This window comes from Vulpes lagopus, chromosome 21 (assembly GCF_018345385.1).
Source record: "Vulpes lagopus strain Blue_001 chromosome 21, ASM1834538v1, whole genome shotgun sequence".
NCBI classification, from domain to species: Eukaryota; Metazoa; Chordata; class Mammalia; order Carnivora; family Canidae; genus Vulpes; species Vulpes lagopus.
Window position 1 is genome coordinate 38,923,632 of NC_054844.1, and position 66,716 is coordinate 38,990,347.

At 54.4% G+C, this 66,716-nt stretch overlaps 1 protein-coding gene across 1 annotated transcript; it reads right to left on the reverse strand.

The window, feature by feature from the left end:
• Positions 1-367: 367 nt before the first annotated feature.
• On the reverse strand, positions 368-31,408 carry COL2A1 (collagen type II alpha 1 chain). The gene is made up of 53 exons (XM_041736252.1): positions 31,084-31,408; positions 25,160-25,176; positions 24,900-24,932; positions 24,765-24,797; positions 24,594-24,647; positions 24,316-24,417; positions 23,200-23,277; positions 22,517-22,561; positions 22,358-22,411; positions 21,902-21,955; positions 21,070-21,123; positions 20,603-20,656; positions 20,417-20,470; positions 20,061-20,105; positions 19,473-19,526; positions 16,391-16,435; positions 15,799-15,852; positions 14,523-14,621; positions 14,178-14,222; positions 13,987-14,085; positions 13,747-13,800; positions 13,274-13,381; positions 12,855-12,908; positions 12,674-12,772; positions 12,470-12,523; positions 11,955-12,053; positions 11,573-11,626; positions 11,167-11,220; positions 10,793-10,846; positions 10,530-10,583; positions 10,256-10,300; positions 10,015-10,113; positions 9,747-9,854; positions 9,401-9,454; positions 9,077-9,130; positions 8,668-8,721; positions 8,248-8,301; positions 7,865-7,972; positions 7,220-7,273; positions 6,696-6,749; positions 5,807-5,968; positions 5,507-5,614; positions 5,147-5,254; positions 4,768-4,821; positions 4,485-4,592; positions 4,204-4,257; positions 3,935-4,042; positions 3,624-3,677; positions 3,133-3,240; positions 2,479-2,767; positions 1,962-2,149; positions 1,526-1,768; positions 368-1,058 (listed from the first exon to the last, which is right to left on the reverse strand). The coding sequence occupies exons 1-53, from the start codon at positions 31,166-31,168 to the stop codon at positions 912-914; spliced, it is 4,257 nt and encodes a 1,418-aa protein (XP_041592186.1). The 5' UTR covers positions 31,169-31,408; the 3' UTR covers positions 368-911.
• Between the last annotated feature and the right edge of the window lie 35,308 nt (positions 31,409-66,716).

Here is a 66,716-nt window from a genome sequence, read left to right on the forward strand (position 1 = left end):
GAATAAGGGGTACAGGCAAGCATGTAACACCACCTCTCCATGACATAAGTCACAGATAAGTAAATCACCCAGATTGGCCCGTCATGTGCACTTATCACAGGCCCCTGAGGACGTGCTTCCCCTCCCGTCCTCCCCACGCCCTGCCATCCACCAAGATGGGGCCCACACAGAGTCCTACCCCCATATGCCCTGGAGTTGTGTTTTGTGTGTGCTCCAGAACAAGGCAATTCCTATAGTTTCTGCCTCCCTTCCCAAATCTTGGCCTCTGGTCCCAGTTCACTCCTGGGTTCCATGCAGTGCGAAGGTTATAAAAAGAGGCAGGTCTGTGTTCATGGAGGTCACTAGGCAAGGTGACTCTAGTGCCCTCCCCTCCTGGTTGAAAAGTCAACAGATTAAGGCCTTAGGATGGGCATTTGGTCCTGCCTACAGACTCAAAGACTGAGGGCAAATAAAGAACAAAGCACAGGTCAATATGTACTTTCCAATAATTTTTTTGTTTTTAATATCAATTGATGTTTTAAAAAATACAGAGGTGTTTGACACAGAATAGCACCATTGTGTAGGACACACGCAGTTCCTGCGCCCGGCACCTGAAGGGAGATCTTCTTGCCTGGGCTGGGGACAGTCACTCAGGGGGCGTTTGACTCACACCAGTTAGTTTCCTGCCTCTGCCTCGACCCAAAGGTCTTACAGGAAGACAATAAATAAATAGAACACCGAGATTTTATTTTGCAGTCTGCCCAGTTCAGGTCTCTTAGAAAGGGGAGAAAAGTCCACACTGTGAGCGGGTGGGATGAATGGACATCAGGTCAGGTCAGCCATTCAGTGCAGAGCCCTAGAGTGACTGGGACTGGAAAGTACTTGGGTCCTCTGGATTGGCAATGGATTGTGTTGTTTGTGGGTTCGGGTTTTTACAAGAAGCAGACAGGCCCGATGTCCACACCAAATTCCTGCTCGGGCCCTCCTATGTCCATGGGCGCAATGTCAATGATGGGGAGGCGCGAGGTCTTCTGTGACCGGTACTCGATCATAGTCTTGCCCCACTTACCGGTGTGTTTCTAGGGGAGAAAGAGAGGAGAAACTGTTCAGTGCCAGCTGCCAAGGACCCCAAAACTGAGCAGCATAGAGCACAAAGTACAAAACACGCTCAGGGTCTCCTTCAACCTCTCCTTGGCTTCCCAGAGCCATCTCCACCTCAACTCCTGTCCTTAGAGCAAAGCCCCCTCCACACTGCCCTTCCCTCCTTGCTCCGTCCACTATAGTGAGAGCCTCTCTTTGCTCCACCCTGTGGGCCGAGCCACACTCATGATGTGAGTACCCCAGTAAGAGTAACTGGATGTGCTGGGTAGGGCTTATTCCCCTTATTTGCCTTGAGCCAGGGGAGTGAAGAAGATGGAACAGCACCCTGCCCTCTCCCGTCACTCCGCATGTCTTCTCTACCCAACTCCTCACACTCACACCCCTGAGGATCCCATCACTTTAGGATGTGGGCCACCCCTCTGAAGCTCCAGCCAGCTTGACTCACCGTGCAGCCATCCTTCAGAACAGTATATGTGAACCTGCTGTTGCCCTCAGCCCGGATCTCCACATCATTGGAGCCCTGGATGAGCAGGGCCTTCTTGAGGTTGCCGGCTGCTTCGTCCAGGTAGGCAATGCTGTTCTTGCAGTGGTAGGTGATATTCTGAGAGCCCTCGGTGGACAGCAGGCGGAGGAAGGTCATCTGGACGTTGGCAGTGTTGGGAGCCAGGTTGTCATCACCGTAGCTGAACTGTTAGGGCAGACAGCAGTGGTGTGAGGCCCAGGAGCAGCATCCAGAGGAATCCCAGTTAAAGATACTATCCCTCCTGTTTCCTTCCTCTTAAGCCCCCAAAAGACTGGCAAGAGTGTGGGTGAGGTGCCATCAGCTTGGAGAGAGAAAGATTTTGAGGCGCCATCTCTGGTTAGAGCAGCCAGGTACTCACGTGGAAGCCACCATTGATGGTTTCTCCAAACCAGATATGTTTCTTGTCCTTGCTCTTGCTGCTCCACCAGTTCTTCTTGGGAACGCTCGCTGGGTTGGGGTAGACGCACGTCTCGCCAGTCTCCATGTTGCAGAAAACCTTCATGGCATCCAAGGTGCAGCCCTGGTTGGGGTCAATCCAGTAGTCTCCTGCAGGGGGAGGAGGCAATACCCCATCGGGGTTGAGAGAGGCAGGCACTCCCAAGAGGGCCGGGCCTGCCTGGGAGAGACAGAAAGGCTTATGGGGACCCACAGGAGAGGCACAGATTGTGAGGGCCACGTGGAGCCCAAGGGCGGGGGGAGAAGCAGGGACCCAGGAGCAAGGAGACCCTCTTGCAGGTGCAAGCCACCCATGAGAACCTTTCAGGCCGGCTCTGCCTGGTGCTAAGAGATGCCGCCTCCCTTTTTCTGAAGGCGCCGTGCCCAGTGGGCTGACGCCCTGCTCTACTGGGGCCGGGGGACCTGCCCTGCAGGCTCACCGCTCTTCCATTCAGGGTGGCAGAGTTTCAGGTCCCGGCAGGTACGAGCGGGGTTCTTGCGGGAGCCCTCGGGGCTGCGGATGCTCTCAATCTGGTTGTTGAGGGACTTGAGTGTGGCGTCCACCTCGGCATCATGCTGTCTCAGGTCGCCGGCCGCCTGGTCAGCCCGCATGTACTGCAGGGGGTCGGGGCCCTTCTCTCTCTGGCCCAGGCCAGCAAAGGCAGACATGTCGATGCCAGGGCCAGGGGGACCTGGAGGGCCAGGGGGTCCGGGGTTTCCGGGAGGACCCTGCAGCAGGAAAGCCGGAAACACAGCAGTCAGCCAGGAATTGTGGGGACACGCCCCTCCTGTGTACCTCTCCACCTGCTAGAAGATACTAGGGTATCGTCTTCCAGTCCCCTGGGTGGGGGAGGGGTGCGGCAGGCCAAGGCCAAGAAAATCCTAGCCCTTCCCCTACTTCTTCATCAGCCCCTCTCCTCTGTGTCCCAATACCAATATGGACCCTTTAAACGTCCCGGGAAGACCCAGGATAAAGGATGCCATCATCGTTGGCCGCAGGCTGATGCCCTGATAAAGGCCCTTGGCACAAGAGAGCTCGAGCCTCGGGATCCTGGGGACAGCCCGGACAGCGGGGAAGGAGTCAGCACACTCACAGCAGGGCCAGTTTCGCCTGAACGTCCACGGGGACCAGGAGGTCCGATGGGGCCAGGGATTCCGTTAGCACCATCTTTGCCAGAGGGACCGACGGGACCAGGAGGACCCTGCAGGCCAGGAGAGAAGAGCCATCACCAAGGGGGCCGTCGGGAGTGGCTGGTCACGTAGCCGTCCTGCTGTGAGGCCCTGCAGCTGCACACGTCTCAGTCACAGAGGCCGGGCTGGCGGCTGCTTGGCCAAGGACCCGCAGGGTGGTTTCACGGCTCTGCTGCCATCCTAAGCTCCTCCTTGTCAGACCCTACTCCCAGGGGGCCCGGCTGACAGCCGGGAGCTGTTGTCATGTTCATCCAGCCTGTGGACTCAGGAGCTTTTCTGGCCCTGGTCACCCTGAGTCAGTCCCCTCCCTGAGCCCAAGGCTTCCATCCCCCTCAGAACGCCTGGCCAGTGCCCGGTCCACCCCATGAGGAAGGACTCCCTCCATCTCACTTACTCTAGGGCCAGAAGGACCAGCAGGGCCAGAAGCACCTTGATCTCCAGAAGGACCCTGTGCAAAAGGAAGAGGCAAAGGTCAGAGGTCAGCCCCGACAGGGCCCCATCTTCCAGGGTGCGAGGCCTTCTTGACTGTACATATGACACATGTCCTACCCCTGTTCCCTTTCCACTGGCTCCTCCCTCCAACCCTGAGGAAGTCCTGGCAATTTCTGAGGATGAGCCCAAGTTGACTTAGCAGCATGGGACACTCGGGGGAGGCTCTGAGCAGTGGGAGGCACTGGGGAGCCACGCATAGACAGCAACACTCACAGGAGGGCCGGGCAGTCCCTGCAGACCAGTGAAGCCACGGTGTCCCTTCAGTCCCCTCTCGCCAGCCTCTCCAGCTTCTCCTTTGTCACCTCGGGGACCTTGAGGGCCCTGGGAACAAGAGAGATGCAGGTTGGGTCGGGTTGGCCAGAGCAGGAGCACTTTGCTGGCTTCCCCTCAGCCAAGGAGTCCCAGGAGCCACAGGGTCCCCACCGCCCTCCAGACCTGCCCCCCACCCTCGAGAAGCCAACAGAGGACAAGCAGATACTCACTGGGATTCCCCGGGCTCCAGCCGGTCCTGCAGGACCCATGGGACCTTGTGCACCCTGTGAGGGAGAGAGTGGGAACGGTGTCGGAGCAGAGCCGGGACAGGGCTGGCCCTCCTCTGCATCTGCCCCGGGCTGGGCACCGAGGCTGCTGCTCCCAGGGCCCAGAGACCTCCCGGACCCAGAGACGCCTCCAGGGCCTGGCGACCGGCAGACGGTGGGTGAGCTCCCAGCTCCCTTGGCCACCCTCCTCCACTTCCAGCTTTGACCGAATTCAGGACACTCACAGCTTCTCCTCGGTCTCCCTGCTTTCCAGTTGGGCCGGCGGGGCCAGGAGAGCCAGGGGGCCCAGGGGCTCCGGGAGCACCCACGGGACCAGTCTCACCACGATCACCCTGTCAGGAGAGAGGTCTCGGGCTTAGAGAAGAATGTTCCAGGGAGACATGGAGAAACTGATCTCCCGAACTGAGACAAGACCCTGACCCCGACCTGCCACCCCAGGCTGACCTGTTAGGCCCAACAGAATGTCCTCCCTGTCCCCACTGCACATAGAGACCACCAGATACTCACCTTGACTCCAGCCGCACCATCTCTGCCAGGAGGACCATCAGCACCGGGGCTGCCCTGGGCAAGGGGAAGCAGGATGCCTTCAGAGCTGCCCCTGCACGGCTCCCACTCTGCTTCCCCAGCCTCCCCCCTGGGTCCCAGCCTGCTCCCTTCCATGCAGCTGGAGCTGCCGAAGCTCGCCAGGCTTCCTTGTGCCTTCCTCCCCATGCACCAGTTCTCCATCCCATGCCCTTCTCCCTCCCATCACATCCTCCCCACCACAGCCGGGCACTGCGGCCTATCAGCCCGTCCTGTCATCCCCTCTGCAGGGACACCAGCACTTGGCCTGGCCCAGCACACCTCTCCCCAGTAAGGGCCATGCACAACGGGTCTCACTGCTCACCTCTCGTCCAGGTTCACCAGAAGGACCAGTCAGACCAGGAGGACCCACGGGGCCTGGGGGGCCTCGGTCTCCAGATGCACCAGGAGCTCCCTGCTTGCCGGGCTCACCCTGGGGGGACAGCGAGAGGGAAGATGAGTGTGCGCTCTTAAGAATCCTGGCCCAGGACCTGCTGCTGAGCCTCTCCAAAGAAAGGGCTGATGAAGGGAGAGTTCTGCAGGTGCACAGCGGGTGGAAGCCCCAGAGGGCGGTGGTGCTTCTGCACAGGCCGGGCCACCACACCAAGAGCTGTGGGTGGAGAGCTCAGGCCTGAGCCGGACTGGGCCCAGCTCACCAGAGGAGGGGGTATCATCCTTCACTCACCGATGGGCCGGGCAAGCCAGGGAATCCTCTCTCACCACGCTGCCCAGGTAGACCAACGATGCCCCTCTGACCGGCCAGACCCTGGGGACCTGGAGGACCATCGGGACCCTAAGAGAGGGGAGGCGAGAGTGAGAACGTGAGCTCTGACATGGAGTGGCCAGCCGTCCACACCCGGCCTGGCTGCCACTCCCAGGGACCAGCACTCTTCTTGTCCCGGCAGAGGCCCCTCCATGGCGTCCCCCTCCACTCTGCGCTCTGGGAGCTCAGAAGACTCCCTGGCCAGGCATGTGAGGGACTTACAGAGGGACCATCATCTCCAGGCTCTCCCTTCTCGCCAGGGGGTCCAGCAGGACCTTGGAGACCAGGGTCACCAGCGCGGCCAGGGGGGCCGCTGTCTCCTCGAGCGCCTTTGGGACCATCTTTTCCAGAAGGACCAGGGGGACCAGGGGGTCCAGGGTTTCCCTAGAAGAGCAAATGCAAGACATGAGAACTCATCTTACCCTGCCCCATCCAGGCTGCCAAAGCCACTGTGACCCTAGGGATAACAGTTTCCCCCCAGGGTTCCCTCCACATGAAGGATGGCCTGACCCCGACCCCCAGTCCACCTCTTCTATCTTCTCTCCCATGTGGGATCTGTGATCCACCCCGCCCCCCGGCTTCCCCAGCCCCTGCATTTGCTTTTTCTTATCTATGTGGACTTTCTCCTGCCTCCTTACTCTGGGCCCCAAGCCTAGTGTTCCTCAAGGAACAACTCAAACTGGGCTCCTCCAACCCCTAAGCCTCTGCACCCGCTCCCTCAGCACTTGGTGGGGGTGGTGACCTGGGTGACTTTTCACCATCTCTCTTCCCTCCATAGCAAACCCCCTGTGGGTGAGATGCATCAAGGTGGTTGTGCCAACCTATCCCACCCAGTGTGCCAGAAGTCTGAGGGTTCAAGCCCAAGTCAGCAGGGAAGGCTGCCCTTGGCTAACAAGAGGGTCACAGCCCCTGCTCCCAGCTGTTTACAAGAAGAAGAACAGATCCCTGTGATGAAGTAACGACTCATCCGGGGAGTAGGAATGGGTATAAAGGGATGGACGCCAGTCTGGGCTCTTTGGGTGCCTGTTGGGGGGACTGTGCCAGACTCTGACCCCTGCCCATGCCTCTTATGCCAGGAGGAAGGTAGGAACCGGCCAGGAACATCACTTACATTGGAGCCTGGGGGTCCGACGCGGCCAGCAGCTCCAGGGAATCCAGTGGCTCCCTATATGAGAAGAAGAGAGGTCCTGAATCCCTCGGGCCCTCAGGAGGCCCAAGAATCAGATTGGGTTGGGTGGGGGGGTCTCAGAGGCTGGTGTGGAAAGGAGAGCTAGAGAGGGCCCTGTGGGGTCTGGCCATCGGATCAGGAAGCTGCAGCTTCTCTGCCTCCAGCCCCTACAGGGGGCATCGGCCAGGACATTCAGTGCCCCTGGGAGCTGAGCACGGCCTCCATGGGACCACAGACCTCCCGGACCACGGCACACCCGCAGAGAGGGGCCCTCCTTCCCACGTGGCTGTGGGCTGGACTGAGGCTGGGGGCAAAAGCAATGCTGAGAAAGGTGAGTGAATCCCAGAACACCAGCGCAGGAGCCTCCGGGCAGGCCGCCTTCATGAGGCCGGAGTGGAAGCATGAGAGAAGCTGCTGCTCCCACAGTCCCCCCAACCCCACCTGGTAGGAATGGGGACCTCACTCACCGGGGGGCCTTGAGCACCTCGGGCTCCTTTAGGACCAGTCACACCAGTAGGACCCTGGCAAGGAAGGAGGGACACAGTGAGGCCTGGTCACCCAGAGGAGGGCTGTGGGCCTCGTGGGGGTCAAACAGTCCCTATGCCCAATGATGGACTCCTGAGGGCTAGGTTTGCAAAGACGTAGCTTTCTTGGTGCTAAAATCCCAGCCCGAGGAAGCCGTCACAGATGGGCCTGCCACCCCCGCCACGATAGACTCATGTTCTAGGAGACCTCAGGGAGGAAAGCCCATCAGGCATCTGCAGAGCCCGGCCAAGGGCTCCCCAGTCCCTCCCCAGGAGCCTGGCTGCTTTGTCCCGGGCTATTTGTCCTCAACCCTCACCCTGTGTCTGTCTCTGGCACCCACACCCTACCCCAAGACAATGAAATCCAATTAGCTATTTTTGAACCTTTATCCCAGAGTACAGATTCCTCCCCACAGCCTCTCCCTCTGTCTGGGGCGGTGGCAGGCTCCGGTAGGTCCCAGGCGAAACTCAGGAGGGGCTACACCCAGGCCTCCTGGCCAGCCTTGGCCCCGCCCCGGGCCCCTCACCCTGCACCCAGACACCCCTGCCCCATGAAAACAGTTGCTGGGGGAGCTCACTGCTACCCACCTGAGGCCCAGGAGCTCCAGAGGGGCCCTGAGGACCTGGGGCACCAGCATCGCCTTTCTGGCCGGCCTCTCCTTGCTCGCCTTTGGCACCCGGCTGGCCATCAGCACCCTGTCCCAAGGAGAAAGGGGAGTGAGAGGCAAGCTGAATACTCAGGGTTCTTCCAAAAGGGCCAGGGAGTCTGGGTGAGTGGGTGGTCGGGGGTGAATGAGTGAGCGAGCCTGTGTCCACCCTGGCCCGGAACGCTGCCCTCAGATGGGATCGTAAGGTCAGTGTGGGTGTGCAAGGAGAGAAAGAGGCCACTTCCATCTTCTTTACATTCTGTCCCTCCCTCCCCCACAGGCCTGAGCAGAGGGGTGGGAAGGAGGGTGGTCGGGGACACTCACGGGAGGACCTGCGAATCCAGCGGGCCCAGGGGGTCCAGTCTCTCCACGTTCACCCTGTGAGAGAAGGGGCCCGGGAGAGCTCAGGCTTCATGCCTGCCTGCCTCTGTCCCCTCCTACACCAGAGCCCTCTGGGCTGGCCCCGCACCTCCCTGCCCCTCCCCGCCCTACACAATAACCCCAGAGGGAGGACACCTTGTCCTAGTGACAAGAGACCCAAGTCAGAAGGCCTCCCTTGGTCAGAGGACCTGGTGACCTGAAGGCCCTCACCCTGACCACATCATGGAGATGACAGGCTCTCTCCCTCCCTTTCTCCTCTCTCCTCCCCCCCTCCAGCCCCAAAGAGCCAGGCTGTGAGGCAGGGCCACTTCTCTGGCTCCCAGGGCCCCGGGAACAGGGCCAGGTTCAGGGGCAGATACTCACCGGGGCGCCACGAGCACCAGCGGTTCCTGCAGGACCAGGAGGTCCAACTTCTCCCTAAGGTGGGGAAGGGGACGAGAGTCACGGAGAAGGGCTGGGGGTCGGAGTGGGGCTCTTAAGAGCAAAGTGCATCCAGGAAGCCTCACAATGGATGGTCCATTTTCTCCTGTTGCTTCAGGCACCCCCCCCCCCCAGTCCTGGGGCCTCCCTGGCCACTCCCCCTCCCCCCATGGCTCCACTGGACAGGGCCCACAGCCTATGACTCTGCTTTTAAGAAGACTCCCACCCCTCAGTGCCTGCAGCCCCCTAGTGGGCAGGAGGGGGCCCATTGTTGAGTGAGGAGGAGAGAAAGCAGTCCTTGGTAGGAGATGAGGAGGCTGATGGGGGAGGCCAGCCAGAGGGAGGCACTCACCTTCTCACCATTGGCGCCAGCGGGGCCAGGGGGGCCAATGGGACCAGTCAGGCCCTAGGGAGAAAGCAGGCAAAGGTGAGGGTGACGGAAGAGTTGACCAGGGACTTGGAGCCCAGCAGGGAGTCCGGGGACCCTGGCCTACGCTCCCACAGCCCCCCAGAACTCCCCCTCACCCCATGGCCCCAGTCTTGTCAGGAGAGTCCCCAGATCTGTACAGCTGAGACAGGACCAGGGGCTGCACTCACACACTGCCCTTCTGTCCCCAGGGTGCAGGGCTGGAGACCCCCGGGGTCCCCACGGCACCTGCGACCAGCATTCACTTACTCGTCCTCCGTCCTTTCCAGGAGCTCCCTCAGGGCCTTTCTCACCAACATCTCCCTGTGGGATGGAGAAGGGCCACCTCAGCAGGGTTGTCCAGCTCAGCCTCCCCCTCGCAGAGGCTCCCAGCAGAGCTCAGCCCCCGCCCCGCCCAGCAGGATCTGCTCCGGGTTCAGGGTGAGCGAGAGGAGTGGGAGGGAGGGAAGTGGGGGGAGGGTGTCACTATAAGGCAAACAGAGCATGCCCGAGGGATCTCCAGGTTCCTCAAGAGGGTTAACTAGAGACCTCCCCATTCACGGGCCATGGGGAGACGGGGAACCGCGACTTTGGGGGAGCTCAACCTGGTACTCACCCTGTCTCCTTTGGGCCCGGCGATGCCAGCCGCACCCCTCTCACCGGGCATCCCCTGCAGACCTGGAGGGCCCTGAGCCCCAGGGGGGCCAGCCGGGCCAGATGCGCCCTGCGGGAGGAGGGGGCAGGGGGTCTGTGGTGGGCAGCACCTGCCCAGGACCCCAGCACCCAGGCCCCCTTTCCTTCCCTTCCTCCTCTGCCCTCCCAGCCCCTCCCCTTCCTCCTTCTGCCCCAGCAGGTGGCCCGGACAACCCGCCAGCCTCACTTACTTTGGGACCGTCTGTGCCAGGAGTGCCGGGGAGGCCACGGGGCCCCTGGAGGCCCTGGGCGCCGGGAGAGCCACGTTCACCTGGGAAGCCTCGTTCACCCTGTGGCAGACACCAGGAGCCATGAAGCAAGAGACCTGGGGCAGGGGCGCAGGGAGGAGCAGGGAGCAGGACAGCAGAGTGCCGCGGGGGTGCCCTGGCAGAGGCTCGCAGGGAGGGGGCAGCAGAAGTGACCGATACTCACCCTGGGACCCACGAGGCCGGGGGCTCCCGCTTCACCAGGGACACCCTGGAGGACAAAGAGGGACAGGTGAGACAGCCAGCCAGGGCTGAGCATCCCTCCCCTGAGAGGCTGAGCTCAGACTGTCCCCCGGGGGGAGCTGGGGTGTGGCCCCAGGCATCCCCAGTGTCACATCATGGGGGTCCTGTGCCTTCCTGCCCTCACCTCCTGGGCGTCAGGCATCGGAAGAGATCTTCCCATCTAAACACTTTGCACCTGCAAAGAGCCCCATACTCACCTGGTCACCTGGTTTTCCACCTTCGCCTGGGGGACCCGGAGGGCCAGGAAGTCCCTAGAAGGCAAAGTGATATCCATTAGCAAAGGAGTGAGTTCACTGCCCCAGCCCTCCAGGGAGGCCTGGGACAAGAGGCAGGACTGCAGGGAGGCCTCGTTCCCCTGTTCCCCTCAGGAGGGGGGTGCCCTCCCCCCCCCCAGGGGCCTGCTGCGGCCCACAGAGCCCTGGACACAGAATTGTAGAGAGGGCCCTGTCCAGCCACCTACCTGGAACCCAGATGGCCCAGGAGCACCCTGCTCGCCTCGTTCACCGGCAGGTCCCTGCAGAGGGAAACAAAGGTGGCCTGAGCCATTGTTCCAGAGAATCTGAGAGCCTCAGCGGGAGGGGACCTCGGTGGCAGCAGGAGGGCGGGCCAGACACATTCCAGCACTGCCCAAGAAAGATGTGCATGCTTGCTTCCCCCGCTGTTCTCCCCCCAGTGACCTGCACCCCTGAAACGGGGGTGGGGTCCACACTGCCTTGGCTGAGAGTGGGTCCAGCACCCCAGAGGGATCCGGATCCACGGCTCCTCATCCGTCACCCCCACTCCGCCACCCCCAAGCCCACAGAGCCACCGAGAGGGGGCCAGGCAGCTACTTACAGCAGGTCCGGGGGGTCCTGCAGCACCAGTCTCACCATCTTTGCCTGGAAGACCCTAGAGGGGAGAGACAAGGGTGGTGTCATGACACGTGTTCTTCGGTCTGCAGACCCCAGTGCCCAGCAGTCACACTTGGTGGTCCATGATCCCCCAACCTGAATTCCATTTCTACCCCTTCTTCCCCTGGGCCCCTCCTTTCCCCAGTCTTTCTCAGGTGGGAGTCCTCCCCACCCCCGGGGCTGCTGACCAACAGCAACTAGAAGTCTCTGTGTGGGGGCTCCTGGAGCAGCATGGGCTCAGCCACAGGAACCCACGACGAGGGGCCCCAGGAGCATGCCCCGGGAGGCGTCTCCCCTTGCAGGTGTCCAGCCAGCACCAATGCATGTGCACAGCGAGGCGGGGTACTTACTCTCAGACCAGGAGCACCGGGAAGTCCCTTCTCACCAGCCTTGCCAGGCTCGCCCTGGAGGAAAGAGTGCAGGACCATGAGGGGAGGGTGTCGGTGGGAGGGGGGTAGAGCAGGCCAGGGAGAGCGGGGCTTGGGGCCATGGGCAAAAGGCCAGGCCCAGCGTTGGCACCCTGTCTCACGCTCAGGCGTGTGATGGAATAATGTCATGGCTGAGGTGCCCCGCGTTTCCCCAGGTCACACAGGCCCACGCTGCCCACGGCACCAGGGATCGTGTTCATGACTGCCTGTGGGTTAACTCTACTCGGAGCCAGTCCTCTCTCCAGGGGGCGAGGGGGGAGGTGGCACCATGTGGAAGGAAGTGGAAGGGCCGGCTGTTACTTACGTTGGCACCTTTGGGACCAGGGAAACCCATGACACCAGGCTGCCCACGAGCGCCCTGAGGACCTGGAGGTCCGGGGCGACCATCTTCACCAGGGGCTCCCTGAAAGAGAGGGCATCATTCTCAGAGTGTAGACACTCAACCCACAGTCATCCACCCGTTGAGTGCCTACTGCGTGGGCAGCACAGGGCGAGGCAACAGCCAGACACCCGGCGTGTGGGGTTGGCCGAGGTCTGGACCGGGGGCCCACACCGCACATGCGGCCCAGTCAGCAACAGGGCACTGCTCGAATGAGAAGTGTTGCTCCTCAAAACGCACCCAGGCTCTATCTCCCTCCAAGGAAAGGCCCAAAGGCGCAGAGGTTGGCATTTTCAGAGCTCCGCACCTGGCCCGATAACTACCGTCTGCCCCCTTCTCAAGTCTCAAAATTCACAGGCTGCCCCCACCCGGACCCCCGTCTCCCTTACTGCCTGCCTTCCCGGGGTTATCCTCCCAACAACCCCAGACGGTAGACTTACAGAAGGACCAACTTTGCCTTGAGGACCAGCATCACCAGGGCGACCAGTGAGACCCTTTGATCAGGAGAAAGAGAGAGAAGACGGGTATCAGGGGAGGCCCCAGGTCTTCCCAATCCTGGCAGCACAAGGCTGGGGGCCAGCTGGGGAAGGGCACGAGGACTTGCTCAGTTGGAGGTCAAGCGTGAAAGCAGCTCGGCTACTCACCCGGGCTCCAGGAAGGCCAGGCTCTCCGGGACGGCCGGGGTCCCCATTAGCTCCCTTGGGACCAGCAAGGCCGCTGGGCCCTCGCTCTCCGGGGGCTCCCTACACGGGGGGAGGCAGGGAGTCAGCAGGCGGCCGTTTGACCAGCAATGCAGGGACCCCAGCCCCTTCCCCCCTCACTCACCTTTGGACCTGCCAGACCATCCTGACCTGGGAAACCGCGGTTGCCAGGAGCCCCCTAGAAGGACGTGGGAGGAGGACAGGTGGCGAGTCAGAATGGCCCCGACCGAACCACACAGGGAGCCTCGGCGGCCTCGGGAGCTCCATCGCACCAACCCCCCAGCCACAGCTCCTGGGGGGCAGGAGCGACAGCCCGCAAGGGTTAACCGCTAGGGCCTGTCCCACGGGGGAGCTCAGACCGTCTCATGCCATCCTGGGGGTGGGGGCAGAAATAGGATGGGCTCCCTGCCCCCGCGCCCTGGCAGTGAGTGGGGAGAGAGGACTGACGCTCAGGCCAGGGGACTTGGCCAGAACACAGCTGCAGACTCCACTTCCACATCCAGGTCACACCCCTCAGAAAGTGGGGCCTCCCAGCCCACCTACCCTTTCTCCGGGGGGACCAACGGGCCCAGCGCCACCAGGCTCTCCACGGGCACCTCGTTTGCCTTCTTCACCAGCAGGACCGGGGGCTCCTTGGGGGCCAGCAGGGCCCTGAGAATCAGGAGGAAAGAGAAACCGGGTGAGCGGTGACCCGGCACCGTTGCGGAGCCAGTCACCGGCCGGCGGGCCGAGGGAGCGGCCTCCGCTGCTGTTTCAGGGCTGGGTGCTGGGGGACCTGGGGTGGGGGGAAGCGGGGCCGCAAAGCATCAGCCCAGGGGGAACAGGCGGCCCAGTGGGCAGAGGGACGGTGGAAAGTGGAAACTGTTCACATGGCTCAAACCAAACATGGGAGCTCGAGCTGCGTCAGCCTCTCGACCTGGAGGGTCCCCTCCTCCGGCCACAACCTGGGAGGTCCCAGATCAGGGGATGGGGCTGCAGAGGAGGGGGGCGGCCAAGAGCTGCAGGCAGATACTCACGGGCTCGCCCTTGGGGCCTTGTTCGCCTTTGAAGCCAGCAATTCCAGGTTCGCCCTTGGGGAGAGAGAGGCGGGTTCTCACATGGGGTCCTCTCCACGGACCTGCCCCCACCTCCAGACACCCTTAAAGGCTCCCCTCACCCCCGCCACCATCCCCCACAAAGGACTCCGGTGTGAGCACAGGAAGGGGGGACGGCGGGGTTTGACTCCAGGGGTACTTGGGGTTCACTCTGAACCTTACCGTCTGACCTTTCGGGCCCAGAGGACCAGTCGCACCTTGAGGGCCAGGTGGACCACGGGGCCCGGGGAAGCCGGGGGCGCCAGCGATGCCAGGAGCACCCTGTCAGCGTGAGTAGAAGAGGGGGGCATCAGGAGAGGCGGCCAGGAGGGTCTCCCCTCCCCGCAGGAGCCCAGTCCCCGGGCAACACTCACAGCAGATCCTTTAGCTCCAGGAATTCCGTCAGTTCCGGGGTTACCCTGGAAAGGGGAGAGGGTGTCATTACAAAATAAGCAGCAAAGAAACCCCAGGCACCTCCCAGCCCGCCCCGCTGCAGATCCAGGGGCTAGACCAGCGGTTTTCAGTTCCAGACATGGTCCCGTTGGGGGTTGCAGGGGAGGGGGGGACGGGGTGCTGTAGGGAGACCCTACAGATGGCCCTAGAGCTGGGCATGCAAGCATTGGGCCAAAATGAGGGTCTGGTGAGTGGAGCTCTGACAGGGGCCCCACTCCTCTCAGAGGTAAACAGAGTCAAGAGCACCAGGGCCACAGACCACTTACAGAGGCACCAGCCGGCCCGGGGGACCCAGGAGTGCCAGGCTCGCCGCGAGGACCTTGAGCGCCTTCGGGACCTCGGGCGCCAGTGGGGCCAGCTTCCCCCTGGGTAGAGACAGACAGGGATGGAACGAGAAGACGACGGGGTTGGGGGCACAGACCTCTCACAGGCCAGCAGCAGTTCGGGGGCGGCTGTCGGCTCCCCCTGGGCACCCCCCCCCCCCCGCCCTGCCTTCCGCTCTCCGTGCCCCCCACGTCCCCCACGCCCCAGGCCCGGTGCACTTGTAGGTGCGGGGTCCTGCCCTCTCCAGCGCCCCCCCCCCAGCCGCGGGGTTCTTGCACTGAGGAAGTGGGGGCCCTGCCACGTCTGGGCTGCAGTGCCCGCTCCGCTCTGCGGCGGCTCTGGCTTGGGCCTGCTGTTGGGGGGGCCGGCAGGGGCCGAAGCAAGCTGGGACAAGCGCCCCACTCCACCCCGGGGCTCTGGGGCTCAGTTCTCGCCTCTGGCAGCGCCCACAAGCCCCAGGACGCCTCGGCTTCCCCCCCTTTCCAGGACACCCCGAGGCCCGCGGACCTGCAGGCAGGGCCGAGCCTCCTCAGCTTCCTCCTCCCAACGTTCTCGGTTCACTTTTGTAATTATTCTTTCTAAAGGTCAGGCCCCCTCACCTTCCGCTGTCCCTCGTCACAATGGGTCCCCTTCACCCAGCTCCCGGGCCTCAGACACTGTCTGGTTGCCATGGAAACCCCAGGAGGGGAAAGGCAACCTGATGCCAGTGACCACATGGAGGCCCGCATTCATCTGGGGCCCGAATTCCCGAATTCCCGGAGAAGCGAAGCGTGCACCCTGCACCGCATCCCTGGGGCCACTGGGGCCACGGGCCTTTCCCTGACCGGCGGCCCCCCACTGGCCCCCATTCATCCTCGCTAACCGGGCTGGGGGGCGCCAAGCCTGGGGGGGCAGGGGGGGCTTGGAGCCATCTCCTGCCCACCCCACCTCCTCCCGCTGCCTCCGGGTCTAGTTTGCTGAGCTTTGCCTGCTTCCCTCCCAGCCCTGGTCTCCTGCTCCCTCCCAGATCTCAGCCGGGTCCCCCATCTTTTCCTGCCTCCCCAAGTCTGAAGCTCTTCCTCATGCTCTCTTAACTTTCCCTTCCAGCTGGTGGCCCTTCCTTGCCCCCACGGAGAGCAGCGGTGGGAGACACTCTGAAGAAGGGAGGGGGCACCGTGGGGGGGCGGTGGCAGTCAGCAAGGGCAGCAGGGTCACGGGAAAAGGGGGCAGGGCACGTACCTTGGCACCGGGAGCACCAGGGAAGCCAGGACCGCCGGCAGGACCTACGGGACCCTGGGAGGAAGGGGGAGGGGGGAGGGGAATGCTGTTTCTGGGTGGGACTTCTCCACCCCCAGAGGGAGCCACCCCACACCTCACACTCCTCCCCACAGTACGTCTGTACTGATCTTGCTCTGCGTCCCCTGTAGCCCGAAGCCCCTGGATGAAAACTGTCCCCACTGCCAGTGTCCCCGAGCCTGGCTTCCCAAGGCAAAGCAAGTATCCGACTATATACATGCTGAGAAGCAGGGGACTCTTTGACTTCCCTGGCTATCCCTCCTCGGAAAAAACAAAGAAAGAAAAAAAGAAAAAGAAAAAAAATGCTAAAAGAGTGGCTGAGCAAAATGAAGCATCATTTCAAAGCCTGTAATCAACGTAAGAGGGTAATAGGGAGAAAGCACTCCTCCCCCTCCCCCTCCCCCTCCCCCTCCTACCCATCCTCCCTCGCCCCCCACCAAGGCCCAGCCCTGCGGTGGGGCCACGGAAGGCACCTGCCCACTCCCTGCTCCCAGGGGCTCAGGTAGGCCTAGCCCAGGCGGTGAAGGGCACTTACCGGAGGGCCCGCGGGGCCTGGTTGGCCATCGTTCCCCCGGGCGCCCTGTGAGTGGGGAGAGGGAAGCAGCGTGGTGAGAGGCCCCCCACGGCCAGGCCCTCCCCTGTCCATGGTCCACCCCCACAGGGAACTCGGGCAGCGCCGGGCCGGGCCCCGGGGACGAGAGGCAGGCTGGCGGGGTGCGGGTGCAGGTGCAGGCCAGCACCCCGGGCAGGAGCAGCGGGGAACCCTTCATGGTGGCCGCAAGGAGGGGTGCTGGGGCGCAGTGGGCATGCTCTCCTTGTAAACAAAGCTTGGTGATCTCCTCGCTACTCCATCATTTTGGAAACTTTCCTTCAGACCCCAAATATCCCCAACTGCAAGGCCAGGTTATCATTTAAAGACTCGGTGAACTGGGCCAAAGAGAAATGGAAGCCGAGCAGCAAACCTAACTCAATTCCTGCCCCCACACAAGGAGAGACACTTTCGGGGCTTGGTTGACCTCCTTAGCTAAGGCTTGGTTAAGGCCTCCCCCTGGTTAACCCCGGGATGTCTCTGGGCTCCACCCCCTCCCCAGCCACTCAAGACCACCTGTTCCTAAGGGAGCACACATGCCCCAGGATGTCTGCCACTGGCCTTGGAAGCAGCCTGTGATGGGGACAGGACACTGGGCACAGCCTGAGGACCACATCTGAGCTCACGCCTCTGAGAGTCCTTTACACAGTAAGACAAGGCTGCCAGTTCTTTCTCTCTCAGACTACTTTTTTGGGTGTTTTTTGTTTTGTTTTTTGTTTTTGTTTTGTTTTTGGTAAAGGTTTATTTGAGAGAGATGGCACGTGAGTGCGGGGAGGAGCAGAAGAGAGAGCATCCTGGAGCAGACTCTCCGCTCAGCGTGGAGCCCGATGTGGGGCTCGATCTCACTGTCCATGAGATCAGGACCTGAGCCAAAACCAAGAGTTAGATGCTTAACCGACTGAGCCACCCAGGCACCCTTAGGACTAGTTTTGAGGGTTTTTCCCCCCAGGTGAGGTAAGCACTCCCCAGTTTCTCTCTCAAAGCCCCTCTGGGCCTAGGGAACTTTTACCCAAACTCCAGGAGCCATCAGACCACGCAGAGCGGGGCTTGGCCCCTGGTCCTAGGCAGGGCAGCCGAGAAAGTGACCTTTCCCTGCCTGCCTGCCCCTGCCTCTGCTTTCTCTGGGGTGCTGAAGAAGGATACTTTAGGGGGAGCTCACGTTTTAAAAAAGACATCTTCTTCCTGGCTATGGCCCATTTCTCCTGATGGAGACAGTCCACATTGGCATTAAGCATGAAAGCAAGAGGAGACTTGACAGAAAAGAAAACGTCAGAGGGCGCGTAAAGCCTCGGCATTGGCCAGACCCCCCTTCTGGGCCAGGCTGGCTGCTTCGGGCAACCCTGGAGCACCCTCCCTCCAGGACTAGGCCGGAGGAGAGGCCTGGGGCCCAGCATGAGCAAAGGGAAGCTGCAGGCCTGGGCTGGCATCCGTGGCTCTCCCTGCAGTACGGCCGGGAGAGGGCACAGCCTGGCCCAAGGGGGCGCGTGACCACAGCCAGCAGAGCCCAACCCAGCCGGGTCCCAGGCCCAGCCTTGACAGTAGGCCCGCACTGGGAACTTATGTGACGTTGTCAACTTTCTTTGCCAAATCCTGCGCACAGCCTGCCAGCCAGACTACTGTGGGGACAGGAACCAGCAAGGAGGAGCAAGAAGCAGGGCCTGCTGTGCCCAGGAAGGAGGACGAGCAGGGATGCAGCTCATCTTCGCCCCGCATGGGGCGCCACCCGCGTGGCTTCAGGCCTGGCCAACAAGCCACAAGCCAGGGCCGAAGGATCTGCAGAAATAGTGGTGTTTCTTGGCAGCCCCAGCACTCTCTAATCCCCTCACACAGAGTGACTCTGGGACAAGGCACTTCAGCAGCTCCGGCTGACAAACGGGGGTCAAGGCTGCCTGTTATATCTCACCGATCTGCTTTTGAGGGAAACGTCCACCAGACAGATACATTATCTGGAGAACAGCGCGGGGAGCGAAGCTGATTTACTCAGGCCAGCCCCACAAGGACGCGTGAGGAGGGGCCGCGGAGCTTGGGTGGCTGGGGCATGAGCTCAACGGAAAGCATAATCTCTCTTAAACGCAGCTTTCATCACATCACTCGCCTGAGCGAGCGCCTGCAAGGGCTCTGCCGCTCAGGGATCAGAGCTAAACACCTGCACACTCCTCTGGCTGCAAATCCCCTACCGATCCCCACGCCGTGCCCTTCCCACACCAACAAGAGGCCACCAGAGTCTGAGGCTGCCCAGCACAGTCTGAAGCGATTTAAACTTTCTAGGCCTCAGTTCCTTCTTCTCTAAAATGGAGAGAATAGGGGCGCCCGGGTGGCTCAGTCGGTTAGGCATCTGCCTTCGGCTCAGGTCATGATCTTAGAGTCCTGGGATCGAACCCTGCATTGGGCTCCTTGTTCAGCAGGGAGCCTGCTTCTCCCTCTGCTTGTGCTCCTGCTCGCTCTCTCAAATAAAATCTTATTAAAAAATAATAATAAAGTAGGGAGAACAGTAGAATCTGTCTTACAGGATTTGAGGAAAGATGAGATGAGTCAAAGCACAGAAGGTATTGACTGACCCTAGAAAGTGCCTGTGGCATAGTGGCCATGAATGTCGCCCTATTGCCAGCACCAGTGACATCAAGTATGAAGGCCCCATGAGTTGAGACTGTTACACTTTCCCTAGAGCATCATCTCAACAACCAGAAAGGACAAAATGTAGCCTGGCACTGTAGCCATATGAAGGTTGTCCATAAATTCAAACTGGATTGACTAGGAGTGGGCGGGGGGCTGGGAAGGGGAGTACCTGAGTAATGCAGACTGCTTAAGAGAAAGTCCCGCCCTCACCAACCAACCACCCTGCCACAGCCCACCCCTGCCCTTCAACTGTGCAGGCTCAGCCTGGCGCTTTGAGACATGATCAATCCTCCCAGGATGACAACACCCTCTACACCTCATGGGGGTTGTCGGGAGGATCAAGCACAGCCCTATATGAAAGCAACCTCCAAAGTGCTGGCCAAATGGTGGCTTTGGCCTTGTCATTACTTACCGCAGCACCAGCAGGACCGGTCCGTCCTCTCTCTCCGGGCAGGCCGCGGGGACCCTGGAACACGGCAGGACGACACAAGCATGAGTTGGCTCAATGACACTCTGCAAGTCCTTCCCAGACACCAGAGTGGGGAGCATGCACATGCCCAGGAGGCAAAGGTGTGGATGCCCCCGATCCGGCCTTCCCGACTCATCTAGGACTCCCCAAATCACATCAAAGGCCTTCCTGCCCAGGCCGAACACACAGATGCTCCTGTGGTTCCTGCTGGGAGCCTTGTCATGGGCCCATCTTGCTTCATGCAATAGATGAACTCCCCAAAATATCGAGAAAAAACAGAATTTGTAAAAACTGAAGCACACCTTAAGTGTGCTCACAGGGCTATTTCAAGGAAATGTTGGTGAAACTTGACCACATCATCTATTCGATAGATTCACCTTTTTGATCTGATCGTAATCATCAGATCTACAAAGCTGACGATCTACCTTGCACAAAGGGAGCAGGGCATTTATAGCGGAGCCATCTGCTAGGCTTTAGGAGATGTCTGAGGAGTGTCTGGAGGCCCTCCCAGGGGAGGCTGTCCATACTCACCATTGGGCCTGGAGAACCATTCTCACCCGGTGAACCGCTCTCTCCCTGGGAAACAGATGCATAGGGTCAGTGAGCGGGACCCCACTGCCACCCCACCTGGAAAACTCCCAAGGAAGAACCTGAAAGCTCTGGTCAACTCAGCTAGCACCGAGACCCCACACTTGGGTTCTGCAAGGCACCATTCCCTGAGCTCCCCCGGCCTGCTGTTCTTCCATCAGGATGTAGGACTGGGTCTTCCCAACCAAAGCTGTCCTCACATCCTCACTCCACTGACTCAAGAGCATCTCCTTGACCAGAGGGAAAGGCTCCTCATCGTCTCCCTCTGTCCCCACACCCATGTGTTCCTTGGTCCTTACCTTCACACCTGGAGCACCAGCTTCTCCCTTAGCACCATCTAGACCTGGGTAGCCCTAGGGGATGAGAGAACACGTTCCATCACACTTCTGGGATGAACCCTAATAAGGGGATTCATGCTCCCACATGCTTTTTTTCTCCCCCCTGGATAAGTCTTTCCTTCCAAAACCCTCGTCCGCGATACTTACTCTGTGACCCTTGACACCAGGAAGGCCTGGGGTTCCTGGGAAGCCGCGAGCACCCTGTGGTCCAAAGAGGAGATGGTCAAGGCCCAGAGCAGAGGGCAAAGTAGAGGCTGCCCTGCTTTGCTGGAGAACCTCCAGAGCCAGCTCCCTCAGGCCAGCCGAGCGGTCAGAAGCCCAGCACTGGGGCAGCTCTCGCAGGAGCTCCCAGAGGCCCCCCTTCCTGTGATCGCCCCGTCTTATCCAAAATGGGGAAAATGACAGCAGCTCAGCCACCATGGGGCAGGGCGGGGAGGGGGCTGTGTCAGGATCCTAAACATCAGCACGAAGGCCTGATGCAGGTAGGGGCTGTTGGAGTTCCCATTTTAGAAGTGAGCCCGCTGAACTGGACGCACTGGGCGTGAGGCCTCAGCTGCAAAGGAGGGAGACTCAGAACAAGGTCTGAGGCTGGGAAAGGGGTGGGAGGACTTTACCTGAGGGCCAGGAGGGCCTCTTTCACCAGATTTCCCAGGCTTTCCAGCTTCGCCCTGGAAGGAGAGAGATGTACTTCAGCTTCCCCAGGAGACAAGTTAGCGCAGTTGGCACGCTCCGGATCCGGATCGCCTCTCCTGGTGGTCTGCTGTGCCTGTGGCCCACCTGCTTACTCATCTCCCTCACCTCCTTCGGATTCCAGACTTCCAATGCCTTTCCTGGGTCACCATGTGTTCTTTCAGACAGCTGCACGTGGCACGGGCCACTGACCAGCCTGCGGCCTCCTGGGGACTCTGCTCTCTCCCCTGCGGCCCCCCGGGGGCTCTGCAGACTGGGCTAGCGCTGCCCTACGCCCAGAGACTTCTAACGGGCCAATGTGATTCCCAAGAGCAGCTGAGAGCCAACTCTTGTCTCTACCCTTTGTTTGCATCCTTTGCAGACATCCCCGCCCAGGCCTTGCTCCACTTTTCCTAACTCATTTACAATTAAGATAATGTCGGGCTGCTGAGTGTCTCCCTCTGTTGTCCCCTCCCTACCATGGTCCCCCTGTGTTTTCCCTTGCCCTTCTCCCGTCTCTCAATTTCTCTTCCTGGAGCTAATGATGTTTTAATTATTTCCCTTCCCAGTGGCTCCAAGGCAGTCCCCGGACACTCGTAAGCTAGGTTGCAAGTGGGAATGTAGATGGTAGACAGGGTCTGAGGCTCTGGTGGACCAGAGGACACCCCCACCCTGGGCCAATCTGAGGGTGCTTCTGCACCCTGCCCCAGTACACAGCCTCTCCAAGCCCTCCCTCCGAGGAGGCAGCCACTCATTCCGCTACTCAGGTATACTCACATCATCACCAGGTTTTCCAGGGGGGCCAGGAGGACCACGGGGACCCATGGGACCCTACAAATGAAGGGAGAGAGTAAGAGATGGTTGGAGGGGGGAACGATACCTAATCAGTGGACAAGACTTCGGGACTGTAGCCTTTGGAATCTAAGTTCTCTCATAAGGAAGAGAGGTGGGGGTGGGGGGTGGAGGGGAAGCCCACTTTGTGCTGAGAAAGCAAGAGTGCAGAGCCGATAATACCAGAAGGCAGCAGGCAACACAGGCCAGGGGTGAGCCAGAAAGGGGACGGTGGTGACAGAGTTCCTGGTGGTCCTTGCCACCCGGGGTCCTCTGTCAGGGATCCCGCAGAGCTAAGAAGTGGCACCTCTGGGCCCTCTACTGGGGAAGCTCTGGGCAGTCTTAGGGTCTGAGTGGTACATCACTCCCTAGGAGGAGTGGGGGGCCCGTGCCGGTACTCACAGAGACGCCGGGTTCCCCGGGTTCCCCAGGGTTGCCTTGAAATCCTTGAGGTCCCTAAAAAAGCAACATGAGGACACCAGGTTAATTGACTCCACAAACTGACATGCAAGAGCTTGAGAGCATCCGCCCTGCCAGGGAGAGGAAAGACCCAGTACTCACGGGAGCACCAGCAGGGCCTGGAGGTCCTCGAGGTCCCATGGGGCCCTGCATTGGAACAGGAGAGGAGGAGGGTTACTGGAAATGCTTCGCCAGCGGCCTCCAGAGCGCCACCTCCTCCCAGCCAACAGCCCAGACAAAGGACAAAAAGTTACTCTGTGGGCAGGGGCCCTACGGTGGCTGCTCCCTCTCATTTCCCACTCCCCACGCAACAATCTATTTATTTATAGGCACCGTTTGGATGGAGAAGCTGGCCCTGCTTTCTCCTGGCCCACAGCCATGTTTACTAAAGTCTGAGTTTCATTTAGCATGTGCCAAGTCGGAGCTGCAGGGCTGAGATTTCCTGCTGGAAGTCCTGTGGGCGCTGGAGGACGGTGGCTGCTGTCTGCATTCTTCAGTTCTCATTCCAAGAGCAATAGCGACCGGCCTTCCAACAGCTCAGCCTAGATGTGTCTCTCCATCCTCATTCTTCTTGGTCACTCCAGCGCATCATTAGAACTGGCATCCGTCACCATTAAAAACCAAATGCTTTGGGCTAACCACATGGGAGGTTACATAACCTCTGGAGAAGAGCTGCTCTAAGCAATTATCTATAAAGTGAGGTTGTCAGATTCCCTTGCTCTGCGTAGGGCCACCTCCCACCACTCTGGCTGAAAAAAAAAAAACAACTGATGTCTTTTTCCTACCATTGGCCCTTGCATCACCCCCATCTGGGCGCCACCAGCCTTCTCATCAAATCCTCCAGCCATCTGGGCAGCAAAGTTCTGCAAATCAACCCAACAACATTAGGAGCTTGTGAGGCCCCAGATTGTTCCCTCTCAACAAGGTAAGCTATAAATTGGGATAGAAAAAAAAAAAAACGACGACAGCTCCATTTTAGATAAACTCTAAGTGTTGGAGACTAACCTAGCATTGAACAGACTTGCCAATGATTCCTGAAAAATCGTTCTGGAAATGTGTTATTAGATGCCAGTGGCATCACTTCCCTGGAAGATAAAGTGCTCTTCGGAGGCGCAGGTCATCAGTTACCTGCATTTCATTTTATGGAATTATTTTTTAAATTCTACAATATTAATACATTGTTCAATATACATTGAGAAGTATATACACAATATATACATTCAATATACACTGAGAAGTATAACTAAGATATCACTTTTAAAGTTATTTTTTTTTAATTCCCAGGAATTTGATGCCCAGCAAAAGACTAAAATCAACAGCCCTAAGATATTTCAGCAAGGGAAAGAGTAAGCGTCTGCAAGCCACCTACGTATTTAAAACATAGCAAACATCAAAAGGGCAAACCTGCAAAAACTGGACAATAATGTAATCTGTTGGCTGGCTGGATTCCAAAACTGACTTTAACCACACACCTTTGCTCAGTGGGGCTCTTTCATGAGAATGAATAGTTGCTTGGAATGTACCTGGCAAGGACCAGGTTTAAATGTCTTCCAAGGACAGTGGTCACTCTTCTTCCAGGGAACTACAAGTGCCCAGTCATCCCGTCCCTCAGCCCCCACACCCACGCCCAGGAATCAACCGCACAGGACAGACGCCTGGGAGCCAGGTAACTGAAGACTTTCTTTGCAGAAGCCCCGTGAGTGAAAAAAGCCATCCCTTAGCACCACAGTCTCAAGCCTAATATGTGATTCCACTAAATTACAGGCTCAGGGAAAAGCCCATGGACAGGCTGTGTACACACTGCTGGCAGCCCTGGGAGCCAGCCAGGTGAGTGTGAGTAGCAATTTAGAAGCCACATTCTGGAGGGACAGCCTGACGGAAGGGGACATAAGGATACTTACTCCACCAAGGCCAGGGGGGCCAGGGGGGCCAGGAGGACCAGGGGGGCCAGGATTTCCAGGGGTCCCAGGCTCTCCATCTCTGCCACGAGGTCCAGGGGCGCCCTTGGCAGAAAGAGAACAGGACACGCACATGAAGCAAGGCCTACTCAAGAACCACCCGTCCACAGGCTGCCCCTGAGGAGGTGGTAGAGCACATGGTGGGGCGGCGGTGAGTGGAGGGCGAGACACTCAGGGGACCTGGGCAGCCCATGTGGGTCAGGGAGCATTTCTCAACTCACTTTTTCACCTTTGTCACCACGATCACCTCTGGGTCCTTGTTCACCTGCAGGTCCCTGAAGGCAAAGAAAATGTTGAGATGACGGCAAGGCCGGGGGTGGGGGTGGGTGGGAGGGGTGGGTCCTGCAGATCAGTAACTTGAGGATGGTGGAAGGGATTTCTCCCTTTCTTACCTGAGGTCCAGGAGGTCCTTTGGGTCCTACAATCTGTGAGACAGAGAAAGAGACACCCACGAGGGCATGTTAGAGGGAGTCCAAGGAGCTGACCCAGTTGAGACCCAACCCCTGTTGCGAGTAATCTGTACTTACATCCTTGATGTCTCCGGGTTCTCCTTTCTGTCCCTGAAACATGACACAGTCTGAGGATCGATCCACGCAAGCCCACCAAGCCCCAAGCACAAAAGCCTGCCCTGCAGCCCGAGCATTGAGGTGCCCCCTAAAACATCCCTCTGCTGCTGCCTAAAAACCACGGGCTGGGTGAGCGTAACATTGCTTCTGAAAAAAGAAAAAAAAAAAAAAAAAAAAAAAAAGAAAGAAAGAAAGAAAGAAAAAAGAGAGAAAGTCCTTACCTTTGGTCCTGGTTGCCCTGCAAGTGGAAAAATAGAGAAGAATGAAAAATTTGTGAGATGGAGAAGGACGAAAAACAAGTGCTTGTCACTCCCACGCTCTTGAATGAATTACACAAAGACTAGGACACAACCCAGGAAGGAGGCAGCTTCCTGTCCTGCTGGGATGTTAGGGTCACCGGGGTCCCGGGGTTGCTGAGGTCCCTTGAGGCACAGAGCCGACCCAGACTCGGTTATTGAAAAAGCAGCCAGCATGCAAAAGGATGGAGCGGGGCGTGTGAAGACAAAACCAGGAGCTCAAGATCTAATTAGCACCAAGAAAGGAAGCACCAGAAGCTGGCAGAGGGTCCTTGCCTCTTCCCTCCTCATAGGGTAGGAAGCCCTGCCCCCGGCCCGAGCCCTCCCCGAGGAAGTTAGGGAGTCAGAAGGGTCTTACGTTCAAGCTGGGTCTCCTCGAAGCAAGCACAAAAACACAGCAGGGCATAGGAGTTACAGAGGGCATTGCAGCCAGGGCCATCCCAAATCAGTGACCCCTTCCCCCTTTGTAGCAGCACAGTAGTGAGGCAATCAACACTTCCCTCCACACAGGCCTCAGAAATGATCCGAAAATCCGAACCACAAAGGCAGCTCGCCAGTGTTGGGGAAGTGTTAAGGAAGGGCAACTCCTTGCTTCCAGGTCAACTTGCTTCCCCATTGGATAGGAAGGGGAGGGTGAGGACCACTGGAGGGGCCTGGCCATGTGCCTCCCCCACCTTCCCCCCCATAGGGAGATGGGGCCTGTGTCCAAGTGCTGGGGATGGGTCACGTAGGCCCAGGTGGGCCCGCAGCACTGGTTCTGGCTGGGAGCAAATAAACCCACCAGGGCTCAGGCCTGCAGGGCTCCAGCCCCGCCCGCCTCCCAGAGCCCGGCTCCTCCTTCCCTTATTAACTTGCTTCTTAATTGGCAGTTAATTCCAAGAGGTAAAAACAAAAGAAAACTGCCACCACTGTCCCATAATTCAAAGAGGGAGCCTGTCTTCTGTCTCCCTACAAGCCGGCGGAGACTTCTCCCCACTGAAGACCACATATTCAGTGGACACTTAGTGGTCTTCTAGCTGCGGGTGAGAGGACTCTAGCTGTGGTTTGGCCCACGGACCAGGGCATCTCCCTTGCGGCTCTAGGGATTTGCGGAGACGATTCCAGAGAGGATACTTTTGTGGAATCACATCTGTCCTTCCATATCTCGGAAGTGTATTTTTTGGGAGGTTTTAGGTGAGGACCGCCCCCGCTAGTGTCTCAGGCTCATTCAATTTCAACCTGCAAGCAAGACGTGGCCTTTCCTTTCAGCCTCAGCTGCTGGGGTCCCATGGATAACCAGTCCCTCTGTTTCGCAGAGATGACCAGCATCCATGGGAGGGCATTTGCTGCACCTGCAAGTAATTTATTTATGTGGAACAGGAAATAAATAAATTACGACCACTGGCAGTGGCGAGGTCAGTTGAGCAGATGGGACAGCACTCTCCGAAGGGGGTCTCGGGGCTGAGGCAGTCTTTCATGTCTTCACAGATTATGTCGTCGCAGAGGACAGTCCCAGTGTCACAGACACAGATTCGGCAGGGCTCGGGCTTCCACACATCCTTATCATTATACCTCTGCCCGTCCTGCACACAGCTGCCAGCCTTCTCTGCACCAAGGGCAGGGCAGGGGAAGCAGAGAGCAAAGGGAAGGAGGGGGTCGGGGGCCAGAAGAGAAAAAGAGAAAGAGGTTGCAGTCAACTTGACATCATTCAAATGCCGAAGAATGCGGGCTCTGGCCACCCAAACATAGAGAACTTGAAAATTATTTTTCTAAGCCATCATTCGATCTTCTTGAATAAATTCAAGGCGTATTTATTGTGCACCTTGCGCTATGCTGTCTGTTGGCCAGTGGAAACCAGGACCCAGCCATGAAGGTGACGGTAGCACCGGCATCTAGCCTGGGAGAAGCGTGAGGGGGCAGAGGTGAGCTGCACGGGGAGCTGGGGGTGAAACCCTGAACGGGAACTCAGGGACTGCAAAGACGAGGCCAGGGGAAACTGGAGAAGACCCCCACCCAGCCCCACAGGAACTGCCAGCCTCCAAAAGCAGATCTGTGGGGCAGGGTTGGTGGTGAAAGGAAGGGCTGTCAGAATGAGGACCATATCCAGTTATTTAAATCATATTAGAATCAGGATCTAGGGGCACCTGGGTGGCTCAGTGGCTGAGCATCTGCTTTTGGCTCAGGGCATGATCCCGGAGTCCTGCATCTGGCTCCCCCCCCACACACCCGCAGGGAGCCTGCTTCTCCCTCTGCCTGTGTCTCTGCCTCTCTCTGTGTCACTCATGCATAAATAAATAAAATCTTAAAAAAAAAAAATCAGGATTCTAATTCAATTCCAGGAGGAGGATAGGCGGATTCAGACAATACACTTGGGACCCAAGCAGGCTAACAAAATACCTTGGGAGGCAGAAGGATCAAGGCCCCCCACCCCCCCACCCTCGTGCTGACCTCCAGGCCCCCCCTCCCTCGCTGCTGACCTCTAGCCATAGCCCTCCCTGGAGCGACCCTAACTTCATCAGAAGGCAACACCTCAATGTGGGGGGGCGGGGAGGGCGCAGGGGGCGTCGAAGGCCTGGCCAGGGCTAAGATGAGCCAGTCCGGGCCTCCTGCAAGAATGCAGCCCCGGAGCGGAGCGGCACGGACTCGCCCCTCTGCACCAGCGCCCTGCCGTCTGGAATTCACCCTGCAGACGAGACCTGTGCTGACAAGAGCGCTCCCGGGAGCGCCAAGGGCCGAGGAGCCGCACCACGTGCCAGGGAGCGCCCAGCGCTGTTTTTCTCATCAAAATCTCCAAAGCAGTGGCAGCTGCGGGGGAGGAATAATAGGAAAGAGCCACAAACCAGGTGGGCGGAGAGAGAAATGGGCCTGCCTGCGGCTCTGGAAGGGGACTCTGAAAATCGGAAGATAAATCTTTTTTTTTTTTTTTTTTTCTTTGCCACGCTCCGGCCTTTAGGCGAGATGATCCGGGCGAGGGTCGGGGGATCGCTGGGCGCACCCTGCGTCTCCCAGGGCTGGGCTGCAGCTGTAGAAAGCAGGCGGCGGGGAAGGGGAAGGCGGAGAGGTTAATGGTCTCCCATCCGGACTCAGGAAAAGCCCGATCTCACCCAACAGGGCTCCGAGTGGAAAAAAAAAAAAAAAGGAAAAAAAAAGAAAAGAAAATGCTGGGAGAAGCGGGTGCACCGGCCTGCGGCTCGGATTTCCCGGGGAGGGGCGGCCCGGGATGCGCGGGGGCGGGGCCGGGGCGCGGGCGGTGGGAGGCGCGGGGTGACTCTCCTGGCGGCCGCTCGGGACGCGGCTCGCCCACGGACACCGGGAGGGTGAGCAGTAGGATTAAATGACTGGCCCAGAAAGGAGCCAGCCCCGTAACCGGATCCCCTAGGTGTGGACGGAGGAGCCCAGCGCCACCGTAATTGCTGCTCGCGGCGGCCGCCGATAGCATCCCGGCGCGCCCGATCCGGTTCCCGTGGTTCCCGCCGCGCCGCATAAAGTGCTCCTTTGTCGCAGGCCAATTAAAAAGTTACCTCTTTCGGGGAACTGTTTTTGCTCCGCCGCCGCGCTGCGCAGGGCTGGAGCCCGGGAGGTGGCGGCGGGCGGGCACAGGGGGGCATTGTGGAGAGGGGGTCGGGGGGTCCGGGGGCGCCCGCCGGACCTCGCCGCTCATGAATGGGGCTTTTCTCGAGCGCACACAGAGCCCGATTCACGGGTCTCCGCAAGGAACCCGTTTAAATAAATACGGGCAGCATTTCAGCCCCATCTGGAAGCCATCGCTGCCAATCTCCCAACGCAAACAAGCCTCACAAAGGAGGATTGAGGTCTCTCCCCGCAGCCGAGGGGCACTTTTGGAGGCCAGGGCTGTGAAATGCAGATGTAGGTCAAAGACAGCGCCTCCCATAAGTTTCTCGAACTCGTGGACAGATGGGGAGGAGGGGCGTGCCCCAGCTCTAGGTTTCTGACATTCCTGACGTCCACGCAGACGGTGCCTTTACCCTCCCCCCCCCCACGCCGCTTCTCTGGATCCCCTGACCCCCCGGGTAAGGGGGTCACGGGGCTGGGATGCGCCGCGGAGCAAAGTCAACCGCCCCGACGCATTCCCCCCACCCCCCACCCCTGGGGAGAAGGAGGAGCGACTGGAAGATCTGGGCCCCAGAAGCCCTGGAATTCGCTCGCTCCCCGCAAAGCTGCGGCGGTGAGAGCGCTCTGCCCCTTAAGTGAGTGCCTCTAATACCAGATGCAGAATTGGGGGGTGATCTTAAAGCCACTTAGCTCATTTCACCGTGCACTAAGCAGAGGTCAGTTAGGAAGACAGCTGTGTGGGGATGCGCAGGCAGAGCCAAGACAAAAATATGGTCAGTCCGAGCCTGGGGATCACTTAGAGACGCACCGTGTTCCAACAAGTGCCCGGGAGCGCGCCGCCAGCGGAGCGCAGAGCTGGACGACCCGGCCAGGATCTCCTGCCCCGGACTCCCTGCGGCTGCGCCGGCGGCCCCAGTCCTGCCCCCGCCCTGCCCCCGCCCTGCCCCCGCCTGGGTCAGCCGCGCTGAGGAACGGAAAGTCCTCCTGGGCCCAGGGCCTTCCAAGCCGTCTCTGGAGACTGCCTGGTGGCGGGAGAGACCAAACAGAGCCTGGTGGGCAGAGGGATTTTGATTTCCCCTCTCATCCTCCGCCCCCCACGAAAAGTTTCCCCCCGCGATTGATTTACAATCTGTAACCTACAAAGCCGGGGCTGGAATCCCAGCCATCGGAAACGTGCCCAAACACGTGGGGGAAAAAAAAAAGAAAGAAAGAAAGAAAGAAGCCTCTCTACCTAATACACTTTCCAGGCTTCGTTTGTCCTGAATATAATCCCAGACGGTGGGACTTTACCAAGGGAGGCGATGGAGAGGTGCGATCCGAACCGCCTCTGGACTAGACTGTAAAACTGTCATCCCTAACTATATCCAGTTGAAATTGTTACAGCAATTGGCCATCTGTGCCCCCCTCCCCTGCGCGCGCGCACACACACACACACACACACACACACACACGCACACACTCAGCCTGCAGCCTGGCTCGGCGAGTTCCAGAAACTTAGAAGAGTAACTCATTGTAGTACCTCCGGGATTTGGAGAGGAAGACCGCGGGGAGGGGGCGCTATTTTCTGGGGCGTCTGAAAAGCACGGTCTGGTTGGAACGTTATCGCCTTTCAGATGGCCTCTCCTCCGGGCAGTTGCTGGACCCGTTAAGAGGCAGGACGAGAGCCGAGCAGAGACTGGGGGCTGCACCTCGCCCCAGAGCCAGCGGGGAGGGGAGGAAGCTGCGAGACGCGTTGAGGGCTCAGAGCGCGGCCGCGAAGCCTCTTTGTGGCCTCGGATTTCAGCCCCGGTTTCAGAGCATCTCCTTTGTCTGACTCCCCTTGGAACCCTCCAGCCACCAACCCCTGGACGAGACTGCGAGGTCAACCCTTGGGCGCTTCCTGGCGCCCTCGCTAGAGCGCGTCCCACCTGCTCCTGCGGCCGAGGGGCCGCGCCGGGCTTCGGGGCGGCCAGGTGCGTGCGTGTGCGCCTGCCTGCTTCTCCACGCTGGTGCAAAGGAGCGCGCTCACATCTGCGCGCAAACCTCCCGACCCGACACTGCGCGGGTTTCACATTCCTGCGCGCCGTGGAGACCCGCCGACGCCTCCACCTGCGAGCGGCACAGGAGGACGCTCGGGCCGGGCGCCCTAACTCGCAGCGCCGCCAGGTGAGCTCCTGCGCATCTTGCGCCCGAGTCCCGGCGCGCCGTGACCCCCGCGGCCAACTCCAACGCGGACCCGCCGCGCTCCGGAGCCGGAGACGTGCGGCGGGACCGCACAGAGGGGCGCGGGCACAGCGAGGTGGCGTGGGGCGACTTACGGACATCCTGGCCGTGACACCGAAGGACAGCGGCGACGAGCAGCGTCAGCAGCACCAGCGTCTGGGGAGCCCCGAGGCGGATCATGGCTCACCGCGGGGCCGGCGGCGAGGCGGCAGGAGCTCGGCGCGGGTCCGGGTCTCTACCGCGCCCTCATGCAGGAGGCCTTTGGAGCAGGAGGAGGAGGCAGGAGACCCGGCAGCCCAGCAGCGCTCTGCGTCTTCTCGCCTCCGCGGAGCCCGTTATATGCGCCCGGCCCCTCTCGAGACTGGCGAACTCGCCCAAACCGCGGGCCGCCCCCGGCCCCCCGCGGGGCTGTAACCTGAGACCCCGCCCCCGGAGCCGGCCGGGGCCCAGCCGGAGCCCGCACCTGCCCGGGCCGGACCCCCCTCTCCGCTAGCCCTGCTTCCCGCCCCCCGCCCCCCACCCCTAGTGTGCTGAGTGGCCTGATCGGGCGGGGCGCGGAGCCGGCTGCCGTCCTCCCCCCAGCCCGGGGCTGCGGCGCTGCCCCCTCCGACCGCAGGCGGGAAGGGGGGCCTCCGGCCCCTCCCCTCGGAGTTCTGCCCGGATCGGAGGGGCGGGGGGTGTTTGCAGAGGCGCAGGCCGCGAGCCCTAGACCGTGGACGGAAAGACTTGGGAGGGAGCAGGGAAAGTGGTAGAAAGAGGCAGCTGGGGAGGGCCAGGGGGGCTCCGCGCCGGGGCCTTGCGCGGGGGGCGGGAAGGAGGGCGCAGGGGGAGCTCGCGATGCTGTCTGGAACCCTAAATCTTGGAGACGGGCAAGCAGGGCCCGGCCTGGGGAGCTGCCCCGGCCTACCTCCTGGCCGCTTCCCGGAGTACCTGGCCCGGGGGCTCCCACCTGAAGATTCGGAACAGCAGCTCCCAACCCCTCCCCCATCCAGCTTCGCGAAGAAAGAGCCTCCTCTGGAGCCTTGGCAGACGGTGGCCGGAGCCCATCGCCAGGAAAGGGGCCGGTGTGTTGCAGCACAGAGGGAGACCTGTGTGAAGGGCTGGGGGCGGGGGCAGGCCCCGGGAAGGGGGCTCGAGCGGCCCCGGAGGACCGGGGAGCCGCGACGGAGCGGAGCTTGCTGCCCAGGTGGGGGACTGTCTAGTTCCAGGCTCAGACGTGGTGTCTGCTCTTCCTGGCCGGGGTCCGGGACGCCCGGGGGGAGTGGGCACCGGTGCCCGGGCCCCGCGGCTCTGGCCAGGGATGGCTGGTCACTGCTGCAGGCCTGTCCAGGGAGCGAGGAGCCTGCTCCAGCTGGACCGGTTCCGGGAGCCGGCGGAGGAGCCAGGATTTCCTAGTTGGCCCCCTGGCCCTGTGCTGCTTCCCACCTCCCCTCACCTTGCCCCGCCAGCACCCTGGGGCACCTTGGCTCCATGCTGCTCGGGGCTCCCCGGGGGCCCAGCCATGCTCTTCTCTTGGCTCCTGGTCTCTCCAACGATATTAGAGAGGAAAGGACCCCAAATAGGCCTTCTTCCTCTTGAGGACATGGTTTTCTATCCCTGAGGACTGTCAGGGCCCTCAAAGAATTGTAGGAAAAATACAAACTTTCATGAAGCTCGGACTTCAGGGTCTGACTTGACCGAACTCCCCTTCTCAGCAGTGGGGTTTCTACTGCCTTTTCCCCCCTGGAAGTTGAGGGCACTTGGAAGAAGCTACTTGTATCACCCAGGCTTCGGGCTTCCATCCACCAGGAGTTCTGGGCTTCCCCCTCCCTCTCTCCAATCCCTCACGCTTTGAAATTCTCAGAGTAGAGCCCGGAATTCCAAGTGTGCAGAACTTCTGTGCACGTGTGCTAGCCAGAAAGAGAAGTCTCGTTGTTTAAAGAGATGCCTCCACGTTTTGTGCAGTCTGGATGGAGGTGGGTAAAGGATCGAACCACTGGTTCCGACTTCTCAGCCTGCCATGGGCCTTCCCTCGCTCTTTCCCCAGCCTCCTGTTCAAGGACTTACATTAATAAGCTCTGCGCCTTTCCTCCCTCGGCCCCAGCCTCTGCCAGGAGAAAGCAGGTCTCATGCCTCAGTGTCCCATGCCCTCCTTGGGGTCTTGGGGCTTGTCTTCTGCCTGGAAGGTAGGATGTCTAAATCCCATGCATTTCTCGAGAACCCCTAATGCAATCCCCCCCCCCAAGAGAAGTCGTCTCTGATATCACTAGAACATAACATCTCCCTGCCTTTCTGAATCCCTCTGGCATTTGTAGCCTGCATCCACTATTATAGTCTATGCTACATACCTTTTGTGTATGGTTTTCTTTGTTTTTGTTTTGTTTTGTTTTGTTTTACCTTTGTATTCATTGGTTTTATCTTAGCAATGAGCCTGCGAGCCTCCTGGGGACAAGAAGAGTGTCTAGCACAATGTTAGCCCACAGAAGGATTTAGGTAAAGCCCTGTGAGGTAGTGCCTGTAGATGCAAAATATGATTTCTTTTATGATACAAGCAGTACATAGGCAGCTACAAAGTGAGGCATTCATTCAGTTGACCTCAAATAAAAGTGGCCATAAAAATCCAACCAAAAAAAAAAAAGTTTTTGTGAAAACCACTCAAATATATGAAAAAATTAAATCCTATTTCAAGGTGATCTAGTCTGGTAGGCAGTGACATGCAACATACTTCTGAGCTAAGCTGATCTAGATTTCATCCTCTAGCTCTGTGATTCATCTTTGCCAGTGAACTCTTTCTACATATAAGAGCTCTGGCGTCTTTCCAGTAATCATGTTTCATCTGTGAATACAGTTTAGTTCTCCACTCCCTGTGGGGGAAAACAGAAGTTTTTTCATCACAGATGAGAATTGACCAAAGCAAAATAAAATTTAAAATTTAAATTGGCAAAGCCAAAATAAATTATGGAAATTATTTAAATTCTAAAGTCAACTAGACACCGATATTAATATTTTACCCATTCATGAATCCAAACAACTACCATTTAAAAACCTCTAATTTGTGACTCAGACTAAAACTGAACCTGTATGTGGCAAAAAAAAAAAAAAAAAAAATCACGGATTTGGGGATGACTTACCCAGCAATCTCATTATAGCCAAGAAGCTGAAAAGAAGAAAAAAGCAACCAGTGAGCAGCAGAAGAATCACCACTCAGAATTCTGAGCAGCCAGGATTTAGGTCATGTACTAAAGCATACGCACTTTACGCATACTGGAGTCCCTCTTGCTCAGTGTCCAGTTGATTCATAGTTTAGAGATTCTGGTTAACAGATAATGTCATCTGACCTCCCCCAGTTAGATGCAGAAAGGTAAGGTAGGAGAGCAGTTGTGGGATGAAAACACAATAAGAACAGCGAGAAGGGACAAGAAGAGAGGAGATAGAAAAGCAATGAGAAGTTGCCACAGTGAGTAACAAACATGGTAGCCTAGGGCCGATAGGGTTGGGGTCAAATAATCTGTGGTCCTATGTGGCTCCAGGGAGTATCCTGGTTTATAGCATTTGCTGCTGTCCTGTGGTTCATAATGATTAACTTAAATGTCCAATAAAATGTTCACTTCAGTGAAATATGGCCTCTTCGAAGAGGCAGGGAAATCTGTGTTGCATTTTAGAAAGGTCTCCATTAAACTTAATGAAAATAAGTGTGAGTTCACTTAATGTGACACATCTTCTATCCAGGCAGTGCTAAATTGATGAGGAGGCACCTCGATGTCCAGAACTGCAGACAAGGAATCCAAGAGCTGCCACTTTCCCCACATGGTGGAAGGAGGCATCGATGGCTGAGGATGAAGCTCCCCCATGGCCTCATCATCCACTACACCCTCGACGCCCTATGTGGGTGCACTCCCCACGCCTCACTGTAGGGAGAATGTTGGACAGTCAGACACAATCGCTCCATCTACCCCAGTTGAGATCGACTCAGTGAGACAGCTGGGTTAATCCAGTCATTTTGTATTGTGAAATAACTGTTCCACTGTGTTCTCCTTGTGGAGGGATATTAAATTTAGACTGATGTAGACACAGACTCACTGGGAAAGATATTTGTAGGTAGACTGTAAAGAAAAGATCTTTCTCTCCCTCGGCACAAATTCCATTTAAAAATAGTGATAAAGTGAGGAAGGATTCACATTCCAAAGAGGTAAACCCACCCCAAATATGGCAGGTGGTGAATGCACACACTTCACTCAGCCTCCAGCCACACCTCACCCAGACTGCCGTGGTGGAGGGAGAGCAGGTCCGGCTCACTCAGCGACACTCAGCTTCTATTGGTTGGGCTCAGTTCAGACAACCTTTCAAGACGTGTTTGTTTTCCTTTGGCATTTTTGGGGAAGAGTAACAGAATCAGGACAGTCTAGGATAGGGTTTCCAGATTTATGGTGTACATTCCACTGCATAGGAGCATAAATGCGTCACTCTGTATTTTCAAACGCAAACAGCGTCAAGAATCGCAGTCTCCTTGGCCCTGTCTCAGCACCATGCAAAGCCAGCTCAGCACTCCTACTGAACACCTTCTGCTGTGTCAAATGGGGAGACAGGATTAAGAGACTGTCTTTGAATTTGTAAGGGAAACACAAACAGACTGCAAAAAAAAAAAAAAAAAAAAAATCCTGTAAGGAAGGTACCCTCCTAAAAAAAGAAAAGGAAAGAAACCACAGAGAAGGGGCGGGGGAGCAAGAACAGCATTCTGGAGGCCATAGAGGAGGCTGGGGAAGGTTTCCTGGGCCAAGTGAGCCTCTGGGATGGGTGGGGTTTTGAAATGCACAGGTATGGCGGGAGCACAGGATGGCTCCTATCACAAGGCCAACAGGCCCACAAACCAGAAGACATGGCCAAGGTCCCAGAAGAGTATGGAGTCAGCCGTGGGGGCCACTGGGAATAAGACGTGGCACTAAGGTTGAGATCTAGGCCACACACAGAGGACACCATGAATGCCACTGGGTGTCACCGAGTCTGGCCCAGACCCTGCCTTTCTTACTTCCCCTCTTTTCCCTCTTGGACTTCTCTCCTACTAGATAGGCCTTGGAGGAACAAGAGAAAGATGTCTGGGGTTTTCAAAGACTTACTTTTGGAAGAAATACAGAAATGATCTTCCCATTTCACTTTGTTTCCTTCTCTCTCTCTCTCTCTCTCTCTCTCTTTTTTTTTTCCAGAGGCCTTTCATACAAAATCTTGTGTTTTCTTAAAAACACGTGGCATTCAAGCTTTAGGGAACACGTGTCTCTCTCATCAGCTCTTGTATGGTGCTGGGGTGAAGGGAGAAGCGTACATGCCTCGTTGCAGAGGTGTCCGAGCACTCGCACCAGAGGCTGCATGTGAAGCATCAGAAGCTTGTCCAGCCACACCAGCCGTCTCTAAGAGCCAGAGAGCATTTGCCCTGGGCACTCGTCAAGCAATGGCACAGTCCAATGGCTCCAGGGACACCCTTTAGGGGCCACAACCCTGCAAGACATGCGAAAGTGGCTGCTTCTGTCTCCCATCTCTCTCTCTCCTTTGAACTCTACACTTACACTAGTACCAGCACCGTGGAGTTGTGCCCTTAGTCAGTCATTCATTCGTCCAATCATTCGTCTGTTCCTCAAATCTGCAGGGAAATCCTATGTGAATCTGTCCTCATATCCTCTTTGAGAGCAGGGGCCGTGACTTAGACATTTTGAGTCTCTGTAGCATGGTGCTGTCACAGAGAAAGTGCTCTAAATTCTTGCTACTGGAAGTGTGGTCCATGGACAAGCAATACCAACCTACCCTGGGAACTGCTGGAACAACAGAACCTACTGGATCAGGCCTGGCATTTCACCAAGATCTCCAGATAACTCACATGCCCCCTAGACCTAGCCAAGTGCTGGCCTAAATATTGGTGGGTGGCTAGCTATTTGTGGCCCTGGCTCACGGGGCGGTGTGGCCTGCGGTGACAGATGGCTGGGATCACACGTGCACTGCACCTGCAGGCCTGGTGGGGATGGGGTGGCGGGGGGCTGAGTCAAGGGGTGGTAGAAAGGAGAAAGGACTTGAGGAGAAAGGATGGACAGAAGGCTATGGAAGAGGCACGACTTTGACAAGCCTGCTGCTGGGGGTGTGATCCTGTTAACCCTCAAAGGACATCTCCCTCTGAAGTAGGTGGGAGGTCACTTTTCCTGTGCCCCAGATGGGAAATGGGATGAGAGCGCAGGCAGGGGCTGGGTTCCATGGAGGTGGAGGGAGTGTTGAGGCACAGCAGGGAGCGGAGACTGCCCTCCTGCCTCCTTGCCAACAGCCCCTCCACCCTGCCTGCCTCTGGGGGCTGCTCACCCCTGAATTCTTCCTGGGGTGGGGCGAGGATCATGGGAAGCGAGGCGCCATCCAGGGATGCCTCTGGGCCTGTCAGGGCACGTACACCTTCAGAGAAAGCCAGGTGCCTGGAAACAAAGTTTATTTTGCCCCAGTGGGGAGGGGGGGCTGCCCTCCAGGAAGTCCCTGAAAAGCTCAAGGGAACCAGTGGTAAGCTTCTAGTGGGCTCCCCTGCCAAAAACAACCTCTGGAGGGAGCAGGACAGCGTGTGCTCCCTCCTCCACACCGCAAACCCAAGGAGGGCACCTTGTGTGACCTGGCCCAGGCACCTGTCCAGGGGAGCCCGGCCACACTGCGCTGCCTGCCCGCACCCCCGCAGCCCGGGCCGCCCTCGGCCCAACCCCTCCCGGGCACGCTCAGGCACTTGGGGCCCTGCAGTCCTTCTTGGCTGTCCCCTCGCCTGTCCTCCCTCCTGTCCCCTCTCCCGCCCATCCCCAGCCAGGACTCCCCCAGCTCCAGTGCCAACAAGGCACCAGACACTTGCTCAGGGGTGCAGGGGCCACCAGGGGGGATCTGCTCAGCAGGATCCCTGCTCAAGGACCTGACCCCATCAGAGGAGATACAGGAAGAGCCAAACCCAGTGGTAAATAAGCTGCACTATGTCGCGACCAAGGGTGACAGGCGCTGCGCAGGGCCCCGCACGGAAGCATCCTATTCCAGCCTTTAGCTGAGCGTGGCTCCTCTGGACATGGCCCCCGGGCAGGGAGGCCAGCTGGGCCACGGCCTTGCTAATCTCATTAGGATCTCCAGAGAGCTGCCTTTTCCCACCCCTACCTTCACCCTCAATGAGAAGTTTCTTCCTCTGGCAGCTTAGCCACGTTACAGGCGAGGCCCCCACCCCACGGTTTGCTCCTTGTCACGCGGGGACCCTGCCCTGGAGTCCTCACATCCTTCTCATGTGAACGAGAGGAAAGAACCCCACTTGCACCTAGCTGCCACCTGTGCCGGCCTGTCACGATGTCAGTCTAGGGCCATCCTAGTGTTCTAGGCCCGTCACGATGTCAGTCTAGCACCAGTCCCTGTTCTTTTGGGTAAACATAACAAGAAATAAGCGTTGCCCTTCAACTTGCTCAGGTTCAACATGGCAAGTGCGCTTCCTAGCTTTGTCCCCTTGGGCGAATTACTCAGCTTCCCTGAACCTCATCTATAAAACAAGGGTAACAGCAATCTCTCCTGGGCTCACTGCTGGGGTAAATGAAGTAACGGATGTGGAGCATCTGCAGAGGATGTTACAGATGAGGCTCAGAGTCGCATTTATCCTCCTTGCTCACCACCCTAGTTACTGACCCTCACTCATCCCACCTGCTTGCCACACCATGAAAAAGCAATCTCACTTCCCTGAGTCCCATCTTTGTCCTACCAGTTATGTTTCCATGCGTTTGGATTACAACCGATGGCATCTAGGCTGGTCGATGAATAGCCTGGAATTTGAGGTTTGCAGTTGAAGACATTTTAATTATTTTTAAATCGGTAACACAGATTCTTGGTGCACAGACTTTCACTGTTACCCGAAAGGCACCCTTGGCACTGGGAACACACAGACCTGATATTTGGGCACAGTTTTTCCCTAAGAAGGAGAACTGGAGCTTGTCATGTTGTCCTGAGGTCTAGGAAGACTAAAATAGCAACTGACCTTCTCAACACTTACCAGGTTAAACAAAAAGACAAGTTTAATTTGACTGTGGAAAGATAAAGGTGGGGGGTGGGGGAGCCACCTGCAAGGCTTTTTGATCTGGTTTGATGAGAAGTTTGAGAGGATCTAACTCAAAGATGTGAGAGGGAGAAGCTGCTGCTTCTCAGGTCAGGAGAGCACCGATATGATCTTTCCCAGACAGGGAGAGCAATTCCTGGGAAACGAAAAAGGTGCCTCATCGTATCTAGGTGTTTCTGTGTCTTCAAATCTTGCTTAGAACTGTGTAGCTTTATTTCTAAATTACTTGCTCTGATTCTCTGTGATCTTTACATTTAACTGCATTAACAAAGGGTTCCGTTTTGTTTGGGAAGATATAGTTAAATAGAAAACTGCATGTGCCAGATTCTTCAAACTGTCCACAGGTAAAACAGGGTATCCACCTGGTGTCATGATTGCAGGCAAAGTGCCCGGGAGCCTGGAGCGTGGCTTGGCAAATGCACCTAATAGTGAATGTCACATCACTCTTCTATTAGGGTCGTAAATACCCAACATTCTCCTTGTGAGTTTAGTTACTGTCTTCAACTCTTGGTGAGCACCTACCAAATGTTTTTTATTTTTATTTTTAAACATTTTATTTATTTATTCATGAGAGACACAGAGAGAGAGTGAGAGAGGCAGAGACATAGGCAGAGGAGGAGCAGGCTCCATGCAGGGAGCCCGACGTGGGACTCAATCCTCAGACTCCAGGATCATGCCCCAGGCCGAAGGCAGGCGCTAAACCACTGCTCAACCCAGGGATCCCCAAATGTTTTTTAAATGACAGCACTTAGCAAATGTTAGACTCCCCTAATGTTAAAGCCTGTGAGTGTCCGTCCAGTCTGGTGTGTTTGTTATTGGCATTAAACTGAAGGGCAGGGATTACTTTTGCCCCACACAGTTTCTCAGTGGAGATAACTCTGAATGGTGATAACTCTGGGATAGGCGTCTAGCCTGAGAACTGGTAAATAACATGGTGGGGAGAGAGAAAGGAGATTTTTGAGAAAAGCTGGTGGACATAAGTTCATGTGTTTATTAAGAGCAGACTTTTTACCAGGGAAGCGCCTTGGGCTGCACAGCTTGCAAATGTGCAGGTGGCGTATCCACAGGCTCACAAACGGAGCTACCCTTCTCTGCTTTACCAGCTTGGAAACATTTCCTGTAGTTGTGGTGCTCATCGTGTCTTCTTTCTTTATGCATGGTGAGTTACTCATTAAAGATGTTGCTGTAGGGCTGAGATATGTGAGCTGGTGGAGGGGAGTTAGTCATCCCAGAAGGAGTGTGTGCAAGGTGAATCCAGCAGTAGGATGTGGTGAGTGGGAGTGAGAAGGCAGGAAAAAAAGCAATTTCATTACCATCTTTTCCAGCTAACATTTCGAGGACACCGATATTACATATTGTACTAGAGACACAGATTTACGTAATATTCGATTTCTTCTCTTGAATGGCTTATACGTTCTTGTAGATCTCTTGGGCATGAAGCAGTGAAAAGAGTATTGGCCTTGGAGTTAGGAACTCTACATCTTATACTGACCTGTGCATCTAACTTGCTGTGTGATCTTGATCCACTTGCTCTACTCCGTGGGCCTCAGATGGTTAATCTGTAAGGTGGGGTGGCTGCGTGCAGTTGTGTGATGAGAGGCACCAGCTCCACTTTGCCTCTATCCTTTACCCTAATCCTAGCAGAATTTAATTTCACTATCAATGTCCCTCCCATTGAATCTGAAAATCAACCACCGTGAAGCTAAAATAAGAGATCAACTGGCTGAAAGTTTTTCTACCCAGTGTGGCTAAATCAGAGGGAAACACCTCTGCCTCTGGGACTCAACACCACTCGCCCCATCCGAGTCTCCTGGGTCTGTGTCAGAGCCCTGCATTTTCTTACCTGATTCATGGGCCAGTCATGGGTAAGGAAGCATTCCCAGCGCAACCTGGTCATTAACCTTTGCCAGGCTGACATACCCACTGAGCGGTACTGGATACAACTCGCCAAGAATGCTGACTGATGCCCAAGTAGGCATCAAGTAATCACCTAGTATTTATATAGGGTAGTCTACAGACAAAAGCATGAGTGCTCTAACCTGAGCAAGTATTAATTGAGCACCTACTACAGGCCCAGTGCTTGGGCACTCCGAGGAGAACAGAAGAAATGTGTTCTAGCCCTATGGCTCCCTGCCACCAAGAAAGCTTCAATCTTCAACATTTCAAGAGGTGGTCACTCGAATGGGGTGTCAGAGACAAAGAAATGCTCTAAGACAGAGCTACCTGATAGAACTTTCTGTGCTGATGGAGATATTCTGTATCTGTGTTGTTTACTAGGATAGCCACTAGCCCCATGCGGTGACTGGGCATTTCAAGTGTGGCTAATGCAACTGAGGAACTGGATTTTTAAATTTATTTAATTTTAATTAAATGACCATAGTTATCATACTCTCCTACTCAGCATCATGTCCCTGCTGCGCAAAGTGTGTTCTGCAGACCAGAAGCATCCCATCACTTGGGAGCATTTCAAAAATACAGACTATCAGATCCCACTCCTATTGAATCAGAACCTTCCTTTTAAAGCAAATGAAAGATTTATTTATTTGAGAAAGAGGGGGTGAGGGAGGGACAGAAGGAGAGAATATCCGAGCAGACTCCACACTGAACGCAGAGCCCAACTCGGGGCTCCATCTCACCACCCTGAGATCATGATCTGAGCCCAAACCAAGAGTCGGATGCTTAACCAACTGAGCCACCCAGCTGTCCCAGAATCCTCCTTTTAATAAGAACCTGAGGTCATTTGTTTACACATTAAGTTTGAGAGGCAAGCTAGTCTAGGACCATAGTTCCCAGCTTGACTGCATATTAGAATCACTTGCATACTGGGAACCTTTTAAAACTCCCTATGTTATGACTGCACCCCAGACAGATTAAACCAGTTTTTCTGGGGGAAGAAACCCAGACACCAGTGTTTTTTAAGCCCCCAGGTGATTCCAATGCACTCCCAATGTTCAGAACAGCTGCTTTGGGGCCATGCAGCCAGCCTGGGTCACACTCTGATGGATGAGTCCATGTGAGGGCCAGCGACTCAGCCTTAGCCTCTAAATTCACTTGTTGGGCCCTGCTGGCTGGGAAGCCAAAGGGAGTTATTCATTCTCAGCAAGTGTAAGAACTGGCTGGGGCTTATGTTTGTTTCCAGCGCCTAAGTGAGATGTTCATTAGTTTTTGACAAAACACGTCCAAATGCCACAGCACCAAAGGGTATTGAGCCAGCCGGATGACTGAAGGCTGGGAAGGGCTGATTCACTTCCTCACTCTGGGGCTGGATACCCTGGCATCGCAGAGCAACCCCATGAAGGGAGCTATTCTTCCCACCTAGGGTGGAGGCTGCCAGTTTTTCCAATGCAACTTGTCTTCGGCTGCCCCTTACGGCAGCTCAGCAAGTGCCCAAGGGTCACTGGGGCCAAAGAGAAAAGGTGGGTTTTCCTGAAGAGCCAGACTCTCATCCTGTTGATCTGAACAGGACCTGAGAGGCCCCAGCCACTTTCTAGTGATGACTGACATTTGCAGAGATGAGTCTTCATCTCCCAGCGGGTGAAGGTTCAAGGAAAGCACATCTGAAATCAGGCTCTGAAGAAACTGGGTCCCGCTAGTAGCAAGGCTGTCTCAAGGGATGGAGCTGCAGCCCCTGTGTGGGGTGTTGATCTCCAGAGTCTCACTGAGGAATATCATCCTTGACTTGGGTGATATGGAGATGCAAATGGTTCACTTTGGACGTAAGATGCCCAACTATATGACTATTAGCTCGTTTGTCTTGAGACATGTCCATAGAATTTCTTAAGTTTTATATCCACAGCTCTTCTCATGCATTCCACGCTTGACCTTAGGAGACTCGTCCGTACAAGGGTGTCCTCAGGTAGATTATGAGAGAGCCAGCTATGATGTTTTGCCCATATTGGGGCAAGGGAGGAGGGCCGGCACTGGGAGTGTCCCAGGACAGCCAGACCAAGTGCCTCTCTGCTCTCCCCTCCATTTCCACCTCCACCTCCACCTGTAGGTTACCAAGTATCTTGCAGTTATCCAGGTAGCCTTAGAAAGCGTTGTTAGCCAGCAGGCCCCTGGACCACAAGCCACATCTGAATGAGGTTCTCTGTGCTCTGACTGGATATGGGCCCATTTCCTGGGGAAGAAAAGAGGCAGGGGGAGGATTTTCTCCCCTCCATGGCTGCGTAGGTGAGGTTGTGCCCAGTGGAAAGAGAGAAAGCTGCCCAAATGTTCCAGCTTCCAGCTTTCTCAGCTCTATTGCTGTCCTGTTGCCTCTCTGACGACTCCAAGCCACCCACCTGCAATGTTGTCTGGACTGTACAATTAAGACTTTGGGAAATGCTCTCTAATTCTCCAATGATGCTTCATTACCATGCTGTAAAGCTTTAGGGCCCAGCAGACTACTTGGAGGACAAATAGTCCAACCCTCATGACTTGGAGATAAGGGAAAGGGGGCTAGAGAGCTGTGCTGTGAGCCATATCGAAGTCTAAAGCTAAAGGAGAAATCAATAATATCGATTCCATATCTATTGAAAATTTTCATATTTCATTCATTATTGATGCCTTAAAAGTCTCTTTATCTAAATGATTGAGCTTTTTTATGCACCTTAAAGTCCACACCCAAGGTAAGTGCCTCACTCTAGGCCTGGCCCTGGCAGGAAGGGTGGAGAGTTCCTCAAGGCAACACTAGTTTTTTTGTTTGTTTTTTTTTAATTTAATTTAATTTTATTTAATTAATTAATTTATTTAATTTATTTATTTTATTATTTTTTTTAGTTTTGACCAGAGGCCAAAGGAGAACTTGGGTCTTCCAAATCTGCGAACCTTCTTTTCTCTGTTGGCTTCAAGTGCAAAGACCTATCTCTCCCAGTAAGTGGAGAGTTCCAGTGGGCAGGGAGCTGAATTTGTAGAATAATAACACACTTGCAAGTTTATTGCCCAGCCAGAGAAGCAATATTTGAAAATTAAAGAAGCTGCAAAATCATTCCTACATATGGGATTGCTGTTGATGGTAGTGTCGAAATATTGTTACTGCAGTGAGACAAGAAGAGGTATAGGGAAGCACGCCAAGATGTGGACTAGCTCCCCAGCCCACCCTCTCTCACCTGTACTACTTTCCACGTGAGGAAGCCACTTCCATTCTTTCCAAGCCCAGGCTGATGACATTCTTCAAGAATTCTGTTACTCACCCAATGCTCCCAGCATAGAGCACAGCCTTAGGGACATGGGTGAACAACAGTCAACAACCGAGCACCAAGGACCACCTCTTCTTTCTGTGTAGTGGCTGCACGATGTGGCACATTCCTCTGTATGGAGGCATCGTGATGTACCAGCTGCTCGTTGATGGACATTCAGTTGCTTCTTCTTGTTCTCTTCCTCCCTCTCCTGCTGTCCCCTTACCTTCTCTCTCCTTTTTTTAAAGACTTATTTATTATTCATGATAGAGAGAGAAAGAGAGAGAGAGAGGCAGAGACACAGGAAGAGGGAGAAGCAGGCTCCATGCTGGGAGCCCGACGTGGGACTCGATCCCGGGACTCCAGGACCGCGCCCTGGGCCAAAGGCAAGCGCTAAACCACTGAGCCACCCAGGGATCCCCCCCCCCTTTCCTTCTCAATCTCTCTCTCTCTCCCCCCTAACATTTTGGCTGAGGATAAGCCCCTTTTTTTCCTCCAGGATTTGGCATCACGTTTGTGATGGTATGTGATGCACACGGTTTTCTCAGAAAGAGTACATGTTCCCTGCCCAGAATCAGTGCTGCTCATGATTCATGTTGTCTATCTAGAGGGTCAACTGTGTTCTACTCAAAGGGAAAGCCTGTAACCCGAAATGTATGGAAATCACGGTTTGGTGGTGAGCTTTAAAAGACAACTCATTTTCTAAAGTTTTTGTGAGCATGGCTGCTGGAAAAGCCCATATAGGAGAAAGGAGAGCCATCTTACCATGAACCAAGTTGGGTCAGCTTTGCTTGGGTTACAAAGAAAGGAAAGTACACTTGGTCTTTCTTCTCTCCCTTTATTATGGCTTTCCCACCCCCTCTTTTTAAGGAAAAAAATCATAATTTTAATAACATTTTTAATAGGCAATTCATTCCCATGATTCAAAATGTCTTTTCTTTTTTTTTAAGATTTTATTTATTTATTCATGAGAGACACAGAGAGAGAGAGAGAGAGAGAGAGAGAGGCAGAGACACAGGCAGAGGGAGAAGCAGGCTCCATGCAGGGAGCCCGATGTGGGACTTGATCCTGGGACTCCATGATCACACCCTGAGCCAAAGGCAGACGCTCAACCGCTCAGCCACCCAGGCATCCCCCCATGATTCAAAATTTCGACAGTACAGAAAGTAATCTCCTCCCAGCCACTTACTTCTCCTCCCAGAGGGAATCAACTTCACCAGTTCTCAGGTGAATCTCCCATCCAGAGAGATTCCAAGCATACCCAAACAACTGTCTATAAAATCTCCCACTCCCGTTACAAATGGTAGAAATCATCCCTCCCGTCTCTTACCACAAATGAGAACATACTCCACACACTGGTCTTCACACAGGACTTCATTTTTTGTATCTTAGAAATGGTTTCCTATCAACCCATTGAAAATGTTCGTATTGTTTTAATGGCGGTTTAGTACTCCATTCTATGGCTTACCACAATTTGCTTAACCAGTCCCCTTTTGATGGACATTTGGGCTCTTTCTAGTCTTTTGTTGAAGTAATGTTGCAGTAATATTTGTATATATGTCATTTTGCACGTGCACACATTTATCTGTAGGATTATTTCCTAGAAGCAGAATTACTGGGTCAAAATGGATGTGCATTACATGTTTGACAGATATTGCTAGAGTCCCTTCAACATTGCACATGCCATTCCCTCCAGTGGCACCTGAATGCCCATTTGACCACACCTTCCCCAGAGCTCCTGCCGTGGCTTATAAAAGAGAAATCTCACTATAGCCACCTGTGTGGTCGTTAACCCTTCTGGTCTTTGCCAATCTGAAAAGTGAAAAATGGTGTTTCAGTGTGATTTTGACTTGCATTTCTTGTATTAAGACTGGGTCTTGTTTTGTTTCCTAGGAACTCTTTGTTCATATGCTAAGCCCACTTTTCAATTATATATTTGTATTTTATATAGCACCTGATTTGTGTGCACTCTGTGTGCAGATCATCAGACCTTGTCTATGGTAAGACTCGTAAGTACCCCATGGTTTAACATTTTTGTCTTTTGACTTTGTCTATGGTGATTTTGTTTGTTGGCCAGGTGAAACTTTTTATTTTTATCATCAAGTTTATCATGATTTTATGATTTCTGGTTTCATTCATTGATTTCAAAATCCTTTTAGATGTCTTTTTGAGTTTGATTTATCACATTTAAACTTTTGAACCAACCACATGCCATTCATTTCATTTTCAGGTGTGAAGTATGAAGCTGACTTCATTTTTTCTCCCAAGTGTCTGCCCAGGATATTTCCTGAGAAATCTGTCTTTCCTCATTGGTTGAAGTGCCATCTCCATATGTAGCAAAGTCCAGGGTTTGTTTGTGCCTGTCTTGGCTCTTCCTCTGGTTCCTCACTGGCCTAGGTACCCACGTGGCAGCAGCAGACCCTCTCTTTCCTTTAGGTGCCACTTGGACTTTCCTACAGGTCCCTGGGTTTGCAGATACTGGACTGGGATGGAGTGGGGTGGAGGAACAGCAAAAGATTTGGACAATATTGGAAAATTTCTAGGCTTCTCTAAAGCCTCCCTACATCTAAAATGGTTTTACTCACACTTCCTTTCTAAAGAAAAACAAAAAGAGAACAAGGAAATTCTTTTCCTCATTAAAAAATTTGACTCTTTGTCCAGCCTGGAGGTCCCCTCTTTTTTCTGTCATTCTGCTATTTTCGGGGGAGAGGGGCTTCCATTCCAAGTCTAGGAGCTTGGGGAGGCCTTGAAGCAGATCTTTGGCCTCCGTGTGGCTTTTTCCAGAGACTCCCTGAGCCTCAAACCCGGCACTTGCCAGCAGAGTGTAAATTGAGCTGGTCTTTATCTTAGAGACATTACTACAGACCCTAGACAAACACATTAACAGCTGCTAAAAGAGTAAACTAAAGCCGGCCAATAAACAAATCCCCAGGAGAGATTATGCAGAAGTGTCTTCCCTCCTCCTGCATGGCCCTTCTCCCTCAGCCTATAGTGTGCTCCCCCACCAGACCAGACCTTACACACCTCACCAGTGGCCACCCTGCCTTGGGTCCCTTTTCTAACCCAAAACAGTCCCCGCACACTCAGTAAATAACTATTGCAAATAACATAAGTGAACAAATCTCCTTAGAAGGAACAGCTCATAGTTCCAAGCTAAGAAAAGGAAAAGTTCTCCTTTGGAGATAGAAATTATCCAAAATACCAGAAGTTTTCAATGTAAGGTCTTCAGATGTGCCTCAGAGGTTCCCTGAATTCCTGCAATGAGTTGTAAAATTATAGGTAAGCCTGGGAGGAGCACTTTTTCTATGTGGTGGGAGAGGAAGGTCCTTGGTGTTCATAAGAGTCCAATACTTCAAAACAATAGCCAGTTGTCTATGGATAAAATAATATCTGGAATTTGTCAGAACATTCCAGTCGGAGTGTAAGGAGGGGTGGGGTAGGTGTAGTTACTGATGAAACCAGACTGGCCATGGATTGATAACTGTTAAAGCCATTGGTGGGTGCTTGGGAGTTTATTACATTATTCTCTCATGAAAGAGGGTGGGAAAGAAGGAAGGAAGGAAGAAAGGGAGGGAGGGAGGGAGGAAGGAAGGAAGGAAGGAAGGAAGGAAGGAAGGAAGGAAGGAAGGAAGGCCTTGTTACAGACTAATGGGAAGAACCAGACAGCCCTCAGTGTGGATCACAATTCCAGCTCTATGGGAACCACTTCTGCCCTGATCAGTGTTTGGGAGCCTGGAACACGTGTGGATGCAGAGGCATGTCCCCTTCACTTTCACCTCCACCCTGCACGCTCAGCAGGGCCCAGGGAGCAGGACCAGAGTCCCTGAGGCCGTCTTGTTCATACGCAGGCTTCGCGGGGCAGGGAGCCGGTCGGTCATCCGAGGCCCTTGGCTCCCCACCCTAGCCCAGGCAGATGGAGCCCAGGTTGCCCGAGTGCAGTTGTGCACAAGGGGGCTGTGGCTGCACCGTTTGGATGTACTTGGAGCAGAAAATTCACAAATTCCAAGCTCTGCTCCCAAAGCAAACCTCCCCAGCCCAGGTGGCTGTGCCCCGTCCTCCCCCTGACAGCGACAGCTCCGAGGGCCGCCAAGCGGGAGGCTTTGAAAACCAGCTTGTGTTTGGGTTGTGAAAGCACCAATGTTTGTGATGTTTGCCCAGCAGAGAAGGAGCATATTTTCTCCCTTCCAAATGCAAACTCAAAAGATGCTCCACGGTTTTTCTTCAGACTTTCCACAGGAAACATAAATAAGGAAGAAAAATGACCATAGGTGCTGAGACCCGAAGTGGAATGCCAGCCCCGAAGGCGCTGCTGGAACAGGCGCCCTCTGTCCTTGGGGGAGGCCCTCCGGAGCCTGGGGTGCGCTTCTTTCCTCTGAGCAGCCTTCAAGGCTGAGGCCAAGGGAGCAATGGGTGGCTCAGGCCGGGGCTGGGCGGCTGTGGAGATGCCTTTACCGTCTATCTTTCTGTCTTCTGTCTTGGTTGTGTGAAAGTGGAGCAAACGCAGTGCTCCAAGCCCAGGGGCCCAGCTGAGCTGTGAGTCAGATGCTGAACCAGAGCATGAAGTGTGCACATGGCATCCAGGGAGCCAGGCCCCTGTCTGCCGGCCCTCCCCGTCTCAGGCTCCACCTTTCAAGGAGAAGGACATCCCTGGTCTGTGGTGTCTGCCCTCAGGGAGCTGAGAATCTGCAAGCAAACACAAAATAAGAGAGGGCATAAGGCAGTGTTTGAGAGCACACTGTAAAATAAAACAGGGAGACCAATGTCGAACATTCCCTGAGCAGGCGAAACCAGTTTACTCACACAAGCAAATCTGAATGCAGCTTAATTTTGTAGAACCAACCTGGCTTGAATTATTTCTTGCTTGTGCCTCTGGCACCTCTGGAAATCCTAGGCAAAGAATCGTTCCCAAGGTTGCTACGAGGTAACCACTGACCAATTCCTTATCAGTTAAGAAAATTCTAACATTGTGTAAAAAAAAAAAGGAAAGAAAAGAAAGAGAAAGAAAAGAAAGAAGAAAGAAAGAAAGAAAGAAAGAAAGAAAGAAAGAAAGAAAGAAAAGAAAGAAAGAAAGAAAGAAAGAAAGAAAGAAAGAAAGAAAGAGAAAGAAAGAAAGGAGAATTCTAATATTGTTTGTAACCAATGACCGTGGAGAATAAGTCACTGCTTTCTCACTCTATAAGCTGCTTTATAACAATAGACCCCAGAGCCTCATTCCACAGTTTGGTTCTATCGTTTCCAGCTCACTGTCTTTTTGGTGTGTGCACAGTAAATGTTTACTAATTACTACTGTGGTGATTCAGTGGTTTTACTTCTACTATTTCTGAACTTTTGACAACACACATATGCATCAACTGACCCAGGGTTTTTAAATGATCTTAATGGACTTTTTCCTGCACACAGGATCAGAGTAACTCCTCCATGGGTTATAAATACCAGCTGACTGCTCCCATGTTGGGAGTTGGTGAAAATTGTGTGTTTCTAGACCGACTGGGCCTTGCAAAAGGCTCCAGACACAAGAAATAGAGGACTGAAGTCAGTTTGGTCAGTTCTGGCAGAGCTAATGCAACATGCTGATTGACTCATTATAAGCTACGATGGTGTGAGTGTTTGCAAGGGCCATAGCTGGAATGCTTCAAGGTCACCGTTTCTGTCTCTTGACATCAGAGAAACTATCTTCTTGAGATACTTTCCTCTCCTATAACTTTCTCTCTTTGGATAGGCCCAACAAGCCTATTGAGCATCAATAATAATAATAATAATAATAATAATAATAATAGATGCAATTTCAATTCTTATAGCCCTGTGATGAGTCGACTAAACAAAGCAAGGACACCACTGGAAGATGCTTCCGAAATTATGCTTCCAACCAGAGTTAGAACTTGGCTTTGATATACCAAATTCACAGAAAGACCACAGAAACCATTTCCTTTTCAGCTGAGGTTTATTTATTCTGTTCATCTGAAGCTAGAGCCAGTAAGCTAAGTAATTTTCAACGGCTAAAAAGGCTTCTCAGATTAGATTAATCAATCCCATCTCAGAAAGGTCAACCGACCTGCAGAACAGGGCACTGTATTCACGAGTGGTGCCAGTTCTGAGAGAGGTTCCCCTAGTGATGTTTCCAAGAGGAGGCGCTACCTGAGACCAGCTCTGAGAAGAGACGCAGAGCAGGAAAGGGAAGGCGGTGTGCTGACGAGGGCGAGGGAGAATGATGGAGTAGAAGTTGTCAGGGTGCAGGTGGCTCAGAGCATGGGCTTTGGGGGCCACATGGATCCGGGTCCAAAGGGCTACCACATACCAGCTGTGCATCGTGATGTGCTGACATGTGTCCTGTCAATACTGACGCCTGCCTTATAAAGTGATGGTGAGGACCAAATAAGATAAAATGTGGAAAGAACTCCCTGGCAGCTCTCAGCAAATGGAAGCTATTCCAATCACAGAAAGAACAAGAGGACAAGTCGGGGTTGGGGCGAGAGGACACGGTGGGAGGGGTGCCAAGGCCTGACACTGCAGATAGCAGCCCCCCACCCAACCCCGTCTCCAGCCACCACCTAGGACAGCGCATCTCCCAGTCCAGACGGATGGCACACATGTTTATTGAGAAACCATCCCACAGAAGTTACTGGAAACTTTACATTTGCAGCCTGGTCTCGGCACACTGCCTAGCTGCTACTGCTCACAACAAGGCATCCTTCACGTCCCCAGGCAGCTCCCTCGGCTGCCCCAGCCCCTCCGCCCATTGCACACCCGCTGGGCCTAGTGTGCAGAGGCCCCCCTAGTGCCGGGCCTCCTCCCCGCCCCTGGCCCGGAGTGATTTCTGACTTGCTTTTCCCAAATGTGAAATCTTTGAATGAAGTTACTTCAGTTGGGGAGGGAGCAATGGGAGGGTCACCAAGGCAGTATTTCTTAAGTGCAGAGGTCCCTGGGGTGACTTCAGGTGGAACTTGGATGAACATTTTTCATTTTCACAGGTACATATTTATTTTTAAATGTATTTCTTTTAATGTGATTGGATGAAAAGGTCGACCATCTGTCCCATGATACAGAGTTTTCAGTTCAGGTAAACTTAAGTAAAGCAAAAGAGAATCAGAGAGTTGATTTAAGGAAACTATGAAGTGAATAATAGCCTAGGTGGTCCTCAGACCTGATAGTTCTGGGAACGCTGCACACTTGCTCTCAGCCCTCACCTTAAGTGTCCTGGACACGCCAGTCCGACAGGCATGGTTGTGATCACAACAGGATGCTCCTGCCCCGGGCTGGCCAGAGAGAGGGGCTGCTCCATGCCCAAAGAGCTCCAGTGACGTGTCACAGTTCCCTCGACTGCGTTTCTGTCCATCCCCTCCATGGACACCTGAGACCAACTCCTCAGCCCGGCACTCGAGGCCCTTTTCAATCCATCTGTCTGTTTCTGCCTTGGGCCCCGTACTCACCGCCTGGACAGCTGGTGTCCTCCCTTTGGTGTCCCCTCTGCTCCAGCGGCTCTGCCAACGTGAATTGTCTGCTCACCTCCCACCTGTCCTGTGCTTCCTCAACCTCCTCCCCGGCCCCGGAATCTCCTCCTTCCCCCGTAGACAGGACTGAGGGTCCAGCAGAACACTCGGGGACAGCCTTTGAGTTCTGACTGTAGCACTACTGCTTCCCGGCTGCGTGTCCTTGAGCCAGCTACGTGCCCTCTCTGGTACGTAGTTGCCTCATCTGTGATGAGGGGCACTGACAGCAACATCTTCCTCCCCCCGGGTCTGTTGGGAAAGCTGACTGAGGTGCTGCTCCTGGCACAGCACCTGGCACACTCCTGCTCACAAACACAGTAGCAACAAGTACGTGGCGGTGGCTGCACCTTCCTTGACCTTGGGAGCTCAGTTCTGGCTCAGAACAGCCTCTGGCACGCGTTTCCCAGGCAGTAGGTGTTTGATAGATGCCTGTGGACTGATTGTGGATGTTCTGTGCTGTGTGTTCTCCCTTCTTCTCTTGATCAGAGGCTCCAGGGAGCCTGAGAACAGTGATCCCTTTCCTGGGCCCGAGCGTCCTTGCGGCCTAGACAAGCATCCATTCCCAGGCGGTCTCGCCGCCGTCTCCTCCCTGGGGGAGTCCTCTTTGCTCCCGAGGGCTCTTTGTGGAGCTGCCTCTTCTTCCTTCGAGTTGGGCCTAACGGCTCGAATCTTCCCAGGATCCCCCTAGGCCGGCAGAGGCAGCCCACGAAGCTTCGCCAGGCAGATGGGAGGAGACAGAGAGGCCCGTGGCTGGGCACACACAGGGCCAGCTTCCAGACTAGACAGAGGCCACCAGCACACACTGACCAGGGTCCCAGAGGGCCAGGCACCGTGCTAGGTGCAGTCTTCCAGACCCAGGCCCGGCCTTGGTCCGGCCCCTTGGGTCCTTGTCCTGGTCGAGGACAGAGATGGCTCCAGAGCCTGGGGGTGAGCCTCGATTTTCCAGGGACCAGCGGGCGGCCACGGGCCTAGGCTAGCAGCGGGCCTGCCCTCCCCCCCGCCAGCGCTCAGCCTTTTTCTGAAAGAAGCGTGTGTTCCCTCGGCCCTCCCCCCACATCCCCTTCCTCCCACAGAGCCCGGGTCCCCAGGCTGCGGGCCAGCAGTCCCTCTGAGCAGACTCCAGCGAGGCCCGGCTTTGTTAGAGAACCTCATTAGCAGAGACAGCGAGGCCGGCGGCGCGGAGTGGCATTCCAGGTGTCGGCTGAGAGGGCCGCGGGACGAAAGGCCATTAAACCGTGCTGAGGTCAGCCCCTCGCAGAAGGAAAACAACTTGCAGCCCGGGCCAGGGCTGGGAAGGAAAGTGGGGCCTGGGCAGGGGATGCCCCGTGCTCAGGCCAGGCAGGGAGGGCTCCGCTCGATCCTGGGAGTCCCGGCCGGGAGGTCTGACCAGCCTCCACTGGGTGAGCCCCCGGAGGATGGAGGCTGGGCCTCAGGAGACGCTGAGCCCCCCGCGCCCAGCACATGCTCAGCACATGCAGGCACTCAACAAACACTGGATGACCGGGTGCTACTTGGCCTGCTCCCAGGGAGGAGGGCTCCGCAGCTCGGGCCCTCGAGCACTCACTGCGAGCCGGGCACCGTGCGGGCCCTGCCTCTGTATAAGCTCTTCGTGGGGCAACAACACCAGGATCGTTAGTTAGCTCCGTGGTATTTATATATGTAAATAAATACATATATTAATGTATTTATGTACATATAATAAATATATATAAATACATATATAAAATATATATATATTTTAAATTGTAGTTCAATTTGCCAACATATAGCATAACACTCAGTGCTCATCCCGTCAAGTGCCCCCCTCAGTGCCCGTCACCCAGTCACCCTATCCCCCTACCCACCTCCCCTTCCACTACCCCTTGTCCCTTTCCCAGAGTTAGGAGTCTCTCATGTTTTGTCGCCCTCACTGATATTTCCCTCTCATTTTCTCTCCTTTCCCCTTTAATCCCTTTCACTATTTTTTATATTTCCCAAATGAGTGAAACCATATGATGATGTCCTTCTCCGATTGACTTACTTCACTCAGCATAATACCCTCCAGTTCCATCCTGGTTGAAGCAAATTGTAGGTATTGGTCGTTTCTAATGGCTGATATCTGTATTAAAGACAAAGAAGTATAGATACCAGGATGTGTTATCCGGGGCTCCTCTAACCCCTCGAGAACTCTCTAGAACTCTACCTACTGATCCTTGGCACTTCCGAACCAGGAACACATTTCCTTCATTCCACAATTAGTCACAAAGAGGCTGAGGGAGCACTGGGGCTGAGGAAGCACGTGGAAGCCCGCCCCTCCTGAAGGGTAATTAGTGTGAAAGGCTGGTATCTGGAATTCCCTGTCTGCAGAGGGACAGGGGCTGCCCCAGGCCAAGGCTGGGGACAGACGCTGCCTGCTGAGGGAGGCAAGGACAGTGGCTGCCTGTGTGGACTCCTGCTCTGCTTCAGTGAGTTCTATTTGCCTCCCCCCCCAACCCGGGCAGGGACGTGCAGGGGTGGGTATTTTTGTCACCCAACAGGGAATGCACATGATTTATGAAGTCCTTTTAACCCGAGGTTGCCTCATAAAGGAGCTTTGAGGGGACTCCAGGGAACCTACTTATGAAAGGCCTTCCTTTCTGGGGCTCTGTGAGAGGAGGCATCACTGCCCGCCTGCCTGCCTTCAAGGATTAGGCACCTGGTGTGCCCCAGTCTCAGTCTGGAATGATGGGACCCAGGGACCCCAGGAAGGCTGGATGTGGATCTGTGCCTTGTTCCCTTATCCCTGCTCAGGCTTCTTGTCCTTTGCAGCCTCTTAGCTGCCCCCAGAGATCTCTGAGCCCTGACCCTTGATACTCTTGAGTTCTGTTACCCGGGCCTCCCCTGAGTGAGTCATTCACCTCACTGAGCCTCAGTTTTCTCATCTGCAAGATGAGTACAATGCTACCTGCCTCTAGTTCTTGCACTGAGCAATCGAGGCCTGCAGCAGTTGAAAGGCTCTCTGAGGACAGCCCCCTGTGTGTCTCATTTATTCTTGTCTCTCTAGCACCTAAAGCAGGGCACAGAGCAGGGGATGCCAAAATGGCAATTTGTCAAACAGCATTCTACTGGATTCCACCAGGAGGAATGAGTGAAGTGTGTCTGAAGCCTCCAAGCACGGTGCCTGGTGGGCGTTTAGAAAAATTGGGGTTAAATCTGAATTTGAATCTGATTCTCCCCTGCAGATGTGGACAGAGACCCTGGCCCGGGTTGTACGATGGGGCCCCCCCGGGGGTCCAGCCCTCTACTCCCAGGTTCCTGGTGGCCAGCTGCCGACGATCCCTGTCTGCCCCCTCCAGGCTCCCCTCCCCCAGCCCAGCAGCACCCCTGTGGCCCCTCTGGGGCGGTGGGCGTCCCTGTGTCGGCACAGCCAGGCCAGGCCCCTCTCCAGGGAAGGGGCTGAGGGGTGTGAAGGACTGGTGTGTGTGACTTTGTTTATTTTCTCTGAAAGATCCTGCCGGAGCCCTGCTATAAAAATAACCTGCCTGGAAACCTCATCTCCGAGGGGAGAAAGAGGCTTTTGTATCCAGAGCAGTGGCTCCAACGGCCTCCCTGTGCCTCCGTCTCAGCCCCACACATCAAGGAGGAGCTGGCTAAGGTGATGAGGAGCCTCAACTCAACCCAAGGGAGGTGTTCCGGGGCGGCAGCCAGTGGAGGGCACTGGTCTGGTACTGCTCTGGTCGGGGAGGGGAGGCGGCTCAGCAGCCCCTCTCCCACAAGCGCTGCTGAAGCAGCCCCCTGCCGACCTGATCCAGAGAGTTCAGAAGGAGGAACTGAGGGACAGGGAGAACGGAGACATCAACGAGAGATACAAACCAACAGGGATACACTGGATCAAGAGAAGACAAACAGTCCAGGAGGGAGAGGAAAATCAAGTCCATTAGAGACGAGAGACATGGGAAGGACACTGAGGCCAAAGGAGAAAGCAAATAGAGAGATGTTCATGCAACAATATGTGGATGGAGCTCAAGGGATCAGAAAGAGACTGTGGCCAAGTTTACAGAGGGAGCTAAGGATCTTGTCCAATTCCTGGGATCCCCACTGCGTCCCCCTGCTGGGGCAAGAGGCCACGCAGGGTCAGAGCCGGGCTCTAGGGCCCTTCCCTGCTCACTGGCACTGGCCAGCTCCTGCTCTGGCTCGGCCAGGGGTGATCAAGACACAGGCCTGCCTCGGGTTTCTCAAGGTATGGCTGCCCAAGAGCCAGCTCCAAAGGCAAGAAGGGGATCTGCAGCAGTGAAAGAATACTGGCACTGCATTCAGGACGCCTGGATTCAAGTCCCAGTTCTCTCACATTTTAGCCTGGTGAGCTATGTAGTCTTCTAGCCTGGCTCTCTTACCTGTAAACTATGAATAATAAGTCCCCACCATCTCACAGCACCACTGGGCAGATCCACAGAAGGGCATCTAGACGGACTCTCTAAGTTGTATGGTGCCAGTGAGACAAGAGGGGATGAGCCATGCGGACGCATTTCTCCAAGGGCTGGTGCTGTTGACCTAGAAGTTGGCCAGAGTCTTGGTAACCAACACCGCTCATGGTATAGCAAGATGGTCAAAGGGGAGCTCAGGCATCAGCCATCTGGAGAAGAGTAGGTTCCAAAATAAACCAGGAAAGTAAAGTTTTTTCTTGTAAGAAATCTCCCATGTTTTTTTGTTTTTGTTTTTGTTTTTTGTTTTTTTTATCACCAAGACTTGGGATTGATTCACATAGAATCAGGTTGGTAGGACACATGCCACTGAAGACACTCTTAAACTTTAGTCCAGCAGGGAAAGTTTCTCTCTCCTGGGATAATTTATGGAGCCAGCAGAAGATAATGTATTATTTCCACTGGGGCTTGGAGCTGGTTTTGGTTTTTTGTTTGTTTTTGTTTTGCCTTGTTTTTGAGTGACACAGATCAAAAGGAAGAACAGACCTGGGGGCCAGGATGCTTTAAAGCAACTCTTGGAGGGGCACCTGGGTGGCTCAGTTGGTTAAGCATCCAACTCTTGATTTCAGCTCAGGTCATGATCTCAGGGTTGTGAGATCGAGCCCAGTGTCGGCCTCCACATTCAGTGCAGAGTCTACTTGTCCTTTTCCCTCCCCCCATTCCCTCTTGCTTTCTTTCTCTCTCTCTCTTTCTCTCTCTCTTTCTCTCAAATAAATAAATAAAATCCTTTAAAAAAAAAAAAAAAAGCAACTCTGTACAAATTAAGATATGGAGAGACCATAAATGAAACTCTACTTTAGGGACAAAGAGTTGGGCAGCCCAGCTGTCCACTGAAGCTAGGAGGGGGCTAGGTTGCTACAGAAGCCATGATCAAAAGCAGGCTGCGGGCATTGCAGGGCCTAGAGCATTCCCAGGGGCTTGAGGCTGAGCAGGGGCCCGAGAGAAAGAAACAGTAGCAAGATGGCTACTGTGAAATAGAAAGGCCTGGGCTTGGTGACACAACTGGAGCTGTCTCCCAAACTGGCCTTCAGCAATGCATTTGAAAAGTAACTGATGGAATGTGCTCAGGATACTAAAAATATTAATAGCTAATAACAAATGGTTAGCACGTACTGGGTGCCAGGCCCTGCTCTAAATGCTTTGCATGCATTATTGCACTTAGTCCTTACAATTGTCCTTCCCCAGCATCCATCACACCCCACCCTCACTGTGCAGCAGGCTTGCAGGCGGGGCAGTGTTGACCCCAGTCCCAGTTCCATGGGTAGGCCCTGGTAGATCTGAGCCAATCAGGGGAACCCCATAACCCATGCAAGAGGAACACCTGCAGGTTGATCCAAGTAAGGTGTAGACTAGAACTTGACTTAATAATGAGGGAAGAAAGGACCTCTCTCTCATTTCTGTGTTAGGCTGTGGTATGTGCAGGTGTGAGGCCTGGAGCTGCCAGCAGCCGTCTTAGGATCATGGGTGACCATACTGAGGATGAACCAAAATATCAAGAAGGCAAAGCCAAAAGAATCGTGGGGAGTAAGCAGAAGCCTTGATCAAACTATTCCTAAAACCCTCATGACTTTAGGATTTTCACATGAATTAACAAAGTCCATTATTGTTTAAGATAGTTGAGTTGGATTCTTTCCTTCCTTCCCTCCTTCCTTTCCTACTTTTTATAACTTACAACTGAATGTATCCAAACTGATGCAGAATAGGTGGCCCAGGGAGGCTAAGTAAATTGTCCAAAGCCGAGTAAGCTACCTAAAAAGCGAAGGAGCTGGGATTCAAACGAAGGCAATGTGAACCTAGAGCCTGAGCTCTTCCAACAGCTCCAAGGAACCCCACAGCGGCTGCGCTCTGACCGCACACCAGCTCCATGCCAAATCCCTTTCCACGGCATCTCCCTGCATCCTCACAGCCGCCTTCAGAGATGGCAGGTACCACTACCCCCTGTTTTTACAGATGAGGAAACTGAGGCTTGAGCAAGTTAAGTAACACACTCATCATCACACAGCTCTGAAACAACAGAGCAGAACTGAATCCAGGTCCCTGTGATCAGGGTGGTGGGCCCTCTCTCCCGCCTTGTGGGCAGAGGCTGCCTGACAATGGTCCCAGACAGTCTATTCCACTCCCTCTGAGGGTGAATGGGTTTCCAGTTGTTGTGTCCAGGCTGGTCATATCTCCGAGGCGATTGCACAGAGAGGTGAGCATTAAAGGGGGTTACAAGGCCAACTTTAGCCCAGTATTAGGAAGAACATTCTTGTGGTTCCAACAACGGGGTAGGCTTCCTGAGAGAGTCTGAGCTCTCCGCGGGGGGCAGGCCAGCAGGCCAGGGCTGGTGGAGAGGCCTGCTGCCTGCATGAGCTAAGCTGGAAGGAAAGGCTGACGTTTCATACTTCCAAAGCCTTCCCTTCCCTGGGCCTCAGTTTCCCCATCGGTACAGCGGTTAGGGCAGGACTGGGTGAGGGCTGAGGTCTCTTCCAGCTCTAACATTCTCGAATTCTGGAATTCCCGGAGGCAGGACTCCAGGCCCCAGGGTCTGGCCAGGAAAACAGAGACGAGGCTGTTTGGCCAGCTGGGTAGAACAGTGGAGCTTATTGAACCCACGGTTCCCTGAAACAGAAACAGCCAAACGGCACAAGCAGAGAAGATAAATTCATTTGTGGGGCTGGTGAGAGCAGCTGAAAAAAATGCAAGGCTTGAGGGCCATCCAAGGAGAGCCAATTTTCAACTGGTGGGCTATGATGGTGTGCTCACAGGATAGAAACTGCACAGCGGGCCACACTCTGCCCCGGCCAGAAGGAAGACAGTGAGCCTGGACGTGACAGTCCCCATCAACAGCTACCTGGTCAGGGCTTCCTCAAGTGGGTCCACTTCCCTTGGAGACCAGAGGAGCTGTGTTTGTCAGTAACAAAGGGAGGCCTTCCGGAAATGTGTCTTGGTTAAGCTCAAACCATTGTTGTTCAGGTAACCGAAGGTGCTTCTTTGGCAATAGAGACCACTCTCACGGAGCCATGAGGCCAGAATTAGAGAGAAGGCCTGGAGTCTCCTTTCCTGCACAGTTCGGATTGGGCTTGAGGCCGAGGGATGGACAAGATGCCACCATTAAGCTTTGGGATGTCTCTCTGGGATGTTCCCTCCACTCTTTACTCTAATGATGATTAATGTTGATGTTGTGACTATTTTCAATGTGCTTTGACATCTGCAAGCCCGTTTGACCTTCGTTACAATCTGCTGAAGTAGGCAGTGGGATTATTTTATGCCCAACTAGAGAGGGGAAAATGGAGCTTCAGAGAGTGTAAGCCAAAGGTCACGCAGGTAGCAAATGATGGCTCTGGGGTTGAACCTAAGGCCCTGGGCCCCAATCCTATGCCCTTTTCCTATGGAAACCTGCCATCCCTCTACCCTCCTTTTTGGGGCCACAGAGGGCTGACTTTTCTAGGATGCTTTTTTTTCCCCTTGCTTTAGGGACAATGCAGAACCCTTGGAACTGGATTAAAACCATTACAAGAGCCAGCTCTGAAAAGATTCGTATTCGAAATAGAAGCAATTCTAATGATAAAGTAAATGTGAAGTCCAACACAGTTTTGACTTTCATCATGATGATTACTTCCAAGTTTTAAAATAAGTCAAATATTGGAAATGAAATGATTAACGTTTTATTTGGTGTCCCCTCACTACTGGTGTCCTAAGTTTCTAGCTGCCTTTGGACCATCTCAGGTCCCTGGGCACCTAGGCCACATTGCTCTACACTGAGAGGAAACCTCTGGAATTGTCTGTGACATTGGGCCATCCTATCAGGCTAGGAAGATGCATGTGCTGGAGCAGGAAGTGACTGCAAGCAGAGACTGGGACACTGGATAAAGGTGTTCCATGAGTGGGGAGGAATGAATGCTGTCTGTGAATAGCCTCATGCCATCCCTTGCAAGGTGTGGGGGTGGGGGGCGGGGCGAGGGGCAAGGAAACAAGGCCACAGAAGTTGAGGCTGTGGCAGAGATGTAAGTCAGATTCTTCCCAGGCTTGGGAAATGCAACAATGACCACCATGTTCACCTCAGGAAGGAGGTGCAGTCCAAATCCAGAAGGGGCAAGGCAAAACAGTGAGAAGAATGGCAGAGGGAAGTGTTAGGAATGTCCAGTAGGGGAGCAAAGAAACTGGAGATTGCCCTGAGTCCCTCTCCCTAGTGGATCAACCCTTTTCTCCAGAGCTCCTTGGGACCAGGGCTCCTTCCTGTATTCTCTGGTTCCTTCTAGACTCCAGTCTAGGGACAAGGTGGCTGGAATTAAGTGCAAGGGTATCCATCAAGAATCCAACCGGCACGTTTTCCCACTTTCCCTGTTCTTTGTTCAGTAAGCTGTATGTCCAACATGGGGCTTGAACTCATGACCCTGAGATCAAGAGTTGTATACTCCACTGACTGAGCCAGCCAGGTGCCCCTCTCCCTGCTCTCTGTGATACTGCAGAGGCTGAGGGGGCAATGGGGAGGATTGTGGGAAGAAGAGGTTGGGGAACTATATCAACAAGGTGGGGCGGGGGGCTCTGAGCTCTTTAACAGCAATTGGTAAGAATTTGCAAAAATATTTTAAGTAACGAAAAAATAAACAGCTAGTAACTCTTTGATTCTCTGCCTCCAGAGAAGTAAAATGTGTTTGGGGAGTAGCCAGCAAGCAGCCCCTGACCCAGTCCCTCCCACCCACCCCTTCTGGCTTGTAGTCCTGCCCTGGTCCCTAAGCCACCCACCCTTTTAGAGTCCCCATGGCATCACGTCGTTCCCTAGCTGTTCTCTGGCTGAGGGTGGGAGGCACTGGAGACCCTCGTATGCTGGTGGAGCAGGCCAAGGTCCCTGAGGACCCTGGGGTGGAGAGTTCTTTGCAGAAGTCGTAGCAGTGAACAAAGAGGCCTTTGAGCCCTGGCGAAAGCCCCAAAGAGCCAATGCCTTCAGCCCAGCCTGCTTGCTGCCCTCATACCCCCAAGGACTGGCTCAAGCAGACTGCTGGCTCTGGCCCCTTCTCCCCAAAGGGGATTTCTGATGCAGCTTTGTGCCCCAAACACTGCAGTGAGGTACTCAATTCACCTGAAATGTCACCAGAGATGGGGCCATCCCCTCAATGCCCTCTCGTTCCTTCTCTTTTAAAAGACTTCGGAGTCAGGGGATCCCTGGGTGGCGCAGCAGTTTGGCGCCTGCCTTTGGCCCAGGGCACGATCCTGGAGACCCGGGATCGAATCCCACATCAGGCTCCTGGTGCATGGAGCCTGCTTCTCCCTCTGCCTGTGTCTCTGCCTGTTTCTCTCTCTCTGTATGACTATCATAAATAAATAAAAATTAAAAAAAAATTAAAAAAAAAATAAAAGACTTCGGAGTCAAATAGACTTGCTTTCAGTGTTAGCTTCTACCACTTACTGGTCAAGTGATCCTGAGCAATTGACAATTTCAATTGAACTTATTTCCTCATCTGTAAAATGGGAATGATGATATTATTCACTTCATCAGGTGGTTATACAATACTTAGCACATTGGTAAGCACTCAGTAAACATCAGTATCATAATTATTATTCCTAATATCTATCCCTATTCACTCTTTCCTCTTGACCCCTGCTGGGCTTGACCCTCCAGTCTAACCCATCCCAGTAAATGGGTCCATTAGATGAGAAAGCCTCAGCTGAGCCTGAGCTGGGCTCTTCAAGGATGTGATAAGGTATGCAGTTCCCCAGCCTGGGGAGATAGGAGAGGAGTGGGAGTCATGTGAAAAAACTTCAGGCACTAGGTACAGGGTGACGTTGACACTGACCTTAGATGATTGAGTGGACTTTCAATGGCCATGTTTGTTTGTGTCACTTACAAGCACTCAACTCATATAGAGTCCTGGAATGTTCAAGAAGTTCACTCGTTCCTCTTGCACCATTGGTGGGAATGCAAACTGGTGCAGCCACTGTGGAAAACAGTATGGAGATTCCTCAAAAAACTAAAAATAGAACTACTTGATACTGATCCAGTAATCCCACTCCTGGATATTTACCTTCCAAATACAAAAACACTAATTCAAAGCAATCTATGCTTATTGTAGCATTACTTACAATAGCCACACTATGGAATCAGCCCAAGGGTGCATCAACAGAGGAATGGACAAATAAGAGGTGGCATATATTATTCCACTGTAAAAAAGAATGAAATCTTGTCATTTGCAACAACGTGGATGAAGCTGGAGAGTATAATGCTAAGCGAAATAAGTCAGAGAAAGATACAAACCATATGACCTCACTCATGTGGAATTTAAGAAACAAAACAAATAAGGAAAAAGAAAAGAGAGACAAACCAAGAAACAGACCTTTTATTATAGAGAACAAACTTATGGTTACTGGAGGGAATGTGGGTGGGGAGATGGGTGAAATAGGGGCTAGAGATTAAAAAGTACGCTTACCATGATGAAAAAATAATAAAATTATTTTTAAAATAATAAAACTAAAGTTTTATCTTTTAAGTTTTGAGAGGGTGCAATGGATCTATGAGAAGATGGCTAATCTTCTGAAACCTCTTTCCAGCAAAATGTAGAATTTTAACTTGTAATTTTAGTAGGTTTGCATATAAGTTTAGTAGGTTTATCTGTGGACCTCAAGTTTACCTCTACTCATCTCACTGTTCAGAGAGTGAAGCCCAGAGGGGTTAAATGATTTGTCTGATGACCCACAGCTTGCAGGTGGCATAGCTCTGACTTGAACCCAGATTGTAATAGTCCTTGCTCTTGAAGGAAATGCTTCCATCTTGTTCTTTGATTGAGATTGTGTTCACTCCCCTTCTTGAACACTGGGAGGCTGTGCAAGCCCACGTGGGCTCCCTGGGGTCATGAGGAAGTTGGTCAAGGGTTAACTGAGGTGGGTCCTGTGCTGGGTAGAAGGGATTGAGGAAGGCAAAGCCAGAGCCCACACTAAGAGCCCAGAAGCTCTGCACGCGGTAGTAAAGGGTTAATAGAGCTTGAGTGTGGCTTTGTATGTGTGTGCTTGAGAGCAAGGTTGCATGTGCAAAGGCGCACGTCTCTTGCTTGTGCGTGTTGGTGCCACAGGAGCAGGACCGCAGGCCAGCCCGGGAGAGAGGTGCCGCAGTGTCCTGGTATGAATGGGCCTCTGTCTTCAAGGCTGTGTGAGCCTCTGTGTGTACAGGTCCCATTAACTCACCCTCAGCCACATGTGGAAAGGGGAGGAGAGGCCTGGAGAAGCCCAAACCACTCTGAGTCCTTCTGATTTTAGAATGAAGTAGAAGACATAGAAGAAATATAAAGACTCAAACTCATGTATGAATCGAGTACATACACACGCCCTGTCTGGTGCTGTCATAACCTTCTACCCTCAATCCTGTTGTTAACCTCCTGTTACCTATCTGGGTACTTTTGGGTGAAAACTCTTCAGTTAATGCCCTAAGACAGACTCTAGATTGCTGATCCTAATTACCTCTGGGCTGTCTCAGTTCTATACTCCGTGTATCTGTCTTTGTCATGAATCTGGGTTTGGCTACTCTTTCCCCCCTCACCTGCAGCTCCGTGATGCATCCTCATACCTCCAACCCAACCAAGGAGGCCTCCCTTGCACCATTATGCCTGGAATGGACAGGCTTGGCTCAGGTCCTGCCCTGAGCCCCATGTTCCCACTCCCCGTTCTAGTCCTCTCTGGGCCCCTGTTGCCCTTGGCTGCGGTTTGTTTAATGGAGCGACTCCTGTCTGGGAGCGACCCAGAGCTCAGGACACAGGGAGACACTTGTCCAAACTGGCTATTTTTTCACCAAAGAAGCCAAACCACAGTGATGGGCTCAGTGGCCTGGCCGAGTGCCTTTTTCATCCCTCCAACCACTAGGCTGGCCCCCATTCCCCTGACTGGCCCTGATTGCTAGTGGCCTCTGGTTTAGGACTCCTAGTTACCTATTGGGAGACCTCCTCAGCTGGAATCTGGTCCCCCATGTGAGGGGAGAAAAGAGACCTGGCTTCTGAGGCAGTAGCTGAGACCAGGAGCGATAGCCTGGAGACCAAAGAATAGGCCCACAGAGACCAACATCCATACCATATTCATCCTTCTCTTCCTAGTGCCTGACACAGAGTGGGTTCTAAAAGAATGAGTGAATGGTTGAATAGATAAGCAAATGGGTAGATGGGTAAGATGGATAAATAAATAAATGAAGACTCTTAGACCCAAGTAGATATTCAGATACAAACCTAATTTGGGGGGTACCAGGCTGGCTCAGTCAGTAAGGCATGCGACTCTTGATCTCAGGGTTGTAAGTTCAAGGCCTACACTGGGCATAAAGCCTACTTAAAATTTTTTTTTTTAAAGTTAAACCAAAGTTAAAAAACAAAAACAAACTTGATTCCTTGATCCAATCATGGGAAAGAAGGAAGGAGAGACCTAGGTCTAGAAGGTGCAGCCATCTTACCCCTGAATCTAAAGAAAATCTCTGAGCTCAGACCCTTTATTGTACATCTTTGAGACTTCCCTGAAGGCCTGGTGTTGGAAACTGGCCTTTCCTCCATGCTCATGTCTGTTCCTCAGGCCCCTTCTAGCAGAGGCTTCTGTGCTCACCAGAAAATGTGCTCTGCAGCTGAGCAAAGTAGCAATGAGTCAGGGAAGAGTGGAGGGTGGAGAGAGATGAAGCTCAGGCTAATGGTGATGCCAGGAACAGGGCCTGGGGACAAAATGTTTTAGGCTGGGACTAGAGCAAAGCATTATGTGCTTGGACTGGGAGAATGAGGCCATTTCTAGCACCTAACACAGGGACCTGGCATACAGTAGGCACTTGGGGATTTAAACATTAATTAATTAATGTTTAATTAAACATTAATTAAACATTTCTATGTCCTGTTCTCTCCAGCTTACACCCCAAAATCCTTTTCCAAGGGTTATATATAGGACTACTAAGGACCTTCCTCGGGGGGAGGGGCGGGTTAGAATGAATCAGGGTCAGCAGTCCTAGTCAGCGAAAAGGAAGCCGTGTGTGTATGTCCACCCCTACCATCCACAGTCCCCCTCCCTCACCCTCATCGTCCTTCCTACCACCAGTTACCTTGGTGTTGATCTGGAAGCTGGGGGCACCGGGTGGGAGCAGCACAAAACATCCATGCTTATATGTGTATGTGCATGTGTGTATGTGTGTGACTGTGATGGTCTCATCTCAAGCTCTGGCAAAAGGCCTCCTCACCCCCCGGCATAAGGGGTGTTTGGGGCTGGAGGTTTTGAGGGGGCAGGGGCTGGTCCTTGATGGAGAAAGGGCTTGGATGATAAGATGGGAAACCACACCACCAAGGCCACAGCTGCAGGGCTCAGAGACCCCATTCAGGAGAGGCCGGGCCCAATAGATGATCTCTGCTGAGCTCTTCATGGAAGGAAATGCTTAGAACTTCTCCAGGGGCCTTGCTGCTGGAACATGCTCCTAAAGTTGGATCACTATTTCCTGCTGCATTTTGCCTTAAGAGAGGCCAAGCAGCAGCCTTTCCTTACAGTGTATCCATGGTCAAAGCTGCCCTCTGAATTAGATCTAGAAAGCCAGGGTTTTGAGACCCAAAGAGGCTTGCCTCTGGTCTCAGTTGAGCCCATTTTCTGAGCAGACACAGAGCTGTTGGCTCAGGGCAGGCAAGGCAAGGCCTTGTGAGCCAAGAGAAAACAATTAGGAGTAATTACCATCAAGAGAGGCCCCCAGTGAGGGGTGAGGGTGGGAAAGGCCAGTCTATTTAAAAGGAAGCTGAAAGTGGCAGACTGATTTTGGGGAAGAAATCGGAGAGAGGGTGGGAGGAAGGGTTGAGAGTGTGTGTTGTCTTTCTTCTCCAGTAAAAGAGCAGGACCCTCCCCCCTGGGCCTCTAGCTTGAACTAAGTTCCACCTCTACAGGGGCTCTGTGTACGGAGGTGGGGGTGGGGGAGCAGGAGGGCACAGGGCTACGCATTCCTGAGATTCTCAAACCAGTTGGAATGGCAGAGGAAACTCCATACTGAGGGGACAGAGTAGGAGACACAGAAAGAGTGAAAAGAAAAAATGGAACACTGTGGAGCACCAGAAATGTCTCCAAATGGCCCTACACACACACCCTTGATTCCTGAGCTCCTGTGGAGATGAGCTCTATCTGCTTGGAATCTCCCTCCTCATCATACTCCCATCCTTAGCCCTCCTCCTTTCTAGGTTAGAACCAGAGGCCTCAAAGGAAAAGTTTTGCTAATGCAGTCAGCCCAGAGTTGGGGATAAGAGTGGGAGGCAAAAGACAGTAGGAGAAAGGTTTGTTGTGGGAGGGGTGAAGGGAATTCCTTGGTACCCCTTTCTGGTGAAACTAAGAAGAAATGAATTCAAAGGCAGAGGGACCCCACCATTTCCCTTGACCCTCCAATCTAAGGTGAAGAGGCAAGGACCTCAATCCTGCTCATGAAACAAAAAGGGGGGGGGGGGTCAGCCTTTGCAGACCCATGGAAGGTTCTCTTCTTTGGTTTCACACGGGTAAAACCCCCCTGATGTCCAGGTCACCATGTGCTCAGCCTGTCGAGATGAAACAGTGCCGGCTGTGTGGAAGCAGCAGGTCATGGGCTTTTAAGGGCTTTGGAGACATGTTCTTACCTTGGAGTCCCTG

Excerpts from the sequence above, each read along its gene's own strand:
- COL2A1 (XM_041736252.1), bottom strand. The coding sequence starts at position 31,168 with ATGATCCGCCTCGGGGCTCCCCAGACGCTGGTGCTGCTGACGCTGCTC. Across the intron at positions 10,584-10,792 it reads CTGGGCCATCTGGGTTCCAG|GGACTTCCTGGCCCTCCGGG; the intron begins GTAGGTGGCTGG and ends TTTGCCTTCTAG. Across the intron at positions 3,241-3,623 it reads CTGGTCCTTCTGGCCCTAGA|GGTCCTCCTGGTCCCGTCGG; the intron begins GTAAGTGAGATG and ends CCTGGCCTGCAG.